The sequence below is a fragment of the Cyanistes caeruleus genome, chromosome 3 (assembly GCF_971803275.1).
Source record: "Cyanistes caeruleus chromosome 3, bCyaCae1.hap1.1, whole genome shotgun sequence".
In the NCBI taxonomy this organism is placed as follows: Eukaryota; Metazoa; Chordata; class Aves; order Passeriformes; family Paridae; genus Cyanistes; species Cyanistes caeruleus.
The window spans coordinates 25,355,289-25,426,757 of record NC_141703.1 but is presented as its reverse complement, the minus strand read 5'-3'; the positions used below and the strand labels follow the sequence as shown (position 1 = coordinate 25,426,757).

Below are 71,469 nucleotides of genomic sequence, written 5' to 3'. Positions count from 1 at the left end.
TCACTTCTTCTACAGTTTTGCATAGAAAATACATTGAAGCAGTGGGAGGGCTCCTTGCCCATAGAAACAGGCTGTAAGAAAAGAATGTTATCCTGCTGCTGTAGTTTCCACTTTCACTGGCAGCTGCGGGCTGAGCAGAAAAGCACTGTGGGAGCCTATTGTTACCCCAGCTGGGTAATAGTTTTCTTATTTTACAGTCAGCAACTGAGGGGGGTTGGGGTGTCTCAGCAAAGTGCCTGAAAATATAACTCCTGCAAACAGATCACTTTCTCCTTCCCCATGAGAAAGAGGGATCCATAAATCTTTTATTTCATTTGTTTCCTCTACCAAGGTAATTAACTATTTCAAAAAAAGATGGGTTTATTTTCCAAATAAATTTGTGCTGTGGAAATGTTGCTCTGAAAGCTGTAAAACCCAATATCTCTATTGGAAAGCTCAGTAATATTATTTTTTGGTGGTGGTGGTGGTTTTTTGGTTTGGGGCTATGGGTTTTTTTGTACGGAATTTGATTTCTAAAGAGAAAATTTTGCAAGAAAAAGCCTGTATGGATGACAACCCACATTTTTAGCAGAACAAAGTTTTGATAGGAAATGGAGGAGGTGGTGAGTAAACTTTGCAAAGCCTTTCTTTTCCTGACGGGGGAAGTGTGAGCACCCCTACAAAAGTGGCACACATGATTTTATGTTGAATGGATGTAGCTTGTAAGTTTGACTCTTACAAGACTTTAGTGCTTACAAGACTTTTCAGTGCACTATCCAAGTGAGGATAACAATTTATGTCACCACAGCAACTTAAGTTTAAGGAAGGGGAGTAATGGCAAAACCATTTAGCTCAGCAGACTTTGCTCATGTCATTCATTTCCTAACAAGTAGAATTTGCAAGACCAGCTGCAAAGGAAGACTGATCTTGCCTATGGTGGGAAAGTTGACTAGCTGAATGATTTACCTCCTAACCTTTTGATAGCCTCAGGTGTCACCACAGTTCCCGCATGAAGTCCCGCAGAGCACTCCATCAGCGACATGTAAAGGTAAAACACTCTCTGGTCAGCTGGATGAGAGTAAAGATGTGGTACCCGGTTAATGGGCACGTCACAGCTGATCAGAGGACTATTTTGATCAGAAGAGACCTGTCCCCTGGGATTTTTCCTGTTGCAAATCCTTTGCAGCCCCTTGGAAAGAAAGGAGGATCTGCTCCAAAATAGGGTGGATCTTGCTGCAGCCCTGTTTACTACCTGGGAGCATTGAGGTGTTCCTGGAACAAATCTCCCTCTCTAGGAGTGATGCAGGGGAGTAGGCAAGAGGAGTACTTCCCTTACCACTCAAACTAATTTCTGCCAAGTGTATTTTCTCTGTGTGGAGCTCATGCCAGAGCAATGTCTGGATTATACCCAGGCTTCTTATACTGATGTACTTTGCTTTAATCTTGTAGTTTGTGGTGGTGGTGATGTCACAACATCTCTAGGTTCATGCTGCTGAGTCTCTGCTGCCTTTTGAAGCTGGATTGCAGCTTACTTGTCTGTGTTCCCCCACTCCTCCAGACCTCTGGGCAGACAGAATTACAGTTTCTCTCCTTTACTTGCCTTGTAGTGTCTCTCTTCCATCTGTGCCATATAGTCAACACTTGCCTGACTGGTGTGGCTGGCTGAGTTCATGGGATGAAGTGTGATACGTGGGAGCAGGTTTGATGCTTTGCTGTTACTTTTTTTTCTTCAGTTCCTGCATCTATGGTTTTCGGGTTAGTGGAGACACCACTTCCCTGTTCTGCAGAGAAGCCTTCTGGGATGGACATATCCTGGGTGCATATGCAGCTAGGATGGACTCAGCCATTTGTATCACGGGAAGATGATGGCATGTGTGGTGGAAGTTCGCTGGAAATGGCCTAGCACTGCCAAGGAAGCCTGTGGCTTTGTTTAATTTGCACACATACCCTCTGATGCTGTCCACCATGCTGGAGGAAAACCTCTCACCCTTCAAAGCAAGAACTTTATATCAAGGTGTCCTGGCTGCCAATACTGGAGGTTTGTCCAGCACATATTCTTGGTTCCAGAGGTGAGATACAGATATAGCCTGTTGAGGGAGAAAGAGAGGGCTGAGACTTTGAAAGGAAAAGAAGCCAAACTCCACACATTTTCTGGATTATCTTGGACAAATGCAACAGGAATGGTATTGTTGGAAAGAGTGATTCATTCCTTGCTTTCAATACTTCCTCTGCAGATATTTTCAAGGGAATGAATGAGCAACATTTGAGTTTGGCATTTAGACCAATGACAGCAACATAAATTACATGCACTTGTTACATCTGTCAGCATGGAGCCTCAGATCAAGCTGTGGCATGTACTTGTTTTCACAGACCCTAGATTCAAGCCCAGTTATTAAACAAGCATGGTTTTGGAGATTATGAATATTCATAATAGCAGGGTCGAGCCAGAGCTGAACAGGTTTTTTTGCAGACCCAAAGGATGGATTTTCAGAACTTCACCCTGTATTTCAAGCTGAAGAAATTCCTGTCCTTTTCTCCACAAATTCTTGTCTCAGTTATAAGCCTGCTACACCAACAACCACTCTGGTGTACTACACACAAGAGGAACCCACTTCGGCTTTTTTATCAGCCATGCTCCAACTTGAGTGAACCACCAGAATCAGGGCAGGCTGATAAAGGAGACCAGTGAGCTTTCTCTGCTCAGAGAGCTGGACCAGCTTTCCTACCTAAAATCTCCCTCATGCCCCAAAGAGAAGCCTGTTGCTGGGAGGTCACACCTGATGGCATCTGCTTGGTAATGCTACAGAGTAATGCATCATGCTCTGCCAGGAAGAGGTATAGAGCATCTACCCATAGGAAGTTTTGTTAAGGATTAAGGACCAGTTTATGCAGTGCCTGTGAATCTTCCCCAGCAGAATTCACGCTCAGAAGAGTGTTTGAAAGCATGCTGGAAGAATGCAAGCCTGGAGAGTGGTGTGAGAGTGCACAGTCATTGCAGTAAAATTGCTGGCTACTCTTCTATGATTAGTGGATTTTAGGTTAAGCTTGTTCTTCATTTCTAAGAACATTTCCAGCTAGTTGAATAAATAGCTGAGAAACACAGGATTCCTGTATATTGAGTATCCATTCGTAGCAGTGCTTCAGACTCCAGTACCTCTGTGATCTTTTCATTCTGGGTAATAAGTAAGTAACTCACTAATTTCAAAGACAAAAGGTTTGTATTCCTTGAATGAACTGAAATCTATAATTGAAAGCAGTGGTAAAGGGAAAGACAGGGCAAGGAAATTTCCTTTATCACTTCAGGAAACAGGGTCAAATACATTGTGTAAATGCATGCAGGTACATACACAGGTGTATACACACACAACAGTCCCACTCATATTATTACTTTCAATTTGATCTCTATAATTACTTTAAACCTTCTTTTGTTCTCTGTGGAAGTGAAGCGTTAATTAGAAATGCCATCCCACCTCTTTACCCTGTGGGTGCATGAACTGGGTGGCTGGGCAGACCAGCAGATATACATGCAATCAGTGCTATAAATCTCTAGGGCAGAGTTTACAGCTAGCTCCCTTTGTGCTGCCTCTTCTACACTCACAGAAGAAAAGACACAAGCGAGCAGGTGCTTTTAGTCTCTGGATATGTCTACCTGGACTTGTGCACTGCTGGTGCCATGAGCCGAGCAGAAGCAGCTTCAGTGTGTCTAACAAAGCCCAAAGCTGGAGCTGGACAGTGTTTCTAAGGTCCTAGGTATGTTACCTCAGATTTGGCACCATATCATCTTGGCCATGCCATTTTGGGTCAGGGCATGGAGACAGCTGGTTCCCATCTGACTGCAAAATGGCCTGCAGCCATCCCCTGCACAAAGGAGGGTGGAGAAACAGATGGTGGAGCAGTTTGCCCAAGGCCATGCAGGAGGTCATCAGGAGAAGCAAGAGTGAAGCAGACATCCCTGTGTCCTACAACAATGATTCATCTCCTGAGTTCACTGTCTGATAGGGTTTTACTAAGCAACAGCCTATTAAAGTCTAGGTAAAACTCCATCTATTTTCTCCACTGCTCCTCTCTGTGAGCAGAGCCATTGGGTATTTGTGTCTGGGAGAACATGGGAAAGTTGTGTAGAGTTTTATTTGATTCGTTAAAGTTCGTAATAAACTACCAAACACATAGAAAGAATCCAACATCTCCAAAGAAGAACCAACTTCCACTGCAAGCTTTTTAAATTGTTGTCCACTCACATCACCTTAGTAGCAAATGATTCCCTCATGGGCAGCAAGCTTTGTCTCATCTGTCTTCAGACATCTAATGGACAGCCTCAGCCAGATGTCTGTGTCTCTGCTAGAACCAATGGAGAGAAACAGAGCTGTCTAATTTAGACACCAATCTAGGGAAGATTTGAATTGCCCTTAAAGGCCTCTTGTTATAAAACATCTTAGCCAAGTAGTTTAATCTGGAAACCCAACTTTTAGAGAGTTTACATTCAATATGAGAAGTTATGCTTTGGGAATAACGCTCTAACTTCAGTAGGGCCAGGTTTCACTCCTTGGTTTTGCCTGTTTTTACAATATCTCTATGTTCAGCCTACAAATACTGCACACAATAGATTAAAATCTGTCTTCTCACTGACAAATTCATGCAATTTTTTGAAGACTTGAACTTCGTGGGAACCCAGTCATTAGAATGGAATTTGTCATCAGCCACACTCATAAAAATTACTTGTCTGTTTATATTTTGCTTATTTTCAGGTTATTCATCCCTAAAAGCTTTGTCTTAATAATGGGAGGATTTAATAAAATTGAAAAAACCTTTCTTTTTCCATTTTTACTTTTCAAGGTGAATTACAATATATTTATGTAGGTAAGTGCTCGTACCCCATTTGAAGACATAAGAAACACTGTTGACTTAAAGAAGACCTTTTCAGTTTGATAAAGTTCCGTGCATGCATAAAGCAGACAATTAGTTCTAAAAAGCAGAAATACAATGCCCAAGATGCAGATTGTCTACTGTAATATATTTTTATTTTGATAACACTTTAAAATTGCTAAAATTTTGCACTGATTCCATGTTAGGTACTATAATGTAGCCACTCTGTATACTAGAAAATCACTGTTTCTTCAGGAGCACTTGTTAATGTAGTTTTTGGGCACTGTTTACTGCTATTTTTTTTATCCCTTAACTACAGGCCATTTCCCTTAAATTACAGGGAAATTTGTTTGAGCTAAAGGAAATAAGATGCTGGCCTTTAAACCCAAGCTGGTGCAGAGCTATACTGTGGTATTCTTTGGAGAAGAATCTTATATTTGACAAGTTTCAGGCACTTTATGTCTTTTGGGGAATTGAATGGACTCAATGGTCTTCCAAGAAAGCATTAGGTCTACTTAGAAATTTTACTGAAAAACAGACTCTGACACTGAGGCTGGAAAACATGGACAGAGGTAGCCCAGAGGGACAGTGGATGTCCTGTCACTGGAAACATCCGAGGTCAGGTTGGATGGGGCTCTGAGCAACCTGATCAAGATGACAATGTTCCCGTTAATTGCAGGTGATTGGACTGTAGAGATCCCTTCTGGCCAAAACTGTTCTTTGATTCTATGACTGAAAGGGTGCTTTGAATGGAGTTGACATATTTCTAATTATGCAGCTTGACATGACCAAAGATCTACAAATATTTTGTGACTTTCTCCCTTTTCCACAATCTTCACAGGCACAGGTTTTCTCAAAAGTACATCTTCAAAATATGTGTTTAAAATTGCTCAGAGAAAATAGTCTCTAAATGTGTCTTTTCCCATTGTCTACAAAGGAAGCCTTTGGGTCAGATGAATACCAGGTGTACACACTGGATAAGATGCTCCCAAGAATATTCCAGAAAGCTTGGAAAAGCATTAGCCCACTGAGGAGAAGTTACATATGATTTTTGTCTACCACCTCATTATATTGAAGTGTGGCTGTTCAGAAACATAGAATCATAGAAATGGTTTGGGTTGTAACGAACCTTAAACGTCATCTAGTTCCAACCTCCCTGCTGTGGACAGGGAATATTCCACTAGACCAGGTTGCTTGGAGTCTCATCCAACTTGTTCTTGAGCACATCAAGGGATAGGGCATCCACAATTACTCTGGACAGCCTGTTCCAAGGTCTCACCATCCTCATAGTGAAAAATTTCTTCATGATACTTAATCTAAACCTACCCTTCTTCAGTTTAAAACCATTCCCCGTTGTCTTATCACTACATGCCTTTGTAAAGTCTTTCTATGGCCTTCTCATAAGCTCCCTTTAGGACTTTACTGGATGGAGGCTGCTACATGTGCCTGGGGCTTTCACTTCTCCAGGCTGAACACTCCCAAGTCTCTCAGCCTGTCTCTGATCATCTTCGTGGCCTGGTCTGGACACACTCCAACAGGTCAAGGTCTTGTGCTGGGGGCTTCAGAGCTGGATGCATCACTCCTGGTGGGGTCTTACGGGAGCAGAGCAGAGGGGCAGAATCCCCTCCCTTTCCCTACTGGCCATGCCTCTTCAGTGCAGCCCAGGATGCAGCTGGATTTTGAATTGTGGGTGTGCACTGCCAAATCATATTGAGCTTCTCTCCCACAAACACCCCCAAGTCATTCCCCCCAGGGCTGGTCTCACTCCATCTTCCCCAGGGCTAAACATCCATTGATAAAGGTCTGTAAACTGCAGCATTCTCCTCTTTTTTTTTTTTTTTTTTTTTGTCCCAAATCTGCCCTTTCCCTTTATTAATAATTCATATGTCCATTTTCATAAATGAAAATTATCTGGTTTTCCTTTCAAATTTAAACAGATTATACTTGCCTTCAGAAGCAGTTTGAATTTCACATTACTCTCTTCCTTTTTTTCATATACAAAAAAACATCTACTCCCTGCTTTTCTTACAGGGACATACTCGTTTTTTTTGTAGGAGGATCTGAAGAAATATCACTGAATGTAGAGGATGATAAAGAGGAAACAGTTTGGTTTTTTCCTCAAATGGAAACGGATGGGAAAACAAAAAGATATTTATTTAATATTTTTTTTAAAATACATCTCTGATATCGAAGGCAAAACAATCAAGGTGTGGGACTCAGTTGCCTATACAGAAATGTTTAGAGTTGTTTTAGGCATGCAGGTACCTATTTCCTCCATCTGCTCCTCCATAGGTAGCTCAGAGGCTTTCTAACATGTCTGCCAATTACATGGCATCTAAAGCAGTTGATCAAAGACAAGGGAAAATGCCTTCAAGTGGCATTGTGTGCCTGTGTTTGGAAAGTAAATCTTGCCTTGTCTTTTTAATTTCATTTGTGGGAATTTTTCATTGTGTCTTTTTTTAAAAAAAGAAATAAATAAATCTGATTTTATATTTCCATTGTTGTTTTTCTGCAGGGAAATGCCATCTTTGATATACACAATATTGGTTGGTCTCAGGCACTCCTCAGTAGAGATTGCACAGAAAGTGGCTGAAGATGCAACTCCCAAACAACACTCACATGTAAAGTACCAGCCATACATGTTCTTCTAGTAATTACTGGGGGAAAATATCGTTTGGCAGAATTTTTTCTGCTTGAAGAATATTTGTTTGTGGGGTAGTGATTCAAAAATTTGTAGAAAGGAGATCGAAGACTAAACACTTGGAGGCGAAAGGAGTCACAGAACCCTGACACTTGTTCTCCTGGTGGAAGATGCTTCCCAGTAGGAATGATGTGGAAAAGTCACCACCATGTTTTTTCTAAAGTCTGTGTTTTGAAAAGAAGCAGTGAGGAGTAGAATAGAATAACCCTTTCATAGGAAACATGCCACACTACTGGAGCTCTTTGAAGACAAGTCACCTTCACTGCAGACCACAGTGAGATCCTGAAGTTCTGCAGAGGGCTGAGCCCCAAGATGTGTTTCTCTTTCTAGTGTTTCTCTTGGCTGACTCTTGGCAGTGCCCTGCCCAGCAGGATTGCTGTGCTCAATGTCCTCATCACTGGCCCATCCCTCTTCTGTGTAAGGGCCTGGGGGTTCATTTTAGACACTTCTTGAAAGCCCACATACCCAAAATCATTGCGTCATCTAAGGTTTAAGCACTGTGTCTTCTTTCTTTCAATTCATCCACTGTAAAAGACCAATATATTATAAACAGATTGAAATCACCACATTAATTTTATACAGACATGTAGTGACTGACATGTATAGCAGATTTTATAGCCCTAATATTCCTTTGATGAGTACTAACCTGAGCTAATAAAGACCTTTAAGCAGTTCCGAATGTCATCAAAGATCAGATGGGATTGTACAAACTAAAGGTGATGAAAATGTTGTATGAGATGTCTTTGTAAAATATTCTGTCTTTCATTCAAGTCATTTCCTGGCAATACCCCTGTGACCAGCAGTGAGATTTTTGCGTAAGTAATAATGGGCTGAAGATAGCAAAGGTAGCTCTACACCCGGGGCATCTCTACTATGTACTGTTGTAAGAAGTAGCACTGGGATGTATCACATCTTTAGTTCATAACAACTAGCAAATTGAGGCTCTTTCTCACTATGGTTTACATGAAATATTTCTATTCTTATGTCTTTTTTGCTGTTGGATCTTTGCTGAAAGGGAGAGTTTGCCCTACTGTGGAAAAGATAGCCTGGTCTGCTAAAGCTGTTCTTGTGTGCAGGGATCCCTGGTTCTGCAAGAGGACTAAGGTCTGGTAAAGCCACTGATGCCCTTTGCCTCTTGTTCAAGCTCCTCCTGATGCTATGTTAATAACACCTAATCCGGTGTTATTCCCTGACCTGCAGATCTACTGTGAGCAGCAGCTTTGGCAAGGCTGCTTCTTCAGAGCCACATCCCCTCACACGCCCCTTGGTTTCCCCAACTTTGAAGGGGGTCAGTTAAGGTAGAAGCCATATTTCTGTTGGCTCTGCACTGTCCTTGGGAAGTATAAAGCCAGAGAACATTGTTGGGCTCCTGCATCCAGCCTCCTCCCAGGGAGGGCTCCAGAGTTTTGTGGGGAAGCTGGGAGTGGCATCACAGCTGTGACTGCCCTACACACTAACGCAGACCTCCATGAGCAAATGACCTCCTGCTTGGCTGTCTCCCTGCTGTAGCCAGTACTCTTCCATTCCATTCCATTCCATTCCATTCCATTCCATTCCATTCCATTCCATTCCATTCCATTCCATTCCATTCCATTCCATTCCATAGCTATTCCAAACCCTTCCCATCATATAGATGGGTCCATAAGAGTTCCACCACCCTTACAGTTCTGCCCAAGACACAATATTGACTGACATGAATCATGTCTTTGTGGACAGTTTTCTATATGTGGAAAAAATAATTTAACCTTTGTGAGAAGTTGCCTTAAAATAGAACATAAGATACACACAGCTTTTCTGTGGCTTTGTTTTGTGTTTCCTTGGAAGTAAGGAATCAGAAGAATGCTTCTTTAAGAAGCTTTAAAAAATTTTTGTGTCTTAGTAAGGGTAAAGGTACAGCAAAACAAGATATGAGTGGATGGAACAACAAGCAAATCTGTTTAAAGAACTCCTTCTCCTCTGTAAAGTTAACAATGACTGAATAGTAAATTGTTTTTTAATAAGTTTTGTATTCTCCTGGGGTATGGTTAAAGGGTTAATTTAACGCTTGACCCATTAAAACCGTTGAGTGCAGTGAGAACCTTGTAAGGCTGATCAGATGATTATTGCTGGAAGATAAGTGGTTGAAAACCGAGCCTCACTAGTTCAGGTAATCAAGGGAAATTGGCATAAAAGAGAAGATGCGGCTGAGTAAAGACAGAACAGCTACCTGAGATTCTATTACTTGTCGTCTTTCAAGCATAATAATGAGATTATAGTAACCCTAAACTGGCTGAAAACAGAAATCTGGCTGTCTGTCAAGTTCATTGTGTTGAGTTTTACAACACTCCAGATCTAGTTCCTCTGAACCTACAATAATTATACCAAGAAGACAGGCTCAAAGAAACCCTTTTCAACCTTGGACCTTTGTCAGGTTTTGGCTTATGACCAGAGTACCATTGTTTATGTCATGGGAAAGAAAAAAGAAAAAAAAAAAACCAACCAAAAAACATTGTTAATATTTATTATTATTTTTTCATCATGTAATTCTTAAAAAAATATTGAAATATTGCCACAAGTCTTTCCTCACTCCAGCTGTCTTGCCTCGTGATTTTCTGAATTAACTTGTTATAGAACTGCGAGGCCCTTGGCTTCTCCATTGTTACTCCAGTCAAAGCCTTTTGCTGGAATAATTTTTTATGTCTTTCATTGACACACAGTCTCACATCACACACATGCAGTGTAGTGCTCCTACTTCTTAAAGAATAAAAAAACTACATGGGAGGCAGAAACTTGGAGTCCATTATGTTAACCTCAAAGGAACATCTATTTCCAGCATGGACTAGTCTTAAACTCAGGTTGTTTTGTTGTGGAGAGTTGTCGCAAACATGGGATATGAGATCTTGATTTGTGACCAATTTGAGATGGTAGCCGTAAGGCTGTAGCTCAGGAAGGTATTTAAGCACATTTGGAGTCCAGCTGCCTTCAGCTCTGTCAGTTGTACAATTTCTCCTGCTCAGAGGGCGTTTCTACCTGCCCTTCCTTCTGTCTTGATTTATGCTCATACATATGCTTTTCCAGCTCAGTGTAGGCTTGGGCTCCTAGTAGGAAGAGATGTTTGCATCTGTGACTCACTTCAGACTGTGCAAAGGTAATTGGGTTAAAAGTCATTAATTATTGTGGAAAGAGCTGTGTCAGAGGAGGGTGTCATCAGCCTGTTCCTGGAGGTCACCATTGTTGCTGTTGCATGGGCAAAGCTGCCTGGGTTAGCCTGGATGAGCTGGGCAGCTGGCATTAACCTGGCTACTTTCTGCCAAAGTGCTTTACAGGATTGCTCACCCAGCCAGAGCTGCTGGAGCAGTAGCCTCCCACCATGGTCAGGGATCAGCACCTCTGCATGGTACTGCTGTCACTTAGCGCGGCAGTAAGAGGGAACATCTTACACAGCTTCAAGCCTTCATGCAAGAGGTGCTGATCTCCTGGCCCCTGATGCTGGCAGAAAAGCTTGTTTGTCCCATATGTTTTGTAGTCTTGCGAGCTGATTGAACTGAGTTGCCAAAGAACCCTTTCCCCTGCTCTAAACTGTATCTCCCAGGGGGAGGCAGAGCACAGGAATGTCAGTTTGCAGCTCCAAAAAGTCCTTCAGACACAGATCAGGCCCTGAGCACAAGTATGGACTTAGGAATACGATTAAGGGCTTTACTCAATGGAGATTGTGCTTGGAGCAAGTGTGTTTCAGACACCCAGCATGTGTTAAGGGTTATGCCCACTGCATAATGGCATGCATGGCAGGCTCTCCCACAACTTTTTATAGGCTGTTGGGTTGGGACATTGCTCATGAGCTGCCTTTATTCCCATTTTCAACTCCCAAATATGCAGGCAGAAAAAAACCCTACTGTTTGTTGAATAAAGATAATGACTATCACTTAACTATCTTCCATGTTTGCCATGAATTATCAACCACTGCTAAATACTTCTTAAGACATAAATATTTTTAAGACCTTGACAATGGACATTGGAGCCTAATTTTCAGTGCTCCTATTTCTTAAATGTGAGGTTTTCATCTCAGTGCTTTTTCTGGAAAGGCCATATTGTACAGGCCTTGCTCATGTGAGCATAACAGAACAGTCCTATGGCTTCAACCTTAAAACTAACAGAATTTCTGGCAGTGGTGTGTTTCATGAATCACACAGTAGATGTTTGTATTGCAGAACTGTAGCCCCTGTTTGTTCAGAAAATCAGATTCTTTGTCTCATAACTAATAACCAAGGCCCTCAGAATCACCAAGTTTATGTCAAAGCAGAGCTAAATTATGAACAACCTTTGCAGTCTCGGGCCTGCTCCTCATAAATCAGTATCTGTTCAATGATGCCTTGCAGTACCTAAATCACTGGCTGTGAGAAATGAAAATACACTGTACTATGGTATTTGCAATTAATACAGGATCTATGGTGCCAAACCTTCAGAGCCCTCCAAGCGCTAGCTCACGAAGATGGAATACTGCAGTTAAAGAGACTGCTAAATTTGGCATCAAATCAGATATTCTTCACTTCTAAATTATGATTCATCAAAATGGAACCATTTCATGGAAGTCTATGTTTTAGCAAAGCTGCCCTGGGAGAGTTTAACCCAACCTCAGAGGGGAGAACTGGTCATTGTGGAAAGAGACAACAGCTTGAGGCCAAGAAGCGAGCTGAGCTCAATGCCTGCAGATACTAGTACTGACTTTCAAGTTTACTGCAGACTTTATCCCTTTTATGAGGGGGAAAGAAAAAGAGAAAAGTATTCATAGGAGTTCAGTTACTAAAAATAGATATGTATCTAAAATATTTGGTGTAAAATCCTAAGGCTTCCTGGAAAGGCCACATTGTATGAGTCTTTCTCACATGAACAATACAGAGCAGTCCCTTCCTGGAGAATGTCCCATCCAGGGCTGAGCAGAGAAAGATCACAGTACAGTCCAAGCTGTCCAGAGAACAGAGGGGAGCCCAAAATGTTCCATGCACAGTGCTCTGGTTTACCCTCCCCAGCCACGTACCCACTCCTGTATCTACTCTCATGGATTCAGGAGCAGCTCGCAGACCCCATGCTTCTGCCAGTTACATTGAGTATGCCTGGTAAGATGAAATGCATTCATGCCCATTTGCATATGGAACAGAAAGTTTGGCTAAGGTAGAACTGAGAAACTCCTTTTTCACTCTTCTGTCCTATATTAGTTCATAAATACCTGACACGATTCAGTTACTGTTTAACACCAACATGGATTTAGGAGCTCATCTTCGTATATTAAAAAAAATTACTTGCACGAGTTAATGAAAGAGAAATGTATGAAGACCAGCACAAGTCCTGAAAGCAAGGAGTTATATTTCATTTCAATTGCCTCTAGTATTAGCAACTCTGAAAAAAAAGAATATTTGTAATATTGAATAAACCTCTGCAGTGATGTTAGGCTAAATATTATGAAGGAACTACAGGGAAACTGTAGAGTTAATAGAACTGAATTGAAGCAAAGATTTTCAGAAGTGACTTAATCTGAGGCTTGAAAACTGAAAGAACTTTAATCCTTGTTGAGAAACTGCTGGCTCCCTTCACCCAAACATATTTATATAGATATTTAACTGATTTCGCTAGTGAACAAGCTAATGTATTCTAGAACAATTTATTTTAAAATGTGAACTGTAAAATTATGCTACAAAGTTTATTAAACTTTCAGGTGTTACATTTTGACATACTCAGATCTTTCCTTTAACAATGACAGAATGCTACACAAAAATACTGCATTTCATCTGGTGCAGGTCTTTATCTTATCTTGACAGATTATTGTTGGTTAAATTGTAGAGCTGACTTAAAGGCAGGACTCTTCAAGGGAGTGAGAAATTAAGGCTTCACCAAATGGTAATAAAGCTATTAAAAATGCAAACAGAAAACAGCTACACTGTACAGGTTAGACAGCTAATCCAAACTAGCAGTTTAAAAAAGCAGAGCAATTACACTTTTATTTAAATGCAAGGAATATGAGCAAGAATAGAATGAGGTGCCTTGTTTAAATGCATTCTTTTGAATATTTATTAGAAATAATACATGTAGTTAAGCCACTTATCTGATTTCAGTGAATAAGTAAAATGAAAAAGATCAATTTTCATAATTATACTAAAGAAGTCTGTCTTTCATAAAAATCTCATTAATAACACCATTATTACTGAAGAAATATCTCAGTATTATTATTGTTATTCTAATTATCAGCAAAATGCTACTGATAATGTTGTCATAAAATTCCTTTTTAGTATCCTATTAAGGAAGATAGACTAAGTAGTGGTTTAAGTTAAATCTAGATACTAAGTGGCATTTAGAAAAAAAATATTCTTTGTGTATTTGGATAAAATACATTATGTGTATAATTACATAAATTACTTCAGGTTTGGGAAACAAGAGGTATACAGATAATGCTTATGTGCATTTGTGTTTTTGTATCTATGGAACTATATAGGCAGCTTGGAAGGAAGCACAATGAGGCATGAAAACAGAGAAACAAAATGTTGCCTGAGAACAAAAATAGTTTCTTGGCAAAATTTTAACAGATATTTTCACTTATTTTTCATCATAATTATTAGAGGGCCTGTCAATCCTTGCTATTTTTTAATACTCATCTGGATTTATTAAATTGCTAAAGATCTGGGGATCCTCTAGATACTAATATTAGAAAGGGCATATTGCCTTGCACAGGAAGGAAATTCTAGCTGCTTATATCCATTTTCCAGCATGATTCAAAACTAGGCCAGCATGGGCTGCAGCACAGAGGAGAGGGAAGGAAGGATTTTTGGAGCTGGAACCTGACAGTTCTTCATTCTTACGGCAGACAAGGACCTGGACAGCCAGCATGGCTAGAAAGAAGAGAATTTGTTCCTGGCATGCAATTCTCAATAGTTGGGCTGGCACCATGTTGAGGATCAGCAGGCATGGAGACCAGAACCTCAGCCAGAGAAGCAAGACAGCTGGTTCCCCATCTGAAAAGCTAAGAAATAATAGCTATGGTAGTAACCAAAGTCAGTAAAAAACAGGTATTCAGGCTTCCTTGGGAGGTCCAAGGCTGTGAAAAGCTGTCTGAAGCAGGAGGCATCTGGAAGATGAAGAAACAGTTGGAAATGTTGCTCAAGTTGTCATGGGAAGGCAGTCTGCTGCCCTGCTGCCCTCGCTGGGCTCTCACACCGTGCAAAAAGAAATATGTCACTGGCAGCATAACAATCTTGTAACCCATATCTCTGGAAAGATAACATAATAAGACATATTCGAAGCAATAGATTTTCATTGATTTAGATGGTTCTGGCAATTTCTGCTTCTGCCTTCATAGCCACAGCAACTTCAGTAATAATAGAAACAAGTTCTTTTGACAGTAAAAGTGGATGCTGGTGTGTGGGATGTGCCAATGAAAAGAGTAGACTAAAGGCCACCTTTCTGGCCAGGTCTTGATTATTGATATACACTTGTCCTTAAATACACAAAAACATGGAGGGCAGTGATTGGAAGCACAGCTGTTTACCAAAGCACTGATTAAAACAATGCCTACAAGCATGATTAAAGAGGATGTAAGCAAAACTTCAAGGCTTTTCCTGAGCAGGGTTAGAAAGAAACACATTCCAAAGCATATAATAGACTTTTTTACTCTTGATATGTATTATTTTTTGTTAATTGGTATTATGTTCTGAAAAAAGCTCTGGAAGGTGAAATTTGTTTGTGTCTATAACTTGACTACCTTCTCTTGTATTAAAACACTCAGACAAAATTTATTTATCTGAGTAGAGAGATTCAGGTAACTTTCAGAAACAACTTTCAGAGTATTGCAATCACTGGATGCAATAGAAATAGTTGTGCTTTTACCAGTGTGTCACAGGTGGCATTTGCCACTATGCATGGGAGTTAAAGCAAACAGAAACAGCTTTTATCACAGCAGAATGTCATGATCTGCACTTAGGGTTCAATCTTTCCATCGACTATGTGGGCAAAAATTGACATGCCTCAGAGAGTAGGATTGAATTCTCCACTTGTTTTAGAAAGTGTTCTAAAAATAAAATCAATATAGGGAGTTGTAAAAATAACTTTTTTTTTTTTTACTTTCTAGGGAGAACTGCATAAATTACAGCTTTATTTTCCTCTTCTTGAGAATTATGTAAGTTGTATGAAAAGCTCAAAATAATTTTATACAACCACAGTGCTTTCGCACTTGCGTGTCTCTACTGATTTCTCTTTTCCTTCTTTTCTCTTTCCCCCTTTCTCTTATTCTCTCTCCTCCATGCTCTGTCTCTCCATGACTCAGGCAAGCACACACATGCACACACTTTTCAGTAATAAGGGCATATTCCATAGGCAACCCACAGTTTTCACGCTTGAAAGTGTTCCCGTGGCTTCCAGTATGATTTTTCTCAGCTTTGATGTATAACCACCTACCTCTGCAGGGCAAATTGATTTCAGTTGATCTCTTGGGTGCACACTTAGGGCAGGTTTCACTTAGTCAATCTCAGCCTCCATCCCACTGTTTGGATTTACTGTGGATACTTTGTAAACAGTAGCTACTTTTAAGGAGAAAGGACACAAATAAAACAATAATAGCAGCGCAAACCCTTCAAGACAAGAACTGTCTCCTTTTCTCTAGCACTATTTCTGTTACTGTAACAAAGCAAGGCATAATTAACTAGGGACCCAAGGATTCCTCACATTTCAGCTAAATCCTGCAATTTTCCTGTCCAAAAACCCTCACTAGATTTTCTGAGCAAAACTGTTAAATCCTACATTACAGTGAAGTTTCTGTGCCCAGTCTCCCCAGGAACACGGGCTTCCTGGGGCCGTGTGTGCAGCTAAACCTGCTTTCACAAAACCAGCAACAAAACTCACTCTAACCCAGGTGTGCTCCCACCCTCACAGTCCTTGATTATGTGATCACAAAGCCACACACTCCCCCAAACCACATCAAGTTTGTCTACAAAGTTGGGCACATGGGGGTTTTACAATATTCCCTTAGTCTAACCCAGCTACTTTAATTGCTGTGTCAGAACCTTTATTGCTGTAATCGCTCTTCTCTCAAACGTTCACGTTAACAAATTGTTCAGCCTTGATGTGCTGTGTACTTACTAAAAGGAAAACCTTGTTTTCTTCTGGAGATGGTACTTCAGAAATGTAAGCACGTAGAAATGTAGAAATGTCTTTTGATGAGTTGAGTGTCTTGTTTGTGACTGTACCTCCTACATAAAACTGGACCTGCTTTGTTTTTCCTGTGACCAGTCCTCAGGTTCTTTAAAAGCTTGCATTCACTGTGCAGTGTGTTCAATCTCTTTTCCTTCTCCATTTCCTTTTCTTCTCCTCACCTCTCTTCTCCTTCTTTCTTTCCCTTTTTCCATATCCATATCCATATCCATAAGGATCTGCCCTTGTTTGTTGCTGATCTGTAAGTCAGCAGCATCTCACAGACACTGAGGTGCTGGAGCATGTCCAGAGAAGGGCCATGGAGATGGTGGAGGGTGTGGAGAACAAACGCTGTGAGCAGTGGCTGAGGGAGCTGGGGTTCTTTAGCCTGGAGTGAAGGAGGTTCAGGAGGAACCTCATCCCTCTCCACAAGTTCCTGACAGGAAGCAGTAATGAGCTGGGTGTTGGTCTCTTCTCCCAGGCAACAAGCAATAGCACAAGAGGAAAGGGCCACAAGCTGTTCCAGGGTCCAGGCTGGACATTAAGAAAAAGATCTTCATGGAAAGGGTTGTCAATCACTGCAACAGGCTGCTCAGGGAAGTGGTGGAGTCCTCATCACTGGAGGTGGTGGGTGTTGACATGTAAATGTGGCACTTGGGGACACAGTTTAATCGTGGACTTGGCAGTCCTGGGTTAACTGTTGGATAAGCTTGAATATCTTTCCCAAGCTAAAGAATTCTGTCATTCAGTAGCTCAATAGGAATAATTTGAAAAAACCATTCCCACAGAAATATTTGTGATATATCTATGCATACAAATGTTACCTTTTCTGATTTTACCTCATGTTTAATTTCGTGTCACCTTTTGCTCATTTTAATGATTACAAACACAGAAATATTATTTATAGCAGGTATTAATCCTGCAATGAACTCAGAAAGCATCATCACTGTACAAAAGTGCCACAGCTTCCTAAAACTACATTTATGCATGAAAAATTGAATTTGTTCACTTAGGCATTTTTTAAGAGTTGAAACAAAACATTAGTGAAATTATTGCTGAGTCCAGGAAATTACTGCAAAGTTATATGTGACACATAATATCTATCAGTGTTACTGCAAGTGAATGTGCTTGGGGCCAGATTGTGGCCAGCCATTGAAATTTTCAGGAGAGAAAGTGCAGCAGACAGATAATATTTTTCTTTCTTGAAGTTATCTTTCTGTTCTGTCTGACTGCTGTGTCCCTGTTCCCAGGAGAGAAGGTCAGGAAAAAGAAGATTTTGTAAACCTCTGGATATTAAGCTAAGACTAAAAAAGCTACACCAGTGAGGGCAGACTCATAACTGCTCCTGCTTTGCTCCAAGGAACAAAACTAGCCCTTGGGAATGTGAACTGAGCACCTCAGATGCACAGAAAGAAGCCCTCATTTCAAAGCATGTCAGGGAGTATGAAAAACATAAATAAGACTAACTAGACAAATTGACTCTTGAAAGTTAGAGAGAAACCATGGCCATTAAATGCCCACCAAGCAGTCCTTAGATACACCTGTAATCCTTTCTCCACTAGTATTAGCATAAATTGACTGCTTTGGCTTGTTTCCCTTGATTTCTAAATTTGATGTAACCTTTAAACTAAAAATCTTTTATTTGTTCTGTTACACATTTCAGGTTCTCCACAGTAGTTCCTGTAAATTTCACCATGGTTCCATACATAATTTCTCTTCACACAAAGCTGTTGCTGACTTAACATTATGCAGGAAAACATATACCCCATCTCTCCAGTCTCTCCATCCTAATTTCACTCCTGATATTGGAGGTGTATTATGACTTTTATTTCTATTACCCACTTTAGGGGAAGGATATGTTTATAATTTTGACAATGTGTATGCTTATGGTTAAAGGATATTTTCTGTCTCCAAGCAGAAAAGCAAATAACCGTTTTCAGTTGCTACTTATTAAATAAAATTGTAGCTAGTAAATGGCCAACTTTAGCCCTTTTTAAGTCTAGCCATTCAGTTAGCATGGTATTCCCATCTAGAAGATATTTTCCCTTAAGAAAAATTACAGATAAAACGGATATATGGGAAGGGGAGAGAGGGGACAGAATGATTCATAGAAAGAGTCATGGCTCCTGTGGAGCTATTCTTTGTTTCACAACACAATCTGTGCTGTAATCCTGTCTGCTCAAAAAAGAATGTAAAAGGGTCTGTTATTTCACCCCTCATTTACATGGTAAGAGTGTGTTTTGATCCCCTGCTACCGAACAAAGAAAATACAGTAGCTGATGCTCTTAATGTTTACAATAACATGCTTTTTCATAAAGGAAGGGGTCAAATTCACTCTGCTAATAGTCCTCAGAAGCACTGCTTTTTGTCTTTGCTGTGACAAAAGTCAACCCGCCTTGGCTGTGAGATTTGCTCTCATTTGAAGGTCCAAGGCTCTTACAGGTTCTCCTTTCCAATCAGCGTAGCTGATGAGCTGACCCAGCATGTACATAACTGCTGCACTTGTGGCATGTCATCTTCATTGGCCTGGAGCTCCTCAAACCATTAGGGCTTATGGGGGAATGTGACTCTTTTAGGTGCATAAACTTGATAGAATCACAAAGTGTTTATGGTTCTAAGGGACCTCCAGGAACTGGTCCAACACTCCTGCTCAAGCAGGGACACCTAGAGCCAGCTGGCCAGGACCATGACTGGACAACTCACATATCTCCAAGGACAGAGACTCCATAAACCCTCTGAATAACCTGTGCATGTGCTTGATCACAGTCACAGTAAAGCATTTTTTTATGTATAAAAGGAGCCTCCTGAGTTTCAGGTTGTGCCCATTGCCACATGTCTTGTCACCACTGAAAAGAACCTGTCTTTGTCCTCTTTGCACTTTCCATTCAGATATTTTTATACATTGATATGATCCCTCTGAACCTTCTCTTTTCCAGGCTGGATAGTCCCAGCTCTCTCAGCATGTCTTCATATCAGAGGTGCTCCAGCCCCTTAACAATCTTCATGGGCATTCACTGGAATTGCTCCAATATGTCCATGTCCTCTTGTACTGGTACTCTCTCTTGGAGAGCCCAGAGCTGGACACAGCCATTCCTGTGTGCTGAGGACAATGCCACAAGTGCTGAGGAGAATGATCACCTCCCCTGACCCACTGGAAAGCTCTCCAGCTGGGCAACCCCCAGGATGCACTAGCACCTGGGGTATTTCCCTCCCCAGGAGCAGAACTTTTCACTTCCCCCTGTTGACCTTCATGAGGTTTTTGGCAGCTCATTTCTTCAGCTTGTCAAGGTCCCTCTGGATGACAGCCTGACCATGGCATATCAGTCAATCTTCCCAGTTATGTGTCTTCTACAAAATTTGCTAAGGACTACTCTGCCCTGTCATCCACATCATTAATGAAGATGTTAGAAAAGATTGGATCTCTGGGGTACACTGTTAGTGAAAAGCCTCCAACTAGACTTCATGAGACTGACCACCACCCTCTGGGCCCAGCCATTTCATCCAGTTTTGAATCCACCTCACTATTTACTCATCCAACTCATAATTCAACAGTGTCAAAAGCTTTTCTTAAGTCCAGAAAATACCCACTACTCTCCTCTCATGTATCCTGACAGTCATTTCAGCATAGGTTCCAAATTGGTGAATTATGACTTCCCTTTGATGAAGCCATGCTGACTACTCCTTGATAACTTGTCCTTCAGGTGCCTGAAAATTATTTTCAGGATGGTTCTAACACCTTCCAAGGGATCAAGGTGAGTCTGAGCAGCCTCTAATTCCCTGAGTCAGTCTTCCCTTCTCAGATATTTGAGTGTTATTTGCTATTCTCCAGCCTTTGGGAAGTTCTCCCAATTACCATGAGTGACCTAAGATCATTAAGAGTGGCCTGACAATTCATAGTGACAGCTGCTGGTTCCTCAGCACCTGAGTGTGTATCTCATCAGGCCCCATGGACTTATGTATGCCTGGTTCAAGTGCCCCAGGATCTGATCCTCTTCCACCAGGAGTACATTTTTCTTGCTCCAACCTTTCCTCTGGTGTCTTACACCTGGGATTCTCAGAGGCTGTTCTGAGAATTCTCAGAGGCTAGTAACAACTGAGGCAAAGAAAACATGAAGTACCTCATGTCCTGCATAATCAGCTCCTCCATCTCCTTCAGCAGTGGGCCCACATTTTGGTAGACTTCCTTTTTTCAGTGTACTTATAGAAGCCCTTCTATTGCCTTTGCCATCCCTTTCCACATTCAGTTCTGCTAAATATGACTGTGACTTTCTTCCACTGAATGCTGGGCTAACACACTGGATTTTTGCAGCCCAGGGCATAACTATGATGAAGTGGTAAAAGAACATCAAGAGCCAGAGGATGGTATTCCCTGTCATCATGTTTAACTACAGACCTGGAGAAGCATCAGTTGAAGGGAAGGTACTGCTAGTACTGCTACACAAACACTGTAGCAGGATTGTCAGCCTGGGTTGAAAACACTACTGAACTCAGACAAGAGCTTGTTGGGGTAGGTGGGTTGGATATTAAGAATGCAGGAGCTGTGTTTAAGTCTGTTTAAGTCACAAAGGCTGTCACACTAAACACTATTTAGCCTAGTTTTATTCCCATAACATGGTCACCCTGACATCTTTACTGTATCCATGCTAGTTCACACCCAAATCCCTTGTCCAGTAAGTTACTTATCTTCCTGTGGAGGGAGATCTTAGCTCAGCTGATAGGGCAGCTTGCTGAAGGACACATGACAAATAAGCCACGTGGCTGTGGCTAATTTTCCCTCAAGCAATCCTGTAAACTCTCCCACACATCCTTGCACAACCCAGCACCCCCATGCCATTGTGCCCCCTCCCATGTCACACAGCTCTCATTGTCAGCATCAGGCAAGAGAACCCCTCTGCTGTAGGCTCGGACCTGCTTTACACTGAAAAGTCACATTACACCATAGTCCACAAAATTCTATGAAGAGTGATGTCTCAAAGTCACAGGGTACCAGCAGACACCTGGATTAGGCTAGGGCAGACAGCATTATCCTAGGGCAGGGGAGACACCAGCCAGCCTCACGTTTGACAAGGATCCTAAGATCTCTCACCAGCACTCTCCCCAGAAGGTGTGGATATAGCATAAAATATAGACTCTGCATCTGTGCATTTTAGTTTATACTGTTTTTCTAACTGGCAATAAATACAACTGGATGAAGGAAAATGAAAATAAAACATCACCAAGGAAAACTCACACATTGTCCTACATGTATTCAAGGGGCAGGCTTGCTGCTGTGGAGCACTGTGATGGAAGGCACCTGGCACTGACAAAGAGACAAGAGCCCACCCAGCTGGGTGCTGTGGGAGATCCCTGTGAACTCCGTGGAGGGAAGAGAGCTGATCTCCAAAGAGTGCATGCAAAGGCAGCTGCCCAGGGATGCTGCAGGAGAGGAGATCTGCCTCGCCTCATCAACACTTCTGCAGGCAGGCTCTTCTGCAACTTCAACTTCATGAGTAGGCTCTCTTTGAGGAGAAGATATTCTTGGCAAAAATGGTTTTGTTCACTTATGAGAGAGAAAGATATTTTATATTCTGTCCTGGAATAAGGTGGTGTTTAGGTTACTTTGAGTGCATTTAGATCATAAAGTAGCTCAGGCAAGAGGTTAATCACCAAAATTTCCAGACTCGGGATTTTTAAAGATTTTTGAAAGCTAACTCTGGGGACCTAACAAACTGTGGCTGAACAGTGAAGTAGACTGTTTTGGTCAGTTACCAAGGAATAGAGAAGAAGTAGGTTTGGACACCCCAAAACATTGTCTAAAGCATTAGGCTAGTCACTGGAGAGCAGAGCTGTGATCAGTTAGTTAAACTCTGGTTGTTTCTGTTTAAAAAAAAGATATCCCTTGTGATTATTTGGTGGCTTGAGGAATGTAATCAGGTTTCACATTTATACCAGTACTTGTGCTACATTTACACAGTACTGAGGGTGCCCTTACAGAAAAGTTGTCATTGTAATATATGTTCTGAAAACTGGCAATGTCAAAATGAGGTAGTTGCTTCTTATCTTAATATATAACAATCTAATGTCAAGTATTTTTACTCCTGTTATCCAAATATGTGTGACAGACTTACTTTTTCTTTACTTTATTTTTCGCTTAATTATTCTTAGAGTGAGATTTTATTACAACATTTGTATTAGAATTATGCCGTACAGTTCCCCATCTTAATTGCTGTATAAAGAGAGAAGTTTATTATTTATGAATTTAAAAAGATCTATTACATTTCTGTTCCAGACAAAATGCTGATAAATTTATAAAAATAAAGAAGGTAAGACAGTTGCACCTTCTATCAAGATCAAAGTAGTATCATAATTTCAAAAGTTTTGATAATTTTATTGCGTGTGTTATAATGGTGATAAGAAGTTTCCTAGATGTATATCTCCTGCTAATGCTGTTCTCCCTCAGAAAGAGAGAGTTCAGAACTGTCTTCTACACATAAATGACTTTTCCCTTGTTAAGTTGAACTTATCTTCACTATATTCCTTTAATTGCCCAACAAATCCTACAAGTAATCTTGTTTACTTAAAGGAAATTTCTCTCTGACCATTCCTCCCTCAGACAACTGATGTAAAGCCTTCGTATCTGGGCAGCAGAGGAAGATAAAGCTGTGCCAGCAGTACCTGCAAGAGGGCCATGTGCCTCTCCTTGTGTCCTTCGGAATTTGCTGCTGTTTTTTGTTCACCGTGTCAATACCACAGCAGAAGAAGAGCCCCATGGTCACAGCTGGAACTGTGATGGGGAGGATCTTGCAGGGACCTAGCTGTGTCCTTCCCACATCAAAAGATACAGAGGGATCTATAGTGTGTGACAAATCTATAGTGTGGCAATCTCAAGAGTGCAGCCAGCATCAGCCTTCTGAGGGTATAAGGCGGGTCCTTACAAAATAGGGTGAATTTTGCTGTGGTCCCTACAACATCTCTTCCCTTCCTTGGTATGGGATTCCATGCAGTTGTTCCTATTGCCTGTCCATAAATTGGAGACTGGACCAGATGTAACTCAGTTTGTGTATGTATTACTACATGGTTTTAGTTTACTGCATAGTTGTAGTTTGTGAGGGAGTGCAGTAAGGAACAGGACCACTGAGCAAAGATCCTACTGAGCACCAAACAAACACTTGGTAGCTCTGCATTTATGCAAAAGTAACAAAACTGTGTGGGCATCTTTTTCATAACGATGAATTCCCTCAGAACTTCTCCCAAAAGGCCTGAGGAGCAAAGAACTGGTCATGCCATTCAGAAGGAGGATTTACAAGAATGTGTCACATGTAATTGCTTGCATTAGTAGATGCCATTGGCAAGTGTTTATATAATTATATTTTATACTTTTTATTATATAATTTTAAACATTTATTAATAATTTAATGACTCAAAAATGTGAAAGATGTGCCAGAAAAAGCCCAAAGAAATCACAGTACGTTCCTTTCCCAGAATAGCACGAAGAATGAATTAAAGGCGAAAAGGAGCATTGGGATCATGGATCTAAGAAGAAAATCATATAATGAGTCCCATCAATGAGACATTGACAGCTTCCTCAGCTGTCCCTCCTTACGTGATCTTCTTCAAATGGAGGAGAATTAGGAAAAAACCCAAATATGTAGCAATTCTGGGAAATAATATTCCTGATAGAAAGTCTCATCTCAGAGACTGAATATAAGTGCTTATGAAGAGGAAAAATATAATGAATATTAGATCTGATGCCTGCTGGAGAGTAGGGAGACAACCAAGAAAACAGGTGGAAGAAGACCTGGTGGTTGGTAACAGATTTATATTTTTATAGTTTCCAATTGTGATAGATTGGCAACACCAATATTACAACATTCAGTTTTGTTCTCACTGGCAATACCTCAGCCATCTTCACCAAAGGGAAAAAAAAAGGGGAGCATATTTGAGGAAAAAAATATTGTCTGATGGTCATTCTGACCAACCTTGTCAGGGAGGTGATAGCTAAATAATGCTGATCCACAAAGACAAAGAGAAAAAACTTTGAATTCATAGGTGACAGACATGGATCAAGACATGTGGACTGAAGAATGGGTCAGATAGGTGAAGCAACTGTGAGAGAGGAGCCTCAGAAAACAGAAAATATATAGCTATCAGAGTAGCAGGCATGGAATAAATGAAAAGAAAACCTCGTAGTGTGGAATATAATATCACCTTGTGGGAAAGGACTACTTTAGTCTCAGAAAACATATATAAATGGGATCATAAGAAATATGGCAGTGTTTGTCGAAAATCTGAGCCATTAAAAGGTGAATCAGGTGAAGAGAAGAATTCTAGGGGCCTTAGTGCATGGCAGAGACAAAAGATGCTTGTACAGCCCAGTAAAACTCACTGATGGACTATAATAGAGACTGCTAGGAAGGGAGGGGTACAGAGCAGAAAAAGGTGTCAGCATTCTGTCATGCAGCAGATGTCAGGAGAACTGCAGTTGATCCCCAGAATACATTTTAAGATAAAAGAAAAAGCAGTGATTATGTAGGTATATTAAAGAACAGGGATAGCAGAAAGTTCTGAGCCATTTTGTTCTTTTTGTACTTGAGAACAGAGCATAGAAGCATTTGAGAATTAGACTTTTTGTAATGCTAGTGAATGAAAATGAGCATTAAATTTGCCCTAAGCTTGTGGCTTCACATCATAGACTCCCAGGAACAGCATATCAGAAAAATTATTTGTTATTTCTGCTGACTTTCAAAGAACTCTTCTATATTTCTGATAGAATTGAAAGCCCAGGAATCTTGAAGCTTGAGCTAGGTAGGCTTGTCCTTGCCTACAAAGAAAAAGAGATTATATTTCCCAGTGGGAAAGTAGAAATTAATTCATAATTCCACCCCTCTATTTATTAGTTCCACTCACCAGCAATGGACAAGAAACAAATCTGTGTGACTTGGGGGACTGGTTACTGTGGGAGAGCATTAAGCATGAATAGTGAGGGCATAGATCCAACATGCAGTGGGCTGAAATTGGCTGAAATATGTTCCCAGCAAGTATTTCTTGAATACTTATAAGTTACAACAAAACACAAAATCCCCTAAACTGTTCCAATCGGTCTGTTAACAATAATAGCCCATCATTTGGTGAACATACTGTTTGCCATCAACTGTTTGTCCATCCCTCCTGCTGATGGAAGAGAGCTCTGGCTGAGTGGACAGATGTTTTTTTTCTGCCAACTTTGACAACACTTGGGCCCATGGTCCTTGACCAGAGGAACTAATTAAGTAGTAAAATCAGCTCTTTGTAAGCCAGGAAGAAAGGAAGGGTAGAACCACTGAAGAGCATGAGGCACTGATTAACTCACAAGTGTTTCCCATACAATGTAAATCATTAATGCTTAATGGTCTCTGAGACTAACAAACCAGAACCGTAAATATAACAACAATATCACAAATGGTATAGGATCCTACAGGATCTTTTCTCTTTCTCCATTAATTGTTCAGTCTGTAAGAATAATTTCTTGAACTTCTTATTTACTAATCTTTAAATTTTGAGTCTATACATTACAGCTGAACTTAGCTGGCAGGTTCTTTGTAATGTGGGCAATGGTGAAAAAAAAAAAATAAGAAAATAGCTCTCTTCAAGTACTAAAATGTGGAAAATTTGCCAGAATTAGCACAAACGCAGACTATAATCAGCCTAATATTAAATGAACACTCACTGTATCTTTCCTCTGCCTGTTAAACTACTAATTGATGTGCTACTGATGAATAAAAGGGCTGGCATTTCAGCCATGAACTCACTTCACTGCTGCAGTTTACTGAGAGCCCCAAGCTGCTGAGCTCATTACAGATCCCTTCAGTGAACTGGCTTTACAGGCAATTTTGTGAAGGGGCAGCATCAGAGCTAGCCCACTGATTGGGACTCCATCGGCTCAGCGGGGCTCCAAGAGTTCAGGGGAGAGAGCACAGCACTGAGATAAAAATATGTCTTTGCCTCTGTAGTGCCAGGAAGATTGCCTGGCTGCGCTAATTGGGAGGGACCTGGAGATCTGGGTGGTATTTTAGGCTAATCTCGAGGTGGGACCTCTGCAGCATGTATGTGGCTCTGAATATAATCTCCCTCGGCACCGTCATTTACACCATTGCAGGCATTTACAATCAGAACCATCCTTGATTGACTCATGGCTGTCGCTGCACCTTAGACTCATCTTGCAGAAGTGAGGGGGGATGAGGGGAAAGTGAAATGGCTGTGCACTGAACACAGTGAAATTTTAATGTGATGTTGAAGTTATAAAATGGGACAAATTGCCCTGGCAGGACCAGGGCTTAGCAGGGCTGCTTAGATATATAGTCCTCTCTCAGGAACTGACTGTACAATTGCACAACAGTTTTCTTAAACCCCCTCTGCTGAGATTTATTTTTCAGTCCTGTCCTCTTTCCCACTGTAATCTTATTTTTAATTCTCTGAACAACCTAGTCCTGATATCAGCTATCTCAACTGTATTTAGAGCCCAAAACTCCAACGTTTGAAAACTGGGGTGGTCAGAGGAGTCTGTATTTCTGCTCATCCTTCATGGACTTTGTAAGGCAGAAGGAAAGAGAGGAGAGAGCAAAACAGGAGGAGTATAACAAACAGTGATAGACTAAAAGCATGCATAAAATCAACAGAAGCAGAAGGAAAAATTCTGACAGAAAAAGCCAGAAGAAAAACTCAGTCATGGGAAATACTGAGCAACTAAGCACTTTTGATTGAGTAACATGCTGGACTATTTTGTTTGGTTGTTTTTTTGCTTGCTTGCTTGCTTGCTTTAAGAGATATACAGTTTTATAGGGTATTGCTTCTTTTACTAGTAAAATATATTTCAGCAAAACAGAATATGTCATTCCTCCATTTTTTTTTTATTAAGCAGCTTCAAAAAATACAAACATGATTAGCTGAGAAATGCCAATTGCTCATTCATTGTATGAATTGTCTGTGCCATAGACCAGTCTACCAACTGTCAACTATCACAGGCTGAAATACCTAAAGTAAGTTTTATAAGACTCTTTACATGTTACTGCAACAATTTCATGAAACAGTTGCAGCGGAGATTTTACAGCATGTATGAATTATAACAGTATAATTACACAAAGCAAATGAAAATTCGATTAATTTTAATGTGTTGCTTTTACCTCCAAGCAAAGTGCTTTACAAACTTGGGTGTATAATTTCTTTGCACAATATCAGTCCTCCAACCATGCTGCTGCAGTGATCTTAACGTTGGACATAAACACTAGGCACCCTTCCAAGAGAATGATGAAGAACATTTGCCCTCACCCAAAGCAAGATGGAAAATTTCAGGATACTAAAGCATACTTGCAAATAAACAAAAGGAGAAGGTTTCTAGATTTTGAAATGGCACCTCTTTTCAGGCCACTACACCTCTATTTAGAAACCCCAATGAAGAGGTTGATGTCTCCGAAGTGCTGAAGGCACAAACACCTTTTATTTCTCCATTAAGGCCCTGTACCTAAAGCTCTAGCCCTGAAGTAACAGCCGGTATGTCACTTTTTGGTTTTTTACAGTTGTTGCTAGTTATTTCTAATGCCTTTATGACTAACATAATTCTAATAAGAACTTAACACAAGCCACTGCACCGGGTTTAAAATGGTCTTAATTCTGCACAGCTGCTCGAGAACATCTGGCAATGAACCTAGAGGATGTTGGAAAGATTTCAGAGGAGAACATGTAGCATGGTTAACAGCCTGGAAAGCATTGTTGGCAGAGTACGTAGAAGAAAGGGAAGGCATTCAGCCTAGATAAACCATATTAAAGCCCATATTAAAGGATGACTTGGCCATGTTGTGTCTCTGTGGGGGCAAAAAGATGGCTGTAGATGACTCTTCAGTTTATCAGGAAGAGGTATTCATATTACAGTGCACCTGGAAGTTGAAAAATTTTTGCTTAAAGAAGGGTCAAAATGGTCAATGGTGATGGCAATTAACCACTGAAATTGTCTACTGAAAGTTGGAGTGAATTTTCCATCCTTGAAAACTCGTCAAATAAAACATGGTTCTAAAGTACACTTCATTTTAACCACAGGTTTTTGATTTGAAAGCAGAATTAATTCTGAAAGATCAGGGGTATTCATAGACCTAACACCTATAATATTTGCTACATGAATAAAACGAAATGCAAAACACAGCAGTGGGCCAATCATTCCATTTTGCTGTTCAGTTAAATTCTATCCAGAGAGCCGTTGGCAACATTTTGTCCAAGGTTTTGTGCAAAACTGTCACTGATGCAGAGCAAGAGAAGGGAATTGCAGGTACATCCTGATTTCAGATCTACAGAAAAGAGTGTAATTGACTTCAGTGGGAGTTGGTCCAAGGTCTTACTGAGGATTTGAGGAAAACAGAAACATATTTTTTTTGCTGGCCTCATGTGTAAGTGGGTAAAGGTTTAGAATATTTATGAAGGCTTAGAATCCTTCTAATTACCATGGGGTTTATTGTGTCAGGAAGATAAATTTTCTGTGATCTCTCAGGTATAAAGTTAGGGATAAACTTGGGTGTTTCAGAAGAAGAGATTCAGTCCTATCATCAAAGCTAAAAGTTGTTTTGTCTATAGCAAATTACTTAGTTTACATGTATTAAAAGTGTACAAACTGAGTCCCAGAACTTCCTTTTATATATTAAAAATAATGCTGGGTATGGAAATCTTGTCATTGTTTTTTACGAGATGAGACAGAGAAGGTACTGCTGCCTCCATTTCTGCTTCCCTGATCACATGGGTTAATCCACAAACTTAAAATTTTGAATGTAACATACTTTTGATGGAATGTGGTTCTGAAATCTGAGTTTTTAATAGAGCCATGGACTCGAATTTCTGGGCCTGTAAAAGCCCAGAAGATAAGGGGCCAATGTGAATGTCTCAAGCACTGACAGCTGGATAGCTGTGGAGCCAAGCAAGGACTGTTGGTAAGAGCAGACTGTGTGAAGGAACAGGATGTGGCTGGAGAAATTAACCATATGATGGCAGGGCAGCATTTTTGTGGACAAACACCCTTGTTCTGACTCCTGAGGAGGAGCACAACAAGCAAGTGCAATGAGGTTGAGAAGCAGGCATGGCCTGTTGACCAAACACCAACCCAGTAGGGGAGGATCAAGGCCACAAAAGACCCCAAAGTCCTCCTACTTATTTCCAGAAAGGTCTAGAAGAAAGAAACACCCATGTAACTAATTTGTGTAGAAAGTGAGAAACTCAGCTCCAGGTTGAAAAAGCTTGTCTGTAAAAGGTGGCCCAGTTATGCCTGGGCAGCATCCCCTCAGGACCCTGGGCAGCCCACCAGCTGGATCAACACTGGAGCCAGGACTTGTGATCTTTCTTTTCTCCTTTCTTCCCTTCTTTCTCCCTCTCTCTCTCCCTCTCTCTCTCTCTCTCTCTTTCTCTTAGTCCCCTTCTCTTTCCTTTGACCCTATCCATTATTCAAAATGCACCACTGTGTGTTTATGCAGAAAGGGTAAGAGACATATATTGATTTCCAGGCCATATATATAATTTACTAAAAAAATTTGGTAAGTGTTTGCAGACCCTCTGACTTCTGTAGATTGTTTTTGACCACAGGCATCTATGATTCTTGGGTTCTCCCCTCCCTTTTAAGGTGGGATGGCACAGCGCCCTGTAAACATATGTTTTCTACATGTGAAATTAAAGAAAGGGGTAAAAATATATTTTAAAGCTAAATCTCAGGAGCTCTTAGATTCTACTGAAACTGTAAACTCTCATTTTACTGACAAAGTCTGAATTTTTTAGATTTCAGTGTCAACTTCTCCTAGCACAGTGAGACAAGCTGCATTCCTACAGAGAATGACCTGATGAATTCTGTTTAAAGTCATGCTGAAGTGAAATCTGAACAATGAATTCTGAAGATGCCTGGTATGTAGTGGTAGAAAATGGCATCTTGAATGTATTAGCACGTACAAAGCTTGCTTTTTGAAACTGGTTCATTGTCTGCTTATGGGATCATGATGAGTTCTAGATGCAAGAGGCATCTTTTATTAATGCTTTCTGGTACAATACAAAATATAAATCCCATGTAAGTCTGTTTTACCACTGTGTCCTGCAGTTTTCACCCACCTGAAACTCCCACGATGTATGGAATGCACAAGAAAGATTGGAAGGAGCCACAATATTAAGTGACTGCAGTTCATCTGCTCTGGTAGAAGCAAGGCCTGCACATAAAGTTCCCACTCCTATGAGTTATGGGTCATTTTCCATTAACAAAGTGACTAATCCAGTGGTGAAGAGGATGTCTACTGAAAATAAATTACATTATACTACTGACTGCTGTGATGGATTCTTTATATGCTCTTTGTGTTATCATTCAGAGGAGCCCTTTTACCCAACCCTTGGTGTTGCTGCCATGTTATAAGGAATTTTATCAGAGCAAACAGGAGTCTTCATGAGGCAAGAAACAATAGAACAAGCAGGAAATAAATAATAACCAGATAACCAGGAAACAGCACTAACACAATAGATGTTCAGTCATTAGTTTAAACTGTCTCATTTGTCCTGAAATGATCAGAACAACCACAGTGGAGCTGCAATAGTGAAGTTTACAATAAATCCAGGCTTATGCATTTTGAAGGCCACTTTAGGAGAGTTAGTGGAATAAATAAGGTTATCAAGGGCTAAAGTTAATTCTTAAAGAAGGTGAGCTGGGAAACATTTCCAAGCATTTAAATTCCACAACATTTTAGAAGCACTTACCACTGAAAAGAAGCATTGTTTCACTTACCTACCATTTATGATGACCTAACACTAATGCAGTAAACTAGATGGGATGTTTAATCATGGTGGAGTTTCTTTCCCCACAGGCTGTCTTCCCAGATGGAGTTTAATGAGGTAAGCCTGCTCAGCCATTTCAGTCCATGTAAGTGGAAAAAGATATCTTCAATGCCTTGAAAGATCTTTCTGATCACTGATAAAATTTTATAGATTATAGATTGTTTGACCAAGCCACATTGATCCTAGATATTCAAATCCATAATATTTATACAAACATTGTAAATTCTGTAAACTAGGTTCATTTATGACAAGATTTTTTTTTTATAATTTAACCTGTTCAGTGCATACAGGATGAAGAAAACTGATGAGTGGGTTCAAATTTGCTTTATTGCCTATTCATGCTTACCAACACAAAAGGATTCTGCATTATATTTGTAACATTCTGACTGCTTCTTCCACTTTGATTTCTTGTTTGTACCTCTTTTGCTGGAGATACTTAAAAGGAACTCTACCAGTCTGTAAGTAAAACAACCTCTAACAGTGAGCAGCAAAGTTCTGGTTGTTTTGCTTTGCAGCTCTCAGAATCTAAAGCTGAGTTTAATAGGAGATAATCTGAGTCATCATCAAAAAAAAAAAAATCTTCTTTTTTTCCCCCCCCCTGTACATGTTGCAGTACAAAACAGAGAGAGATCTGAGTTTTCAGTTGTGGTTGTTTATGACCCTTTTTGGTAAGACTTGCTGAATTTCTATTTATGTGCTTAACAACTGGAACAAGCTCCATATATTACTGCACAAAACGTCCTCCTTCATCACTTTCTTCCGAGTTACACAGAAGCCTTGATCAGTGAAGGTATGGGATTGCTTTCCTGACATTTATTGAATAACTATTGTTTAAATTATTTTGCTTGTTTTAATGAATTTGTTATACATTGCATATTACAATAGATTCTTTCTTCACCTGTTATTTACATAAAAATTTCAGTACTGTGTTGCTAGAAATAAGGCAATGAATGCATACATATAAAACTGAGATACACCAAAAAATCAAAAACCAGTGGAAATATACTAGAAAATGCAAATTTTTGTGTTGCTATCAAATTTAATTTGTTTGTAGGAAATATTTTAAATTAGATGTATTGCCATAAAAAGTAACCTTGAGCATCTCTGTTCAAACATTTTTAATTCTTTCCAAGTTAATCTGGTTTCACAGGAAAAGAAAGAAGTATCAAAAATAACCTTTTTCAGCCTAGTGGCAAAGGCACGGTGGTGTAAAAGCCCTTGAACCACAGGCCAGCAGAAGTCATTGTGAGTGACATCACTCAGGGTTGGATCAAGGCTTGAGCAAGAGATATTGTGAATTTTAAACAGATGTGAGACCAGAATCAAACTCAGTATACAGATACTATATTAATTGCACTCAAACGTGTTTCTCTGTTTTAGTAGGATCAGAGAACAATTCTATCAGTCTGCATCAGTACCTGTAAAACAAGTTGTTTTTCCAAAGAAATCTGAGTAGCTGACAATTTTTTCCCCAAAACTATTTCCTTTCACATTTTCATCAAAGCTATAATTCAATTTAGAAAAAGAAAATAAATAAATACCCCAAACAGGTTTTTAGTAGTATTTTTATAGCTCAGAATTGTACTTCAAAAAATGAAGTACGAAGAACACAATGCAAATATAATACATGCAAATGGAATTAAAATACCTGAAGGTTTGCTTTTCCATGGTGTAGACATTACACAATAACTGACAGAAACTTAAATTTCATCATTATCATGCAGTTGTAGAGTTTCTTCAAAAGTGATGTTGATAGTTAGTTTGAGATTGCTGACTTAGATCACAATACAGTAATCAGCCAAAGTTTAAATTAAAGTAAAATTTGAAAGAAAACGAATCAAGTAATACAATACATGGTGTAGTACTTTTTCCATGGGCAACTCAACTGAAAATCTTACAGTGCATGAATTTTCAGGGAAGAAATATGCTTTGATTGTACAACTCTGTTACAAAACTGTCTTTGAATTAAAGTAGTAATGCAATAGGTGCTAGCTTCACTGAAAATAGTCTGTGTGGCTTTTTATATCTACTTTGAAGAAGTATTTTGAATCGATTTTATTGTGGCAATAAAAAACAGCAAAGGTTTTGAAGACTACAGGATGTCTCACAGTTTTTCACTTCTTTGGAGGAGTGTCACTAGTTATATATCACTCACACATGTCTTACAGTAAAATAATTCTTTGAAAAGCTAGAACAAATCCCGAATAAAAAGAATTAATGCAAACATTTTAAAGTAATTCTGTTCCTTATCTGAGCACGAGGTGAAATGAAACAGAAGGAGGAAAAGACAAATGTATTTCAGCAGAAAGGGGTTCTTGTCTCTTCCTACCATCTCTGCTCTCTAGTAATTTTTAATGTCATAACTGGGAGTTTTGATCATTTCATGATGGAGAATTGCTTGTCTATCTTTTCCACATAATTTTAAGAGAAACTGGAAGAATAAGAAAAACAAGACAAAACAAAATCTAAACCCTGTATGCTCCATTTGCTGAATATATGGTTTTCTTCCCCGTGTGTATGTGTGCCAGATGGCACTACACTGGGCTGGATGATAATAAACATGAAAAATACAGCCAGTGCACAAGCAGAGATATCTGTGGCTGAATGTACCAGGACTAGGGCTGGTAGAGGGATGAGGCAGAAGTTCCAGCTGTGAAAGAAAAGCAAAGTTCAGCTTATAAAGGAAGGAGCTGGTCTTGTTTCCAATTAGTTCCCCTCGCCCAACGTTGGACCACTGGGGAAGGAAGTTGCCCCTGCTTATCTGAGCACCCTGCCCAGAGGGCAGATCTGGGGCCATTTCCCTCCCAGCAGAGCCAAGGTCATTAACCTGGGGTGATGGGAACTCGTTTGATTCCATGAGGGGACAAAAAGCCCGAGTGGAGGTGGCTAACCCACCTTTGTGCTCTCATCTCTGGTGTGTGAGGCTGGCAGGCTGCTGAGAAGGGGAAAGGTCCAGCTGGCAGAATGAGCTTAGAATAGGGCTCTTGTGGGAGAAGGATGTGTCTGGGTCTGGAGTGTTGATGTGACCTTGTGGGCCCCCATTTCCCACCCTTAGTCTGTGCCCTGAGGACATCATCCATCTCACCATCAGCTGGGAATTGTGGCTGCCACAAGGAGTCTCTGCACAGCCCCGTGGCAACACCTACATGGGAGGCATGACAAGAAGCTGCTTCACTTTGGAGTTCCTCCTTCATATCTTTCTGGAAGTGCTTCAGCAGAGAGCCAGATGAAGATGCACCCACTTACAGTAATGGGGCATTTGGCCCCTGGCCATGTGCATTGCTGTTGTCTTCTGTGTAGGCACTGGCTGCAAAACATTGTTTTTTCTCTGTGTTTCTGCATTCAAATCAGTAAGTGACTTACCCAGACCTAAAGCATGTCCAACAATTCCTAGAACATAGACTTTGGGGGATCCATTTGTCTAAGACACAAAGTTTAGAGGAGCTAAATGCACAAATATCTGGCAGAGAAGGGTGCTTATCATCACTACTGAGATATTTGTATGAGGCACGTAGCAGAATGAGTTCTTGCATTACTCATTTGACCAGAGCTGATGCAGCTGAAAACAGGCTTTCTCCTAACATAGTAGTTGTCCTTGGAAAACTCTCTCTGATGAGGGGGAAGATCTTCCAGCCAGAAGATGAAAGAGTACCTACACATTAATTTATTTTCCCCATTCATTTCCATCTTTCTTTGGTTTTCTTTGTTACTCTCATCTTTTCCTTCTTATCCACCACTGCATTCTGAAAGAGGCAACCTTAATTTTGGGAAGCCAATCAAATCACGGTGAATAATTATTTAGTTTTAAATAATTCCATCCTTTGCCTCCTTTGTAATTTATGTGATGTTGTTACAGAATGCATTAACCAAGCTAAAGGGAAAGAGACAGTTTAAGGGATAGGAAAGAAGCACTGACTCATTCTTGCAAAGAATGTGTTTAAGAGCTTCTTAACTCAGCTCTCTAGACCAATGGAACTTTCTTCTCTGCTCCCACATGAACACTAAGCAGTCTGCACTGAAGGGTGGCCATTCCCATGTGTGACCGCTGCGTCTGTGCTGTAGGCAGAGGCTGGGCTGTATCCATCTCTGTAGACTCACTGGAGTAAGACTGTCCTTGGAGAAGAAGCTTTGGATTCACTAAACTCCTGCCCGATGAGACATTGGGAAGAGGAAACACAACCCCCAGCATTTTTTAGTTATCGATGGCACAGACCTTTGCTCCTTGAGCACAGGCTCCTGACAAGAGGGTGGAAGAGAGGGGAGTTTCCTCTGCTCACCACATGGTGATCACAAATGTCACCTGCAGACAAAAGAAAATGAAAAGGAACAATAAGTGAAACACGAGCAATGATTTAGTCTCCTGAAAATGCACATTAATCATCTGACAGCCCCCAGCTTTACTGAACTGAGAGTTCGTTTCTCATGGCAGAGCTAACTTTGGGACCAGGAGGCGAAGCTGCAGCAGGGCTGGCAGCAATATTCAGGAGCGACAACTGCATGAGTGTATTAAGAAACAGAGTATTCACAAAAACTCCTTACGGACCCGTAAATACCCAGCCTACTTGCTGGTTTAATCACTCTCAAAGACATTGCCTGACTCTTTTAAAGCCGCTCGTATCTGAAGTTTTGGAAGCGATTGTCAATAAATAGTTCACTGCCTGCTCACAGCGGCGTTTCCCCGGCGTTAGCTCATTAGAGTGCCTGAAAGAGACCCGACAGAAATAAGTTAAATGCAACTTAAATCATCATCCGATTCGACGCTAAAAACAACACGAAAGGCGAGGCGTTCACCAAAAGGTTGCAAAAGGCGTCAGCTGCACCGCAGTTAGGAGTGGAGGGAGAGGAATTGCGGGATGTGAGCGGGCAGTGTGGCTGGGATCCCAGTCCCCAGTTGTGGTGGTACTTTTTCTCCTTTCTTTTTTTTTTTATCCCCACACACTTCTCTTTTTTTTCTTTTTCTTTTTTTCTTTTTCCTTTTTTTTTTTTTTTTTTTTTTTGGTGACTTCGAAAGATGTCACGGCAAAGTGAAATCTTTGTGGAGGGCTGATCATGCATTCAGACTGTAGAGTTTTCAAAATGTGATGTTTTGCAATGATGACATTAGAGTAGCAACCAAGGGTCCGAGACAGCAACGCCTGCTGCAGCTGGGCTTCGCTTTGAAATGCCCAAGACAATGGGGGCCACTGTTCTTCATCGCTTCGCCTTTCCATTCCATTTGCATAGTCTGTTCTGCCTGATTGACCAGCTTGGGCTGTCCAAGGGACCAGCATTGTTCACAGATCACTTCAAGATGGCACAGATGACAAGATTCAGGTGAGAGATGAAGTGGGATGATTCTCAAATGCCATAAGAAAAAGCTACCCTGGGAACTTTTAATTCAAGTGAAATAATTCGAGAATTTAGGCAGGTTTGGTTTTTTGTTTTTTTCAATAAACCGATCATATTTGGAAATGCGCTGCCATGACCCACAAATAAGTAATGGGAGGTTTGTGTGTTGTTTCGTTAAGGTGTTTCATTTTGTTTGTGTTTGTTTGTGTTGGGGGGATTTTTTTTTTTCTGTTTTGTTTTTTTGTTCGGGTTTGTTGCTTTTTTTTCTTTTCCATCTCACACCTCAGCTGCCTCAGGCTAGGACGTGAATCGTGCCACTGGAAATCTTCGTGAATAAAAGTTTGCTTACCAAAAAAAATAAAATTAAAAATTTTTTTTTAAAAAAACTTAAGTCCAGTATAAATAAAGCTCATCATAGAGGCCAGTTTATAAATTCTTTGATGCCTGCTCAGTAACTAAACGCCAGGATTACTCAGCTAAGGTCCATAAAGCGCTTTGGACGTGGCAAACGCTGCCAGGAAGGCGCAGAGCGCTGTCAGCCAGCCCTGCAGAGGGACAGCGGTGGCCTCAGCCCGGGCTCCGGCAGCCAGGGAGGCTCCAGGACGCCTCGCTCTTCCCGAAGAAGTTGTAAACTCTCTGCTGGCACATACGACTGAAATGTCATGGTTTGGGCTGCTTTTTTTCTTTTTTTCTTTCCCCCCCACACCCAGGTGCTCGAGTAAACACACATACACTGCAGCGCCCCTAAAATTAGTATCATTTGACACCGATGTTTTGACTTCGTCTCAAAAAGACAAAATCTTTGTCGTACGAGTATGTTTTCCCTGGAGGGTTTTCCAGCACAATTTGCTGTAATTTCTTTACACCTAACGGAACTGATGGGATCTGAGCAGTAAAACATATTCCCACAGTAGTTTCGCACTCTCTGTTACCCTCCTGGGGTTCAGCTCACTCTCTGGTATAAATATTGCCAATAACTGTGCTAATACGGTGATTCTCGGAAGAACTCTCTTCTCCTCGTGTAGCAGACCTAAAGCCATGCGACTCCTGCTTAATCTCTGGGTGTATTCTCTCCTAGCTGCTCGTCTTTCCCCTGCAGAGACTAATACACTTAATTACATGATTTACAAGAATTGCCAGCGAGGTCCCAGGGGCCGCTGAGGACCGAGCGCCGCCCGACGAGCGGGGTAAAGGTGCGTGTGTGCCTGCCGCACGGGCACCGCGAATGGAGCACGACTCGGCTCTTCACAATTAGCCAAAATTTCAGGCCCTTCTTCCCTGTTTCACACACGCCCTTTTCATGTTGTGTTCCGGTCCCAGGTTGGTTTGAGGGGTGTCGTCGTTCCCACTCCCCCTCCTCCCGGGAAGGCGGCTAAAAGCTGCAGAGGAAACTTAAGTGGCTCTGGAGTTTGTTTAATTTCCCTCCAGTGTTTACTGATAATTCGAGAGACGCTTATCTCGGGGAATATAACGATTAATACAACCGCAGGTTTCCAGATAAGTGATTGTGATGGAGATTGTTGGCGAGAAAATAGACAATTATCCGCTGTTAGCTTTACATAAAGATCGCATTAACTTGAATTAGTTATCAGACAAAAGAACATCAGAAAGCTGCACCTTTCTGCCAAGGCAACCGCTCGCAGGCGGTGCGCTCCGCACAAGCAAACGCAGCGCTGCCTCCCCAGCATCTCCCGGCACGAAAGGGGCGCTGGGCTCGGGGCCGGGGGGCTCTCGGCTCCTGCGGAGGCACGGCCGCTGCGAGGAGCGGGGAGGGCGAGCCCCGGGCCCGGGGGATCGCTTTAATATCAGCTGCCCGGCCGGGCCGCTTTCATTTCCATAGGGCGAAATTAACATGGACGTGGGGCAGGCGCTGGGGCGGGGGCAATGCGCCCGGGGAAGAAGCGGCGTGGCTGATCGCCAAGGAAACCTCGCTGAAAGGGAAGGGTAGAGCATGTGGCTGTTAAAACCCCGACACAATAATAACATTAAGGGGGGGGGGGGGGAAAAAAATAAAACCATAATAATAACTTGGAGGCAGATCGCCATTTGCATATGAAACCAGCGGCCAGAAGCGCGGCAGTCCCCTTGCCGCATTATGTGTTCGGCGGTCCGAGGTCGTTCCCCCCCCCAGCAAGACTGAAAAGCCTTTTGATTATTTCTCCTCTCCCTAGGAAAGGCTGATTCCTCCGTAATTGATAGCGGGGAAGGGCCGTAATTAATTTTTCAGGGAAGTAAAGTGCAGCTTCTTCTCTCGGCTGGAGGGGAAGGGCTGAGAGCGAGGAAAAGGGGCGAGGGAGCGGAGGCGAGAGGAACTCCTTCCGAGAACCCCTAATTAAAAGTAATCACGCTTCACCCTCTCCGGCACCAAGACCCCCCTGGACTTCTCGCCACCCCCTCGCTCGCCGGGGAGGCAGGAAGGGCAGGGACCGTGGGCTGCTTTCACCGAGTCAGAAAGAATTCACCAGGCGTTTGTGTTGCGGGAGGTTTCTGTGGGAATCGGGTGGCTCCAGTAATTGGGAGGGGAGGAGGGTGCACTCTCGGCTGGCTTCTCTCTGGAATTAAAGGCAGTCTTGAAAATAGGGTGTTTGTTAGAGAACTTCAGCTGGGAGGAAACCTGCCATTTCGGATCAGTGCGTTTTCTGTGCTGGGTTTCCACACAGACCCTTAGCACCGTGTTTTTCTGGGGAAGGGAAGAGGAACAGGAGGGGGGTGGGTTTCTTGTGGGATGGGGCAATAGGGGGGAAAACGGCGAGGTGCTTCAGGCGGCAGGCTGAAGACTAACAGATGCTGGGGTACGAATCATTTCGGGGGAGCAGGGACACCTCAGGTTCGTGGCAGCGGCGAGGGGATGCCAGGTGAAAGGCTCCGCTCCCAGCCGGGACGGGAAGCCCGTCCCCAGCCCTGGGACGTGCCGCTGCCGCCGCTGGGTCCCCGCTGAATGGAGCGGATAATGATCCCCGGTTCCCAAGGCAGGCTTGCTGCTGCCTGGTGAGCCTTGGATTTGTGTGGTCCAAGCCTTTCCCAGCTTGTCCCATTCTGTCACCGGGATAAGGGGCTCCCTCGGCTCGTTTGCACCTGCGTCGCTTTTGGCTCCTTCAGGAATGCGCTGAAGCTTGTAATCAGCTTTGTGAAGCCATTGAGTGCACGGCTGAGTGAAACTTCCAAAGCTCGCAGAAAACTGGCCCGCTGAATAGGAGTCAGCATGGGGCTTCTCTCCAAGCCCCTGGCCTGCCAAATTCCAGCAGAGCCCCTCACAATCAGTCCACACAAGCTTTACTGCTCTCCCCACACTGAGAGAAGCGAGAAAAGAAAAGCTAAAATACCAGTCACCGAGGTTAGCGGTTTGTTCCCAGATTAATGGCAAACGCCTCTCTGCCCGATGCTAACCAATTCATTTGGGTGATGTGTGTGTACATATATATATGTATATATACAAGTATATATGTGTGTGTCTCTCTGCGTGTATGCGTATAGATATACATGCATATGAATATGTATGCAAGCCTATGGCTACAACAGAAAAAAGGAAATAAGGGAGAGTTATTAAAATTTTATGTGACCGCAGAAGTTCTTATGGCAGCAAACAGGTAGCAGGCTGTTTTGCCATCCCGTGGGTCGTGCTATTCTCATCTCAATCTTTTCTGCAACTGCATGGTTTTAAAACTCTGGATGAGTGTGACTTTCATCTACAGTCTGGTTTCCCACCTGGAGGGGTTTAGTACCAAACAAAACTCTGGAGGAGAGCAAAAGAATATAAAGGGCAGGTTAAAAAAAAGAAAAAAATAAATCAGCAACCCCACCATCACTAAACCCACTTCAGGATAACTCAAGGGGACCAAGGCTCTGGGGTACTCGCTGGATGGGTCTGCCATGCCCAAACGGCCAGCTTGGGGGAAGAGGGGATTCTCCACTGCAGCCTGGATCACTTCTCCAGTGGGGAAAAGCATTCAGGAAAGGTCCAACTCAAGGGAATCCCTTTATTTTGAACATCTTTAACACTTGTGACATGTATCCCTTCACTCCTATGTTCCCAGCATCTGATTTCACAGGGGGGAGTGACGCTAAACAACTCAGGAATACATAGCACAACTTCATCATACCTTTCGTCCGGGTTCTGTATGGGGTTGAAGATTCACATTTATTAGGGAAACAATTACTAGAGTTACAAATACAAGTTTCTTCCTAAAGCAAGTCCTTTCACTGTAATAAACACTGTAAAATGTTCTTAAACCTAAAATTGTAAGAGTGCACTGTTACGTTAAGTCTATGAGTACAGATCAACTGAGGAAGGCTTTATCTTCCAGTCTTGGATCTTTTTATTCCATTTATGTCTTTCTTCTTCTACATGTATCTAAAACAATGAAAACAGCATCATGACAACATTAATACTTTTTGCAAGCCCTCTTCTTGGGCTAGTATAAGGATGGAAAATGGAGACTTCCAGCATTTCCAGATATGATGTCTCCTGAAGATTTTAGCCATGCCTCTGAATTACCTTATGGAAATAATGTTTTCTTGATGTCCACATAGAAATAACCATGGCAGAAGGGGCAAAACTGACTCCACAGAGCTGGTAGATGTTTCTTGTGAGTTCATTAGGATTTTGTCTCGCTTTGCTGTCATGCTTTTGGCGTCTTCTCAATTACTGCAGTTTTCAGGAATGTCCCAGAAACTGATGATGGCAGCAGGTGTTTTCACCATTGCTTTCTGAATGGGTTTGTAGGGGCTCATTGGAGAGTTGCTTGCACAGCGGGTGAATAGATTAGCAGCATCAACGCACTGTATTCTGATCCCCAAGTCCCTCTAAGGATAAGGTAACCTCCGATGTAAAGGGTTAGGGACTAAAAGCATCCATGTCTTGATGCCGAAGTCCTGACCCTTCAAAACTGCTACGGCACAAAAACTTCTACATGCGGCCACAAACGTTTTAAAGCCACATCTCTTTCTGTCTGTAAAGTTTGTTTTCTTTTTGGAAGTTTGATGTGCTATTTTCGACCGTGTTGCTCCTTCCAACCATTCTCAGTGACAAGTCATGAGGATATGCAGTAATTCAGAAATTAGTGAAATTTTATTCTTGGTGGGGGCGTTGGATTAAGAGGCTGGGAGAGTGTGAAACAAGTCAACGTGTAATTGTATGATAAGGCTCTCACGAGGAATTTATTGGCCAAGTTGCTATTTCTATTCCTTCCTAATCTCGTTTAGCACATTCATTCTCTGCAATCTGTCTCCATAATCTTCTGTGACAGAATGGCAGCCAATAGAAGCATGCATGTTTGGAGAGAAGAGAAAATATGCAGAGGCGTGATAAACTGATGCTAATTATCCATATTTAGGACACCGAGTGCAGAAGATCAAGGTTTACAAATAACAAACCAGAGCCAATGATGATGGCTTCCTAGTGTGGAATATATTGGAGGGGACAAGATAAGGGTTTCACATGCAGAAGAGATTTATTGGTCAAAGGGTTCACCTTCCACTTTTCCACTTTTATATAGCAGTAAATTATTTGGGCTAAATTCACCAGAACATTACTCTTTTATTTGGCAATGTGCCATGACTTGCTCTTTCTTTGTGTCCTTTCAATGCAAATCCTTGTAGTGTAACATCAGTTGATAAGAAACAAATAATTGAAGTAATAGGTAATTCCCTTTAAATTGTGCATATAGCACAGTAAGGTAATCATCTAATGTAGAATGAGACCAGAGTATAGAGCAGATAGCTGAAAGTGAAACAATATCCATCTCTGCTATTAAATTACATTTATACTGGAGAAAAATAACCTGCAGAAGACTTGTAGGCTGAAGAAGAGACAACACTAGTCTAGTCACCCTTAGGCCATTTTCCTACAGACTTCTCAAATTTATTTAATTTTAAAAGACAGCTTACCACCATTTTCATCGCCTCCTCTTTCTCTCTTATTTTTTCTAGAAAGCTAACATTTAAATTAGTGACTCTGCATTCCCCTTTTAAACAAGTGTTGGCTCTGAGAAATAATAAGGGAATTCAGTTTGGCAGTATCTGTGTAGTATGGTTGAGGGTCAGTGGAGTGATCTTAGCAGTCTGCAATAATTGTATTGTAAAGATTCCAAAATGAGAATAATATTTGTTGAGCTTATTTTTATTTACAAGTTCAGAAAGGATTCTCTACAGTGGCAAAATTCTAAATGTTGTTTCTATTAACACCTTATTGTCAGGTGGAGGTAAACTGTTCTTCAAGAAATTCACTCTTGAATTTTGTGTCAACACTCCTGGCTTCTCGAATGGTATTTCTCCTGTGTTGGTGGTATGATGATATTCCACAAAATACAGAACCCCACTGTTGGAGCAGAAAATACAAAGGCCCTTCCATTAGGAGCACTCTTTAAAACATCTCTTCTTTGATATCTGAAAAGACATTTCTTCCGTGACTACCGGTTTAAGAGGAGAAAATTTTCCGATTTTTGTTTTACTGCTGAATGACTGCGGATTTGTTTCTCTTCCCCTCTGAGACATTCCTTTAAATCGGTTCGTATTTTGCGTTTTGTGCAGGGGCAAAAATACTGCAGTACCAAGCTGAATATTTTCACAGGTTTCCTAAAAATATTTTCAAGGGCAGCCACGAGATTTTCAATATCAAATTTCAATTAAAAGTCAGTCAAGTAGCTGTCTTCCCTCAAAATGACCTGAAACACATCGTTAGGGAAGGAAGGTAGGCGAGCAGACAGGCTGCAACTTAGGTCCCACAAGTTGCCATTTGGTCACTAGAGGACAAAAACAAGGGTACGGGGAGCGGAGCGAGGACAGGGAGCACGACAGCCCGTGGCCAAGGCCGGCCCTGGGGCTGCCCGGCCCATGAGACACCCCCGGCTCTCCGGACAGGGGGGTCCCGCTGGAATCCACCGGGGGCCGGCCCCGCCCGTGCCCCTCGGGGAGCGCCGGGTGCTGGCCCTCAGAGCCGCCGGCTCCCTGAGCCCAGCCAGGTGAGCCTTTGTCCCGTGTTCCCTCTCCAGGGACAAGAGGCGTTCATCTCCTCGGCAACGCCACAGCCCGGGCCCGGAGCCGCTCCCCGGGGACGGGAGGCTCCCCGCTCGCATCCTGGCTGCCGCTAGCCGGCCTCCTGCTCTCCCCACACCCCGTTGCGGGCCGCCTTCCCCCGGAGGGGCAGAACGCCGCTCCTCGGAGCGCGGGTGGGCCCGGGGGGAGCCCCGAAGGTGCCCAGCCGAGGCGCCGGGGCAGGGGCCGGCTGCCCCGGGAGGCGGTGCCTTCACATCACCTTCCCCTACAAACTACTCGGCGCTACCAGGGATGTGTGTGTGCACGGGATAGCCGCGTCCTGCGCTTCCTTGAATGACTTTTGGCAACTAGCTTGTCTAATCGGGTGGATTTTCGAAGTAATGGCCTCTCAAATCCGGCCCGGTTTGGATGTGCAGCCCCTTTGGCTGGAGGCAGAGCGGCAGGAGGCTATGCTGCTGCAGCTGCTTCCACTTCTGCTCTCCGTCAGAAAGATCTTTTTCTCCCTGTTGGCAGGGAAAAGGCAGGAGTCTCCCACCGAAAACTCTAAGAGTTTTGTTAAAATCAGCATTTCCCAGCTCCGTTTGTAGTCCCCAGAGACCCTGGAAATCCCTGTAAGCCTGGTGTTCTCGCTAAGCGAGGCGTGCGCGCCGGCGGAGGGAACGCCGAAGTTTCCCTTTCAATGGTTTTGTGGCTGCGCTTACTATATGATACTCAATGAGGGGAAGAGCTCCGTTCCAGATGTTGTCCAAGTTATTCTTTCACAGAATAGAAAAGGAGCTTTTGTAGTACTTTTTCTGCCCTTTCTTATTTTTTTAAAAAAAATTATGTTGTGCAACACAAAAGACAAGCACGATCCTCTGTGAATTTTAGCTCTGATTTTCTGCCTCTATACTTCCACTCAATTTTCATGCCCGTAGCGAGTCCTCCTCCTGCTAGGCAATGAGCGTGTTATAAAAAAAAAAAAAAAGAAGGTTTGATAAGACACCTCGGTTCGACGGTACCTGAATCTGGTGTGCAGCCATGTAAGGATGGAGAGGGACTTGCATTCTTCAGCAAAAGTCCGGAAAGTACGATGGGATGTTCCCAAGGACATGACGTCATTGCATAATCTGTGAAGCAGTTGGCATCCACACACTGATTTTTATCACTTTTTTTTTTTTTTTTTTTTTAATAATGTATATGCTGTTGAAGGAGATCAACAAGAATATCCCGACGGGCAGAGACCGTGTTTTAAATCCATTTTCATGGCAATAGGCTTACCTTTCAAATATAGTATTTTCTCTTACTGATCATCTAAGGCTACCCTAAAACAGATGATAAACCCAGGCATCTAAATAGGAACACTTAATCATGAGAACATGAACACATGGTTTAGACCTTATGAAATATATAAAACGTGTCTGAGACGCACAGACATGTTTAGTTTATCTACCTGAAACTACCCACTGAATATACAGCTACATAGCAAGCTTCTACCAAATTGTACAAAACTGGGCTCATTTGGTCACACAAGAATGCCTTTTGCAATAATGCCACTTCATTGCTTTTCTGACCTTAAATATGTGGATATATGGCACATTCATCATGATCAGCTTGTCCCACTTATCTAGTCAGCTTTGGTCTGTGACCCCTAAAACTGAGATGTTGCTATATTCGGGAAAATCAGGCAGGAGCTTTTCCCTGCAGGTGTTTAATCAAACCAAAACGATTAGACTATTTGTTCCTACGTTATGACTCAAACTTTGTCGGCTAAATGGACATTTTGGTTGGAGGAGTAGCAGAAACTTCCTCAGCCCTGCTAGAAAGTTAGAAACTGACAGGAACATGAATGGAGGAAGGGATTTGGAGGGAGAAATGCATGTCCTACTCTCATTACTTCATTCTCGACTGTTCCATAGGACACATAAATAATGACTTGGCACGAAAGCATAGAATTTCCCGTTTGGAAAACGCAATCCATGTCTGTATGCCTCCTCTTCACTCTTATGGCTGTTCATAACACTGCTGAGGAGACTTTTAGGAGAAACTCCACGTTTCCCTTATTTGTACTCTGTCCTAAAATATGTAGGCTTGAGCTCACCTACAGCTGTGTATTTTAAAAGACTTTTCCCACTTAGTTTTCCTTTTTACGGTCCTTCAAGGTAGAAAAGTCACATGTTCACAGTGTCTCGATTGCACAACACCTTGGGGTTTGCATTATTTCCTACATTCTATCATCAGGAAGGGAGGGGGACGATGAGGAGCCATGAAGCTTTCACCTGCCTTGTGACTGAAAAACAGCTTAGGGGAAGGTAAGACTGATAACACATGAAGGCACAGATAATTTAAAAACCACAAACAGACAAACAAACAAACAAATCCTTAACAAAGCCCTTAAAAAAAGTAAGACCTCTTTCTCTCTTCTGCTACCTACAGGTAAAATAAAAGGTAATAAGGTACGTTAATCTGATCACTTGATGAAGGAATAACTCAAGATTTTTCCAAAAGATAAAGATACCCAGTAAGTAAGGAAAGAAGGAGAGACCATGACTGAGGTGTATGTAACTCGGAAGCACTGTAGATGGTCTCAGAGCTTTCCTCGCTGGGTGAGAATTTTGTTTTCTTGCCTATACTTCGTTTTGAACTCCCATGCTCGGGGTTTTAGGTCTTTCCTGGCCATGGGCTACTTGTGTTTGTAGTCCCAAATCTGAACAGCCATTCATTCTTTTAATCTGATTAGGATTGAGCTATCCACTCACCAATGGTTTTAGCAAGACAATCTTCCTATAGACTTTTTCTGCATTGGAGAAATTTAAAAAAAACCCAAAAACCAAAACAACAAAACCTTCTGAAAACTGTGTTAGACAATTTTGGGGTAGGAAATAAACGTCTCCCTACTCCCCCTGCACCCCTCCTGCAACTTCACCCCCTCCGTGGTTGTATGGTGCCTTTGTTCACCACTAGTTCCTAGTTGCTATGGAGTTTTATGCCTTGGTAAACTATATTTCACCTCCTCCCGGTGAAAGCTATTCTTTTCCTAAATGCACACTTTGCAGACTCCGGTCCTTCCCCCCCGTGTCGGTCGCACTTCCTCAGCCCACGCTGGTCTGCCCCGGGCTAAAGCCGCGTTTTCCCACTCGGATCTCAGCTCACCCTCTAGCACTTGCCCAATTGTTTGACCACCGACAGATGCTCTCTTGCTTCTCCTCGGTTTCATTGTCCTTCATTTTATTTTTTTTTTTTAAGGTTTCTGAGGGACAGTCCCTCTATCTGCGAGCCGCAGCTAACCGTGGCACACGTCTTCTCCAAATCAATGAGAGGTGTCCGGGCTGAAAGCGTGGACAATGGGATTTTACCGAGCATGAAGCATATTACCCCGAAACCCGTCCTGACAGGCCGTGCTAAAGCATTTGAATGACTTTCTTGAAACGAGACCTTTCTGAAGGCTCCTCCCTTCAGAGAAATACACCATCCAGGAAAGATAGGCATGAAACTGCACGGGGGCACCCCAAGGCTTTGTAAATTGGGGGTGGGGTGTGTGTCCTTTGTCACAAGGCACCACTGCTTCCACCCCAAAGCCAGAGACCAGTGTGCTTTACCTTGGGGGTTGCCCCTCACTCAACATCAGCTCCAGACAAATTAAGGGATGGGGTTTTCACTTTGGAACTTCCAGACTTTTTGACTGCACATACAGCAGTGTGGTTCACCTCAGTCAGCTCCCACTAATTTCTAGTCTATCCTACAGAGGTATCTCCAGCTGTGTCCTAGTTTTAGACATAAAGACTGGGAAGGACTTTCAAGTTTCCTGCTACCGTTTTGGCCATGCAGCTACAGAAGTGGAGCCCGTATATAACACTGCTGTTACATCAAAGATCCTCAAGATCCTCCAAAATTTAGTTTGTTAATTTTTACTTTCACAAAGTTTCCTCCAGCAGTAGAATGGTTCACTGCATGTGAAAGTCAATGGGCTTTCGCTTCAGCGTCTAAAGAAAGCCTCCCTTTACATTTGTACCTGCACACCAGGTTCTCCAGCTCCTCTGCCAGCTGTCCCTCTCCTCGGGGCCGCCCTTGCGTCCCAGCTTTTCCTGACATTATTAAGCAGAGGCGCGGTGGGGCTGGAGCCAGCAGGCAGGCAGGCAAGGCCCTGTCCGCTCCGCACCCACAATCTGTTATCCTTCCTACCAGCACGCCCCCACGCCCCTCGCTGCAGCTACTCCGCTCGCACCAGCCTCCCGGCTCGGAGCTCTGCAAAACCACATTTTCTCTTCTGTCTCGTCTGTCTCTCTTGTGGCTTTGCCTCTTCAGAAGCGACTTTTCAGCTAAGCTTGGCTGTCTGACTCCTCTCCGCCTCGGCCGTGCGAAACCACTTGCCCCAGACTTCCGTTTCCCCACGGAAAGCGGCATCCATCCCTAATCTCAGCACAAACAGAGGGAGAGCCGCTTAGTCTTGACCGGCATCCTCCGGTCCCTGCCTGGCTGTCCGGGCTCCAGCCCTCTGCCGAGCTGCTGAGTCCCTCGGCTCTGGGGAGACGGAAGGGCAGCGGGGCCCGCAGGTGCCTGGGGCTTCACTTCGCACTTTTACAAGGGATGTCTCCGAACCGGGCCTGGCCCATTGGCTTCAGATCCCCTTCGGTTCTGACGATGTGCACAGAGGAGCTCGGTGCTGCTCATGGGGTAGCGCCGAACCACCCAGCATCCTCGCTTTTTGGGGTGCTGAGTTTTCTGGAAGAGGAGGAGCCAAGATGCCGTGAGGTGGAGGGACATCTTGCTTCACTCTCCGTCACCCCACCCCACTCCCCCCACCAAAAACAGGAAGCTAGTTTGTGTCGCCCAGTGCGGTGTCTGTGTGCGTGGGGTGCGCGGGCACTGCGGAGCGGCGGCGCCGCTTCCCCGCGGGGCGCGGAGCGGCAGTGGAGGCGCTCACCCTCCAGCTCGGCGGCACGTCGGGGCCCTCCCCCGCTGCCCGTGCCGTCCCCCGCCCCCGCTAGCCGCGCAGCAGATGGCCCGCGGTCCGGGAGGGCGCCCGCCCGCCGGTGAACGCGTGACTGGAGCCGGGCTTTGGTGCCGCCCAGCCCGGGAGGGTCCCGTGCGGAGCACAAGAGCGGCCTTTCCCGGCTGACAGCAACGCGCTTGTTTTGCCCTGATGTCTTGACCCGCCCCCGCCTCTCACGCCTCGAACTCTCTCTCGTTGCCTTCTTCCCCCGCTCGCCCATGAGGGGCTCGAAGGCTGCGGTCGGGAGACGGGGCGCACCGCAGGTTCCCCCCACCGCCACCCGCTGGGACCTCTCCTCTCACTCCTTCCCGGCCCTGGCGTCCCCTTCTCCCGCAGTAGGGACGGGCCCTCCCCCAGCAGACCCCGCTCGCTCCAAGGCGGGGGCTGGTCTCGCTGCTGCCCGGCCGGCCGCTGCCTTGCAGCGGGAGCCGTCGCTTTTCCAGCGGGTGATTGTAAACGGGTTTGACTGGCCTGATCTCGGGGTCAGGACTCTCCTCGCTAATCCCTCGCTCTCCAAACACCGCCCCCCCTCCTCCTCCCCACGGTCTCCCTCCCTTTCTCTCACCCCTCTCCCCTCCTGCCACCCCCGTTTTCCTCTTGCATCATTCATCTGCAGCCCCTCGGACGGCTTCGGGGGCACCTCGCCTCCTGGGGCTGCAGCTCGCACAGACCCTCTCGCACCCCACCAACAGCATCCCCCAGGCCCCACCACTCCGGGGGGATTGGGTTAGCAAGGAGGGCCCTTCCTGCAAGATCAGCCCCCTGAACGCTGATACGGACACACGGACACACGGACACACAGACACAGTCACATGGACACACGGACACACGGACACACGGACACACGGACACACGGACACACGGACACATTGACGCTGCCCGCCCCCACGGGACTGCCCCGTCCCGGCGCTCCCCACGTGTTGCTGCGTGTAGGAGGGAAGGGGAGATCTGGTGGTTAGCGGGGGAGCTGACAGAAAGTGTGCGGGAAGGGGGAGGGAGGGGCAAAAACGGGCTCGGGAGAGTCGGTGAGTGCCCGGGAAAGGCGGAGATATCGTGGGGCGTGGGAGAACATCGGCGCCAGGCCCGGGAAGTGCATCCCGTCCAGATAATCCGTCAAACCCACAGACACTTGCCAGTTCTCGTCTTTTAGCTCCGTTTTACTTTACAACAACCCTTTGGTTTGGTTTTCGGCGGGAGAGCCGACTGTCTGTTTGACGCTGTGATGCTTTTTTTTTTTTTTGCTTTTTACAGAACATTTTTTTCCTTCCGTGGCAGTTTACACGTAATAATAAAATGCTGCAACCGCGTCAGACGTTCAGGTGACCCGGCCTGATGTCGCCTGCATGTGGCGCAGCTGGGAGGGAGGGTCCTCTCCATCCCCCACCCCGCAATACCAAGGAGAATTTCGTGGAGCTTCTTGTCCCGCTGCGGCCCTACGGGTGCGTTGGGTCTGATTTCTGGGATGGTCCCTGTTTTTATCTTCATGGACAATTTCGTGTGCCTTCCTCCCGCGCTCCGTTGCTCCCAGAGGCTCGGAGCCGTCCCAGCGATGCTCCCCCCCGGGGCTTGTTGCGATGTGACTCCGGTTGAGGGCGCGGGGGAGTGGAACCGGAGGGAACGGCTTTTCCCCGGGGCCAAACGCCGCCACTCCTACGAGCTCAGTGGGCCACGCACGGTGGAGTGGAAGGAGGGGGGGAAAAATGTATTTTAAAAAGGAAGAACCGTTGGGAAAAGAGCTGTGGAGTTCAAGCCAAGTTTGTGTTTTGGCTCGAAGTTTGGAGCGGATCAAACCTGTTATCTCTCTGTGCCTCCTGTCCTTCTGGCTTCTCTGCCACCGTCCCCCTCCCGGGGCACAGGGACTCCCCGGCAGAGCGATGACCGCGGGGCTGGGGTCTGGCCCTCGGGGGGCCTTGACCCCGAGCTCCCCACGGTACAATCAGTCTAAGTGCGCAGAGAAGGCACCTCGGCCCCGCTCCCATTCCTTTACTCCCTGGATTTTCCTTCCTTTTACTGAAAACGAGATGACTTTTTGCTTTAATTCTTCCACATACGTGATTTTAATAGCTCTGTCAATCATGCTATAGGAGGAACATTTCATACAATTTTAGATGTAATGTACTTAAACCATAAATCGCTTAAACCTATTCTTAGTTTTGCATATTCAATTATTCTCTTATATATAACTCTCACAGCAAAAAGCCCGAAGACATAATTATGTTACTGTACCTAACCCCAACTCATCTGCCTAGGAAAGTTGTTTTGTTTAATACCCAAACGTGAAGTTTAACTCAAATTCAACTGAACTTCCAAACCAACCGAAAGACCACGAACAGCAAAAAAAACCAATTCTACCCCGATGGTGTCTCCGGGGGGCGGAGGGGGCGGGGGCTGGACAGTTTTTTGGTATTTTGCGGAGATAGAGAGTTTTTGGGGTGTTTTTTTTGGTTGCTCAGGATTTTTTGTTTCTTTCTTTTTTTTTTGGGGGGGGGGTGTTATTTTTTGGGCGAGGATTGGTTGGTTTTTTTCTTTTTTGTATATTTGTTTTTTGATTTTGTTGTTTTGGTTTTTTTTGTAGGGGGGGTGGACATTATCAGAGAGAACTGTATTACATTGAAAGACGGGCTGAGGATGTTCGAAGATTATTTGAATATAGCCGACATTGGGTCTCTTTAATCCCCTTGTGTTGAAAGTGCAGGTATTCCTATTATTCTAGGCATAACGCCATTGAGCCGCTAAATTGTGATGGTAGGAGGGAAAACTCATTAAAGGGAGCTCATTTAGAGAGCTATAATTTTTTTTTTTTTTTTTTTTAAAAAAGCACCTCCCCTTAGTATTTCTGCTGTTTGGACGCAAATGAGCAGACGTTTATTTGCTTTTCTCCCTTGACCGCTGCAATCCTTCTGTTCCATCAGTCGTGTTCAGCGACACAGGATCGTCTCGCTGGGATTTTTCTATTTCGCATTGTCACTAAATGTGATTTTCAATAGCTATGGCCCTTAAAGAAAAAGGCACAAGGGTGCATCAGATGTATACGCGTTCTGCATGTGCACATGTACACACACTTCGGTCACGGTGCTCTCTATGGTGTGTACAGATATTTACGAGTACGTATGCACATGAAGGACAACACGTTTCAAGAAACAGTTCAACAGGTACCCAGCTTAATCTGCAAACCTAAAAGTACGGCTATTAATTTTTAAAATTTCATCTAGGACTGTGGCTGGAGGTGACCAACATTTCCAAAAGTCACCTGCTGACTGACTGAACCCACACACTCTTCCATTTTAATAAAGACCCGAATAGTTAAAAAGAAAAAAAAAAGTTTGGGCTGAAATTAATAGACAGCTTCCATGAAAATTTTGCCCTCAGTATGAGCGATTTATACAAAATTATCGACAGGAGTCTGAAGAGTTCTGTATGTCAATTGACATGTCAGCATTATAGAAGTGCAGTCTCTAAGACCAAACCCGCACCTCATTAGCCAACTAAAACTTCCCCACTCCTGGGTGGATGCAGTCCTTATTCACCAGAGCTAAAGACGAACAGTCCTGCTGGGATCGACATTAAAGTCCTGGAAGTGAATTATTTTTCCTTTTGTTTAAGCAGTTATGACTACTTTAAAAATCCATTTGCTACAGTAGTTTAGAGCAAACTTTTAATTCTAACATATAGAAAAGTATCTCTCAACAGCTAGAAAAAAAAATTTCAATTAGATCTCAGAGCATTAAACAGCATTCTGCAATGAAATGACACGCATCCTTTTGCTCAACAGCTTTCATGCCAGTCGCTAAAAATGGGGGGCGGAGGGATGGAAGGGGGAGAAAGGTGTGACCCCGCCGCTCCCCGGAATGCTCCGGAGGGATTGGGCTGCTTTTCGGGCTTGAAGTTTAGAGGTCGATTCTCTTTTCGGGACGCGCAACAAGAAGCGCTTTCTCTTTCCGTGGTGTGAATTAGAGGGGAGGTGGCTCGCTGGACGGTGTCCTCTCATTCCCGGGGAGGGAGGTGTCCCCCGGGAGCCACCGGGCGAGCAGGGCCGGGCAGCGCCCGCTCTCCCCCCACGGGAAAAGTGAAGGCCTCGGCAAGGTCCGGACCACCAGCCCAGCCATAAAATCCACAAAATGAACGCTCACGCCTAGAAGAGTAACGCGGTAAACTGCCTTCCCTTGCAGTAGGGAACTAAAATAAATCTACCTTCATCCCTCCTGATTTACATAGGTTAGGGAACACCGACATTTACTGCAGATTGCACTTCATTCTATTTGCCGCTGCTGCTTAGAAATTCCTTCCCAAAATCTAGATTCCCCTGCTGTGTTTCCAGGTTTACCATGGTAAACACCACTATGTTCTGCAGTTAGCTTTTCATTTTTATAGAAGTGACTTTTTCCGCTTTGAAATTTATTTAAGCAAAACAGAAAAAAAAAAAAAAGAAAAAAAAAAAAGAAGGAACGCATCCTTAGGATTTCCGTTTAGCAGAAAGGCTTTTTAGTAAACTATATACACAATCTGATTTCCTTCGTAGCGTCTAAATAAAAATTATTTCACACTGCATTTACAAGAAATGATACAAAAAGAAAACAAAATCAAAGAGAAAACAAACAAACAAAAATATCCAGATACAACAAAGTTTTAAGAACCCCGGAAAAAATAAAATGGAGCTTCCAAAACAAAAGAAAAGTTTTATAAATAAAGAAGTAACAAAAAAAACACCCAACCCCAACCCAACAAACCCGCGAGAATATCTACAAAAAACTTTTAAGTGTTCTTTTGGATTTGTCTTAGTACATGAGTAATAAATGAGAACTGTTTCCTCATCAACTTCGAGTTAATTAGTCAATAAAAAGCCTTCGCAAGAAGCCATCCGTGACCGAAATCGTAGCGGTTCCGCGCGGTATAAAATTTGGCATCACCTACAACTTTGTGTGTTTATTATTGGTATTTTTTCTTTTCGCCGCCGTTTTCCCCCTTTCTCTCTTTCTTTCTCTTTCTCCTCTTTTGCAAATAAACGCTTTATGTCTCTTGGGTGAATGATAAATACTGTACAAAAAGTCTCGATAAAACAGAAGTTCAGTCTAAAACTAGTTTCACAAACTAGTCCTTCTAAAAAAAAAAAAAAGGTAAGTAAAGCAACCGTTACCTTTTTTCTCTCTCGTTATTATTATTATTATTTATTATTATTATTACAAGAACATCAAAACATTTCTGTACAAAAAGGAAGGAAGAAAGAAAAAAAAAAAAAAAAGAGAGAGAGGCGGGGGAGGGCGGGAGGGAAGGGGCGCGAGAGGCAAAAATAAGAGGGGGGAACCTGGGAGCGGGGCAGGAGCGGCGCGGGGCCGGGGCGCGGGCAGGCGGCCGGGGCTGAGCGTGCGGTGGCAGCGGCGGGGCGCGCAGTCCTGCGGGCCGGCCCGGGGCCGCTGCCCGCGCCCGTGCCTGCCTCCGGCGCTCCGCTGCTGGCGGGGGCTCAGATATGCGTCAAGGGAACGGTGCCGTTCACCCCCGTGCTGGCGCTCTGGTAGTGCTGGGGCAGGGAGTGGAGCCGGCTCTGGGCGGCAGCGGCCGCCGGATCCCCGCCTTCCCCGGCCGGTAAGTACATGCTGATCATCTCCCGCAGGTCCCCGGGGCACGGGGCCCGCGAGTGCGAGGTGACGGGCGGGCTCACGCTGGGCTCCGACTTCACCAGCGAGCCCAGGGCGCCCAGCGCACCCGATGAGGCGGCCGCCGCCGCCGCCGCTGCCGCCGCTGCCGCCGCCGAGTTCTGATGGGGCTGGGAGCCGTAGGGCAGGGCGCCGTAGCCCGAGGGCGAGGCGCTCATGTAGCCCTGCGAGTTGGAGATGGGGCTGTACTGCAGGGCACCCATGTCGTAGCGGTGCATGGGCTGCGGGTTGTGCGGGTGGTGCGGGTGATGCGGGTGCGGGTGGTGCGGGTGCCCCCCGCTGCCCGGGTGCTGGCTGTAGGCGAGCTGCGCCTCCTGCATCATCGCCGCCGCCGCCGCCGCGGCCGCCACCGAGCCCGGGTAGGCGCCGTTGGCCCAGCCGTTCATGTGCGCGTAGCCGCCGCTGGCCGTGCCGCCCGGGCTCTCCAGCCGCTGCCCGACGCCGCCCGGGCTCACGCCCACGCCCATGCCCACGCCGACGCCGGCCGGGCCTCCCCCGGCCGAGCCGGCGCTCAGCAGCCCCCCGGCCAGCGAGTACTTGTCCTTCTTGAGCAGGGTCTTGGTCTTCCGTCGCGGTCGGTATTTATAATCCGGGTGCTCCTTCATGTGCAGCGCCCGCAGCCGCTTCGCCTCGTCGATGAACGGTCTCTTCTCGGCCTCCGACATGACTTTCCACTCGGCCCCCAGGCGCTTGCTGATCTCCGAGTTGTGCATTTTGGGGTTCTCCTGGGCCATCTTCCGCCGCTGGCCCCGCGACCACACCATGAAGGCGTTCATGGGTCTCTTGACCCGGTCCTGGTTCGCTTTGTTCCCCCCGCCGCCGCCGCCGCCGCCGCCGCCTCCGCCGCCTCCCGCTCCGGTCTGCCCCGAGAGGTTCGTGGGGGCCTGGGCTCCGCCAGGGGAGTGCAAGTCCGTCTCCATCATCATGCTGTACATTCAAATAGCTTTTTTATTTTCCACCGGTGCCAGACGTGAAAAATGAATCAAACATAGAGGAGCCCGGGAGGACGGGGAGCGAGCGAGGCGAAACCCGTTTGTATCTAGGTAGCGACCGCCGTGCGAAAAAAAAAAAAAAAAAAAAAAAAAAAAAAAAAAAAAAAAAGAGGAGGAGAAGAAGAAAACCGCGAGGACAGCGATCGGCGACCCTGCCGGCGAAAAACTTTCTCCCTCTCGCTAATCACTTTCGGGGCTCGGCGGCGACGGGGGTTCGAGCTGCTCAAACAGGTGCACGGCAAACTTGCTGCTTCACTTGGCGCGGCGGGAGGAGTGTGCGGAGCCGTCGGCGCTGTCCTCCGCTCGCCGCCGCTCCCGGCAGACGCGCGCACACCCCTCCGCTCCCGCTCTTATCCTTAACGGAGCTATTTTTTTTTGTTCTTTGCTGCTAACTTGGAGAGAGAGAGAGGGAGGGAGGGGAGGGAGCGTGTGTGACTTGCATCCGCTGATCGCAGGTGAATGGAGCAGAAGAGAGGAGAACCCACCGCCACGCGAAAAGGAGGCGGAAAAAAAAAAAAAAAAGTATTTCAACGTTAACTGAAAAAAAAAAAAAAAAAAAATTGCAGGAGGAGGATCGGGGGAGGGAGGGGGTGGGGGAAGGAGCCCAACCAAAACACGCGCCGAGCCCGGCGGCCGGGGCGCGGCGGCACAGTAATTTGCTGGCGGTGGTCTCCCTCCCGCGGCCCGGGCGGGCCGGGCCGGGCCGGGGCCGGGCCGGGGCCGGCACAGGAGGAGGAGCCGCCGGGCGCGCGGGCGAGCGGCGCCGCAGCCATACGGCGCGCGCCGAGCCCGCCTTAAATCGCCTGGCGGCGGCCAATGGGGGCGCGCCGGCGGGCGCTGATTTGCATATGGCGCGCGCCGAGCGGTGACGTGCGCCGGGGCGCGCCGCGCTCGTGGGGAGAGGCGGGGGGGGCGGCGGAGGGACCGCGTCCCGCCCGCGGTCCCCGACGGCGCCCCCGAGGCGGGGACACCCCTCAGACCCCGGCCACCCCTCAGACCCCGGCCACCCCTCCGTCCCTGCCGGGCATCGCCGCACGGAGCCTGGAGCCGCCGGCCGCCCCGTCCGGCCGGGCGCACCCCTCACTTAGACGACCGTCGAGCAGTATTTAGGGGGGCTGAGAAGCCCCAGGCTGTTCGCCCCGCTACCGCAGCCGTGCGAACGGCACATAAACACGCCTTTGCCGCGGGACTTCGTTCTGGAGATTTCTCCGGAGCCCCCTCAGACGTCTCTCCCCGGTGTTAAAACTGCTCCCAGGCCCAGGCATGCGGAAGAGGCTGGACGCAGTCGTTTTTCACTTAGTCCTAGGGGAGTTAAAAGCACCTGCGACTAAAGAAGGTACACGGAAACATGTTATCTTTGTATATAGTAAGTACAGGTGTATGATTTTTTTTTTCCCCTTGAAAATATTAAAAGACTGCCTTTGTGCTCTGGCTGTCCTGTGACATTATAGTTATTTTACAGGGGTGAGAAAATGGTCCACATGGAAATTCATGCTGCAGTCTTTAATTGCAGCCATAGGAATGGCAAGTCTGTCGCACAAATGCCCACGCATGTGTAAGCGGCCACCCCATCATCTTTTGCCAGGTGGAGAAAGGCACACACAGCGTGCCTGCTCTTTTCACAGTCCGTGTTAATTTTCCTGATCCTAGTGGCCATCCAAGGCTGGAATCACGCTGCAACTCCCCCAATTACTGTTATTACCACCAGAAGTTTTCTGAAGGAGGAATATGCACTGTGCACAAAGCACCGGTCTTAGACACTGGGCTAGGACTAGACTTTTTTCTTTTTCTCCTCATTTCCAATGACTCGTCATGATAATCTGGGTTTGCTGGGGAGAGAAAAGTGCCTCTCCATTTCTGATGGCTGAAGGCTCAGCCTGCTTCCAGCCTTTGAGCTCAATCTGTGTGATGCTGTTAATTCGGGTGCCGATGATTTTGGGAGGACACTATTTTCTCCCAGTAAGCCCTAAGGGTGCAAAGAGGGCAGGGGAAGTGGTGCGAGAACGGACCTGCGCTTCTCCAGCTTCTCCAGTTCCTCAAGTTGTCATAGCCATGGCAAAATAAGGGAGGCCCTTGTGATTGCTAAATTACCTATCAAAAAATATAACTGGTTGGGACAGGAGGGGAGGGGGAGAAGGCAATTGCAGAAGGGCGCATTTCCACTTGGACGGTCAAATGAAGATATGAAGAGTAAAAACTGCAAGATAAGATGGCATGGCTTGAGAATTATTCACCCAAGGCCCAAGTGGTATTTTTCCCTGAAATTTGATAGAAAGCCACCTAAAGGTATCCTGACAAATAAATGGGTGGAATCATTGTGGGGCAATATTTTCCAGATGAGTCCTATTCATCCTGCCAGCCAGTGGACCCTGTGGGAACACACCCTTATCCCTGAGAACTGGGGATATGCACCAGCTTCCCTCTCCCTCAGGTTCAGGGAAACTGTGCCCGAGGCTGAACTTTCCCTTCCCTGGTGCAGAGGCAGCTGCTAATCCATACTGTCCCGGGGCCTGCCCCCTCCTGGACTTTTTTCTGGTGTGGGGTTTAACCTCTTTTCCCTGACCCCCGCTAAATAAACAGAGAATGCCCCCTTCCCTCCCCTAGAAGCAGCCAAACTACCAGGGACACGGTAGAGTGGGGAAACACGGGCAGAGAGCAGGGAGCGAGGATATGCTGCTGCCGTGAGTCCCTTTTGCCTCTGGCCAGGTGCACCCCGCTCACCTTCGGCCAGGGAAGTCTATCGACTGACCGGGAGGGAGGAAGGTGTAAAAACCACTTCGAGGGGACAGCCAGGGGCTTTTCTTCCGTGGTAAAGGTAGTGCAGATTCACGGGGCAAGGAACGCAGTCAAGCACTTTTGCGAGCATCCTTTGGCAGGGCTGCGGGGCTGGGGTAGCGCAGGCCAGGGCTGCGCCCGGAGATGAGAGGGCCTTGGGCTTCCCGCTGCAGAAAAGAGGGGTTGCGAAGAACCAGGAGTCGGGCGATGGAGGGAATAGGTGAGGGCGGCCGGGGGTGTGGTGTGTGCCAGGTAAGCGCTGCAGGGAAGTCAAAGGGGAGGCGGAGAGCAGGTCCCGCGCTGGGAGCAGGACCAGGGTCCTGCCGCAGCCCGTGTCGCCCGCCGGGCTCGCGGAGGGGACAGGTACCGGCGAGGGCTTCTCGCAGGCCGTGGCAGTGACGAGTGCCTTCCCCCGGCCGCGACTCTCCCGCACCTCGGCGCTGCGAGGTGGGACCCGCCTGGGCGGGCGGTGCCTGTGCCCGAGCCCGGCGGTGCCTGGAGAGCCGCCCCCTCGGGGCCCGGCCGGCGCTGTGCCCTCTGTGCCCCTCGGGGCCCGGCCGGCGCTGTGCCCTCTGTGCCCCTCGGGGCCCGGCCGGCGCTGTGCCCTCTGTGCCCCTCGGGGCCCGGCCGGCGCTGTGCCCTCGGTGCCCCTCGGGGCCCGGCCGGCGCTGTGCCCTCTGTGCCCCTCGGGGCCCGGCCGGCGCTGTGCCCTCTGTGCCCCTCGGGGCCCGGCCGGCGCTGTGCCCTCCGTGCCCCGCGGGCGGGGAGGCGGCAGCGGGGCGGCGGGGCCGAGCCGGGGCCCCGAGCAGGCGGCGATCGCCGTCTGCTGGCTGCCGCCGTGCCTCCCGGGCCCCGGGCCGGGCGGGCGAGGGCCAGCCCGCGCCGGGGCGATGCCGCGGGGAGATGCTCGTGAGAGATTCTGCCTGATCCCTCGCCAGCCCTGTCTGAAACGTCAGGCTGGCAGAGAGTGGGATCGCCTGCAGCTCCTCTGGCACTTCACTCCAAAACCCGCTAGCCAGAGGGAAATGCAAAGCACTCCCTCGCTACCGGGGCGCCGTTACCTGGGCCAAAGCGAGCAAACCGGGAGGGAGCAGAAAGGGCAGCAAAGGAGAGAGGGGAAGCATTTTCCTGCCTCGGTGCCCCTTGGCGACTCGGGGATCACAGCTTTGAGCACGACCTGCTTGCTATCTAGTCGAGATGGAATGGTTGGGAAAAGAATGCCTGAATAAAGTTCCGCTTTCTTTTCCAGCGTTAACAACTGTTCTGTGCCATCCTACAGCCTCAGTCCCAAATCAGCTACGAGCTCTCTCTGTGTTTTGTTGTCTTTTCTCAGCTTGCTGGGTAAAAGCGTATGGAGAATCTCTGGAGCTTTCGAGTAGGGGCTCACCCTGTGAACGGTACTCACACATATAATTCAAATTTCACAGCTGACCTGCTCTGAAAACCTCAATCAGCTTCTAATTGAAGGGAAAACAAAATATTGCTTCCCTACAGCAGAGCTAACGATTTAATCATTATATCAGACATTATAGCTTTTAATTAGGCTAATGCTGATACTGTATGGAAAGAGATAATTCAACACAGTTCTTGATGAATTCTGTAATTGGGTTAACGGAGGAGCAGTTGGGGGAAGAGACGTCAATATTCAAGCTGCGTCTATAGCCACCAGGTTTATGAATGAAAGGGAAGAGGGGAAAAGAAAAGGGGGGGGGGGGGAAGGAAAGGGCTAAAATTCCCTGACGAGAAATGTCTCCCCCCTTCGCCCAGGAGAGCCGTGCCAACCAACTGGAAGCGTGAGGAGAGTAAGGGCAGTCCTGCCGCCGCCTCCCGCTCCCGGCCAGCCCGGACTGCTGCGACAGCAGCGGGAGCCGAGCAGCGGCCCCGCTCCGGGACCTCGCCACGGCTCCCCGGGGCGGAGCGGCTCGGGCGGGGGTCAGTGACTCGCAGGCCGCCTTCCCTCCATCTCCACCCCAAACAACGGCTCGCCCGCCGCCACGCGGGGAACACGCGACAAGGGGGCAACCAGGGCCACCAGCACTGGAATTGTCCTGCGGGGGTGCCCCTGGGCAAAGTCGGGAGCACGGTGGGGGAACGCCGAGGGTGGGACGGGACGGGACCCAAAGGACATGAAGTCCTAATGAGAGCAGCTGCAAAGCGGGCGGGCTTGGCTCGGCTGCCGGGAACCGCTCGCCCGGCGGGGCGCGGCTGCTGGGCAGGGGGCGCGACACGGAGCACAGGGCTGTGCTAAGGGCCAGCCTGATCCGGGCAAAATCAAAGCGGCCGGAGGGCAGACTGCTGCTCCATGTAGGTACTTCCATTTATTTATTTATTGTGCCAGATAAAAGGGCGGCTGAAGCCGTTTTTCTAAAGGAATTCTGCATCACCGCTCTTTCCACAGTGTCGATAAATTGCCCTTTTCCGAAGAGTTTGTATATCCCAGCTATTTTCTCTCCTTCCTTGCTAGTTTTCACTGGCTTTGAAAATAAGCTTTATATTCCCTTTGCGCCTAAAAGAAGTGGTATCGACCTCCCCGCACGTCTGATCTCCGCAGCAGCCGACGGCCGCCCCAAGGCGACAGCGGGTCCCGGCGGGCGTGCCGGGCGTGCCGGGGTGTCCGGCACTGCCAAGGGAAAGGCGAGGCACACCTCGGTCAGACCGCGCCTAAACTGAGATTTTTCCTTCCCCTTCCTCTTCCCGGCAGGACTTTCTGCGTGCTCCCTAGCCTTGGAATGGCCCCGATCCTTCTTCCCCCGGTGGGAGTTTCGAGTCGGTAGAAAAAACAGAATCGTGTCTTTACGAAGTTTTGCCAGCAGGAGCATTTCGTAAAATGTTTGTTTCTGCCACGCATCAGCTCGACTTCCAGCACAATATTTTTCCGAAAGAGGAATATCCTGTATTGTGATCCATCCTTGTCTAATTTTGTTAGTAATTACAGTAAAATTGAACAAGTCATTGATAACATTCCAATGACACGACTCCCTGTAATTAACAGGCTGAATACACCTTCTTACATTACACAAAATTGTACTTTTCAAGTCTGTTTAGATTTTTAAATTTCTTTTAAAATTATTATTACGAAGGCACACGCTGGGAATATATGCTGATAAGATGGCACAGAACCTCGCGGGAGATGAATGTTTGTACTGTCCTATTTCTCAGTTTGGGGTGTCTGCCTGAAAGGATAGCCAGACCATTTACTTTTTACAGTCGAGTTATCGAGTGGTCCTTTAGACAAAAAAAACCCCACACTAAAAAAACCAAAAAAACCCAAAACCCACCAACAGAAAACATATCCAGCAATTTACTTTCCACCAAAAGAAAAATATTTTAAGACTTTAGCTTTGTAACTGTAAACTTGTAAAGGAAAAGGAAGAGCTGCGGGGGTGGAGAGTCTGTCGGACTTGAACGACATGCGGAGTTATTACGTAGTTAATCTTCAAAATTGCGCTGCTGAAATGTCAGTCACGGAAAAAGAGCTTCTCAAGCCCAAATGCGGCACCCCATTTACAGCAGGGCAACCTGGATGGTTATGTCTGTGGCGCGTTGCTCAGAACACTAAAGGTAGTATTTCTGGTTTGCATCCTCGTCAGTTATCCCCAAACTGCAAAAGCATCATTCAGGGCAAGTCAGAATGAATTTGTGTAAAAAAATAAACGAGGAAAGAAGAAACCCTAAATAATAGAGAGGCTTCTTTCTTGCAGGCCATCCTGTTATTGCAAATTAGATTAGCTACACAGGCTTCAATATAAACGTGACATGAGGTTCACAAGAGAGCGAAAGTATCATCCACTCCAATCTCTCCTTTCATCGAAACATCCCCCACAAATTACATCTTCTCGTTTAATACACCTTTCAATGAGATTAAAACATCACTTTGACACGGTTTCAAACCTTTTTGGTTGCACATTCAGTGCTTACCTAGGAAAACAGCAAACAAGGGCAAAACTAGAAACATCTAAATAATCTCAGGCCCCTGGTCTGGAAATTAAAGGTGCCCAGAGGAAATACATGATCCTCTTGCTCCATCCAGTGCAACATTCTGGCCATGGGAAGGTGGATAGCGAGCCCCAGTGAAGGGAAGAGAAAAACCCGGTTTCTTCCCCAGCAAAGGGAGATCCCGGTTACTTGGTCGGTGTCGGGACCCCGTCTTTATTTGCCTTCTAGAAAATCTGTTTTTCAGCAGATCACCGACTGTTACTTCACACTGTCCTTAAACGGATTCCCTAGTAGCCATCTAAAGCGGGATAGTAAACAAATCGCCGCTGACACCTTTAGCAAATAGACTGGCAAACCTGAAAAAGGTGCTGGAGCGAGGCGGGGAGGGAGGCAGGTTATTCATAGACTGTCCTGTTTTAGGAATAACAGCGCTTGCAAATAGCTGGGGCTGCAGTTTAGCTGCACCCACAGCCTGACCCGGCTCGCAGCCGGTGCAGGGCGGTAGCCCCCTCCCCCGGCCGGACCCCTCCTCCCCGGAGATGCCTTTCTCCAGGTGGATGTGTCAATTTTTGCCACAGGGTCTGCGCAACCGGGTGGCCCACGGCGGGGAGGGGATGGCGTCAGCCCCGCGGGCCCTCAGCGCCCGTGCTGCCCCTCCATGGAGCCGGGACCAGGAGCGGCGGGCGAAGACGGGGCGAGCCGAGACGCTGGGGCAGCCTGGCTTGGTGGGAAGAAACTGTAGTTCGGCATCTCACTGCCTGCTCGATACTGTGCGTTTGGGGACAGTTTGCAACCAGCCTCCCTATCCCCATCCATCCATCCATCCATCCATCTATCCATCCATCCATCCATCCTTCCCCTCCCCCTCGCCCCCCCCCCCCCCCCCCCCTTAACAAAGAGGCTTTCAAAACATAACCTTTTATGGCAGCCTGCAGAATCGATGCGATAAAACGGGGTTTTAATGGGTTAATTGACTGGAGCCGCTATCATGTTTAAACACCTGTTTCTGAAAAGAGATTCAGCCAAAACGCGCCTCCTCCCTGATCGATAGATGTACAACCTTGCTGCATTGCCTGTTGATCGACCTCAAATACCACCGTCAATTATGAGAGGGAAAATCCATTTCACCTTTTTTAATATCCCAATACTTTATAGCAAAACTCTACAACCACTTTGGAACTGGGGAGGCAGAGTAAGACCCTGGGTGGGACCACGCCAGAGAGCCTTAACCTCCGGGCTGGGAGTGTGCTTCGAGAGGCTGGGCATAACCTTCCTGTCGAGAGATCCCGGCAGCTGTCATTTTTACAGAGCACCGGATCCGGGGATCCCCGTTCCTTGGGAAGATCGAGCCGGGCTCAGCACGGCCGCAGCAGCAGTGCTGGGAGCCCATGTGAATGCTCTCTCCCAGGGGGAGAGATTAAGCAGGCATTAGTTGTAATAGCTGAGGGCTGCTCTGCCTATTGATTTCCCCTTTTTTTTTTGGCAGTATTAATACAGCCAAGCCCGCCGGTCAGTCACAGCGAAATTGATTCTTTGCCCGAGACACCTTTCACTAAATGGCACCCGCGCACCGACATGTTAATTTTGGAACGTGTAAGCGGAGCGGGCTCTGCGCCGCCGCCCCCGGAGCCCTCCCGCAGCCCCCTGCCCCTGCCCGGCCTCAAAACCCAGTGAGGCGGAGGGGGGCAGCCCAAAAAGCTGTCACACCACACCCGCACCCCCCCAAATCCGTGTCACAGCCGATAACCCAGTGACTGCAACCGGCTCTTCCCTCCTTGAAGCAAAAGTAACTTGGAAGCCCTCCCCTCGCCGGCTTCCCCTCCTCCATTCCCAAGACAGGGTGAAGACCCCCTCAAAAGTTAGAGGCACACTTACAGTTGCTCTTCCATCTCCAGCCTCCTCCCAACACATCATCTGAAGGGGCAGCCTTATTATTATTATTACTTTTTTTGTTTCTTTTTTCTTTTTTTTTTTTTTTTTTTTTTTCCCTCTGCTCTAGCCTAGCTCACACCTTCCTCCGACCGTGGCCGCGGGTGCAGGGCAGAGCGACACGGAGCCGCCGGTCTCTTCCTCGCCCCTCGGCGCAGCTCCCAGGCGGCTGTGCCCGAGCCACGAGTGCCCGGCGACACACGCACACTCAGCACTCGCGCTCCCTCGCTCTCTCTCTCCCCCTCACACACACACGCGCACGCACACACATACACACCGCACAGGAGAGGGGGAGAGAGGGAGAGAGGGAGACAGAGGAGAAAATGAAATTTATTATTGATAGAAAAGACTTTAAAGACAATTTCAAGTTATTGTTTCGGTCTAGAGAGAAAAGGAAAAAAAAAAAAGGAAAGGAAAAAAAAAAAAGGAGAGGGGCTTTTCTCCCCACCCCAATATAATGAAACGCCTTTTGTGTGGCACCGAACAATACCAAACAAGTATTCTAATAAATAGCCACTTTTTTGTTCCGTCGCGGCAGTGAATAGAATTGAGCAGTTGGTTTGAGAGCAGCTGGAGCGCCGCGCCGAGCGGGGAGGTGGAGCCCGGAGCCTTCGTCCTCTTTCTCTTCCCCTTTCCTTTTCTCACACGCACTTTCTCCTCTAACCTTGCATTTCTGCCTCTCCGCTCCTGCTGGGCCACTGTCCTCTGCCCCTTTCTCTGGAAGAGATGCCTCCCGGAAGGCAAGAGCCAACCCTAGGTGCTCCTCCCGCACCTGTGTGGCGCCGCGGGGCTCCCCGCGCTTCCTCCCGACCCTCTCCGCGTCCTCCCCGGCCGCCCCGGGCCCCTGCTCCTGCCCTCCCCGCCGTGCCCCCAAGGTCCCCGGCCGCGCAGGGCCCCTGCTCCTGCCCTCCCCGCCGTGCCCCCAAGGTCCCCGGCCGCGCAGGGCCCCTGCTCCTGCCCTCCCCGCCGTGCCCCCAAGGTCCCCGGCCGCGCAGGGCCCCTGCTCCTGCCCTCCCCGCCGTGCCCCCAAGGTCCCCGGCCGCGCAGGGCCCCTGCTCCTGCCCTCCCCGCCGTGCCCCCAAGGTCCCCGGCCGCGCAGGGACCCCGCTCCCGCGGCCCCCGCCGTACTCTGTCTCCGACAGCTCGGGACCACGGAGGCTCCGAGCCCGGCCAGACTCTCCTTTGTTGACAATAAACTTGGATTTCACAGGGAGGCTCAGAGCCCCCCTCCTCTCTCTCTCTCCCCTTCTCCCGGCCTTCCCTCGGGATGGAGCCGGGCTTTGTCAGCCTCCCCTCTCCTCTCAGGATCGCTGCGGAGGGTCCGCTCTTCCTCCGCCCTGTACCGCTCATTGCCATCACCTCCCCTTTCCTAGACAGCGCCGTTAGTTTTCTTCCCGCATTTTTTTTCTTCCCTCCCTAAAACACTATTTTCCAGTCCCTTTCTGCCAACATGACAACCGCTCTAGGAAAGCAAGTCGATAGAGGTTATTGAAATGGACACAAGTCAGCTAAAGATTTTCAGGTAAAGCTGAGAGTGCCCCGTTTTCCGTTCTGCTCTGGCTGTGCGGGCGTGTGCCTGCCCGTCTGTGCCGAGGATGTGCGTCGGGGAGGGAGGGAGGAGGGGAACACAGGGATGCTTTTGGCCGCTGGTGGAACGGGCTGTAGCATCCAGGCGGGTCGGGGCTGAACCCTGCGAGGTGCCGGGGCCAGAGAGCTGGGAACGGACACCGAGGGCAGCCGCCTTCCTACGGCCGAATGTCTCCTTTTATTAGGGGGTGGAACTAGTCCTCATTCAAAAAATAAACTAATTACATACAACCCACCCCCCACCCCCAGCATTAACCTCCGATTCGGTTGTCAGCCAGAGCCTTGCTTGTCTCGCAAAAACTGCGGGAAGTACCCGAGTTTCAGATAAAGCTCAGCAATTGCTGCAAAGACTCCTTAGCATGCAGGGATTACCTCGCCAGCTATTTTGAGGTGCTCAGTCACATACAATCATTAGAGATGTCGGAATAAAAAGCAGATTGCTTTTAACTTTAAACCACCGTTGTCCTTTCCAGACTCGTGTTGGCGCTCGGAGGGGGAACAGGGCATCGGACGGGCGAGTATTAAGGACCTGAATTGGATGTTCCATCCTCATCCGTGGGGCTAGAGGTGGGAGACATCCCGGCCGAGGCTCAGCGCTCGCCCTCCGCTAAAGCCGTCCCTTGCACGTCCTTCCAGAGCTGCCCAGAGGGACCCCTGGAGGTGGGGGCAAAAAGGGGGGGAGGACCGCTGCGGGAGTGCCGGGATGCCCTCGGTGTCCCCTCCCCAGTGCCCGTCCCTTTTCCCGGGGGGGTCTCGCTGTGAGCCGTGCCCGGCTGCGTACCTCTGCCTGCACGGAAAATTCCCCTCCCTTCCTTTTCCACCCCCCTCCCTCCCCTCTCTTTTAAGTGGATTTTTGCTCTCACTTCAATAACACGCCGGCTCTAATTAGCTGCAATATTAAGAAACGCTGCTAAATGACAGTTTTATCGGGTTTGTGCAGATAGGAGGAACGCGGGGACCCAGCGAAATATCCACCCAATGCGTTTGGCGCTGGATCCCCGCCAGCAGCCACCGCTCGCTCTTTTTATATGGAAAAATGGCAACATTTTGGAAAGCAGCTTTAAAACTTTGACTTATATTTTACATGCTAAATAACGGGGAGAATGGCGACAGCGTTACAGAAAGCTTCAACCCTGCAAATATTTGAATGGGGCTTTTTTGTAAAGTAGAGCAGCTGTCAGTCAGCTGGCTTTGACAGCCTGCCACAATTTTGTCATTTAATAGTGGGTGTTAGGCTAAGTGCAAAACACTCTGGCAAACAGATGTCAAACCTACATCTCATATAAATGGGGGTTGTAAAATTGAGTTTTAACCCACATATAGGGTTTAAAAAAGCGGTGCCAGTGTGTAAACTGTATACAAAATAAAGATACTGACAATCTCCCGTGTGGGCTTGCTATTTAAAGTAGGCTTATTTAGAAATCTGACCTCCAAATTATGCTAAATCTTCCTACATTTCAAATAGTGGAATATGAGAACAGTGCTTGGGAAAGTCGAAATTAAGGACAAATATGAAAGAAGGAAGGAAGGAAGGAAGGAAGGAAGGAAGGAAGGAAGGAAGGAAGGAAGGAAGGAAGGAAGGAAGGAAGGAAGGAAGGAAGGAAGGAAGGAAGGAAGGAAGGAAGGAAGGAAGGAAGGAAGGAAGGAAGGAAGGAAGGAAGGAAGGAAGGAAGGAAGGAAGGAAGGAAGGAAGGAAGGAAGGAAGGAAGGAAGGAAGGAAGGAAGGAAGGAAGGAAGGAAGGAAGGAAGGAAGGAAGGAAGGAAGGAAGGAAGGAAGGAAGGAAGGAAGGAAGGAAGGAAGGAAGGAAGGAAGGAAGGAAGGAAGGAAGGAAGGAAGGAAGGAAGGAAGGAAGGAAGGAAGGGCTTTGCAGATTCAGAGGTTTCAGAGACTGTTTTCTACAGCGGGACCTGGAGGATTTGATTTAGAAGAAGGTAGTAGGGGAAGGAAAGACCTCAGACACAGGGAGCAGGCAGCTGCAGAAGCACAAACTCTGTAGGGTGAACGAGGAACCGTGCAATGAGGTGGCCAGACCTACTGCAAAGGGTGGAGGGCACCTGCCCAGGACACGGCAAGAGATTATGAGCGGTAGCAGGAATATATTAGTCACAATTAATTTATTCGGAAGTTACTATTCAAAACATGAGCTGCTTTTCCCTCTGAATTCACTTTTCCAAGACTGGTATCTTCACCGAGGTGTGTTTTTCCCCTGTACTTGGAGGGACCTTCATGACAAATTCCTTTTAACATCTAAAAACTGTCATAAGTATTTACATAAAAAATTGTTCGTTGCCTCAGCTGGTTAGAACAAAGAAAGAAGAGTAAAGATGATGATTCATTGCACGAATGATATTATATGGATTATATAAAATTCCCCAGAATAAGTCTGCACCCACATTATCGTTTTGGAAGCTAGACATACAGCTTTCCAGACAAGTCGATAGGAGGGGATTAAACGAAACATTTAATTGAAAAGAATTGTTCATATTAATAATTAACCACAGTTTAAACACACGCTCAGCTGATTTCCTTGTCGAGTACTCACTTGCAATATTTGCACTGTCCTAGCTGATGTTAAATGAGTAGAGGAATGCACACGGGGTGGTTATTGATCATATGCTGTTTACATTTAAATCCCGTTTGATCCGAACTCTCTCCACTCTCGTCTCCAAACCTCCAAAGCTCTGCTGCTTGATTACAGCGTTTTCCTCTTTGCAGGTTTTTGTTTGTTGCCTTGCGGGGGCTTTCGACACTGAGTTTGCAGAACGCCGATGGATGCCCGAGGCTGGCTAATGCTGCCGCAGGTGTTCGGGAGGCAGGGGCAGAAGGGATGGCCGCAGCTGCCGGCGGGAGGCTGCAGGCACCCCCGGTCTGCCGGAGAGGGGCTCGGAGCCTTCCCCAGCCCTCCCCGGGACTCTAGGCTCAGTACAGCAGACACTCTGCCGCCGGGTCTGACCTGAGGGTTGCCGCTTCAGAAACCCCAGGTTTAAAAAATAAATCACCCCCCCCCACCTCCAGCGGCTCGCCTGGAGTGCTCCACTGTGAGGACACTGGGGACTCCTCGGGTGCCAAGCACCGGCCCCGAGGTAAGGTCTCCTCCACGCCTTGGCAATACCAAATACAGCCTAGCATCGGAGCACACCGTCAAAGAAGAAATAAGGTTTTATTCTGGAATAGTTGCCACTGAGTTATTTTAAATTAATTGTAGCTGCAACTTTGATGGGCAGCGTGGCTGGTTCTGCAGCTGCTCCCTGGCTCCAGAGAGGAGCCTGGACTGTCTTTATTCAATTTCCTCATGCAGAAAAATGCCTGTAGCTGTTATCTAGTCCATTTGTCTGCAAAGAAAGGCTATGGTAGAACATGACCCTTATTTTCAAACAAGTACATGAACAACAAATCTGGAAAAAAAATATTGATATCCTTGATAGATATTAAAAATCTTCTCTTGCTACCTAAAAATGGACATTTTGTTACCTCTAATGTGCTTGCTTTTTTAACCAATATACTTATATGAGTATTTGACTGTTTTCCATCATCAACACAGCTATCTCTTTTTCAGCATTCTTCCATGAAACAGTTGCAAGCCTAAGAAATCAAAATATAATTGACATAGCTAAATATTTTTTCTTAAATGCAGTATTTTTATCAAGTCTTGAAATTAAGTTCAGTGACAACCTGCCTGTCCTACAAATGCTCTAGAATACAGACCAGCACCCTCTCCAACAGCAGTGTCATGAGAAATCCAGGCACTCAACTTGTATTTATTCTATTACTTCAAATGTTAGTATTAGCATGTTTTCAAGGTGGAAATATCATTGAACAAATTAAAATTATAGAGCTGGGAAATCACTAAAACTATATTGGAACTATAGACAAAGATTATTCCAATTTTAGTGTTTAAGGATTAAATGGGGTTTGTGCTGTAGACAGGAAAACAAAGTTCACCAAAATTGTGTCTCCCATGGGCTTGGTTCCTGTGAATGCTGTGGAATGATGCCTGATCCATACTGGAGTGAAATCAGAGGGAAGCTACGGCTTCTGTAACATGCAAGTTATAAAAGTCAACAGGAGAAATCTAACTGTTTTTTTGTTATGCTTCTCTCATTTAATTTTAGAGCAGTAGACAGTAATGGAATTGCTTTCTCTGTGTGGTGGGGTTTTTTTTGGGAGGGGGGGTGGAGGTGGTTAGGTCTTAGATTTGTTTCCCATTCCAATAGGATCTGAAGTTGAAACCACACCATTCAAGTGCAGAATATACATTCCAAGACCAAAGTGCAAAACAGTTTTTCAAATGGTTTATGAGCAGAAAGTATGGAGTGAAGATTAAGCTATCCCACTGCAATGTAATCCAGTCATTTGATGAAATCATCAAAGTTGAAGGTAGTGCTTTAAAATGGAGCATAGCTTAGCATCAGACTTAGCTTCAAGGAGACTGAGGCAACCTAACACCCCTCACTGAAGAATGAAGTGTTTAGAGACTGTCATCATTGTCATGAACATGTCTACCAGAACATGCTACAGGTTTAAGAAATCAATTTCCTTCTGGGTATCCAAGCACATGTACCAAAAGATCAGATTTTTATGGCAATGGCAGAAATGGTTGCACATATTTTGTATGTATTTAACATCATATATTTGCATTTCCTGGGGAAGGTGACATTATATTTTCCATTTGATGCCTCAGCAGTATATGAAAAATGGGGATATATATTTTTTTCTGTTTACTTTGTAGATGTTCCAGTGTAGAAGAAGTTCCTTCTCAAATCATTGGGATGAGGCATAGCTTGCTGAGACAGTCACTGCTATGAAACTATTCAAACCTTTCAGCTCCTTTTCCAGTGAGGATGATTCTCTTTGCTGCTTTCCAGGACTGCCCCTGGGTCACCCAGGGGACTAGATTGCTCTCCTGTTACATTAGGTCCAGCTGTGCTGTCAGTTTGCTGCCTTAAGTTCCACCAAAGTGTCCTGATTCTCCGATTGTTGCCACTGCAGAAATCCCGGGCTTTTGGCTGGGATGGACATCTTGTATCCTTTGTGAGAAAACCTGAAGGAAGGAGAGAGGATGGTTTTCTCTGGAGCCCTTTTCTCATAGGCAAAATATGGATCTGAGCCAATCTGAGCTGGGAGTCATGGACTCAGAGCCTGCTTCAGCTTTCAAAAGCAGTTCACATGCATTGAAACAGTGCAATCAACTGGCTATTAATAACGATTAAGAAACAGCCTGAGGTCCCTGGAAAGTACTTTAGATTTCAGCATTTGTAGGGCTCCAGGACATTTAGACACAAAATTATCACTGAAATGAACATAAGCTCTGCATCTAAATCCCTGGACTTACATATCCTTGAGCTGAAGATGTGAGATATCTGGCTTAATCTCCCAAGCCTCCACTGAACCATAGATACACTGGCTACTATAGCACACAGGAATATCACAGGGGAATTATGAGAACAAACTTGCTAATACTTTTAAAGAGACATAAAGATGTAACAAATGTACTTAGGATTATCATTGCTGTTTATCACCATGACACTCACTGGCTGGGAAAGCAAGAGATAATGTTTAGAAAAACCGGAGGAATATTGTCTTGTTTGAAAATATCTCTGGTACTAATGTGATGACTCTAGTGGAGTTGTGGTTGCTGGGAATTCACACACTGATTTTATGGAGAGATAAAAGAGTGGAGTTTATATGGAATAAACCCCTTTTGAATAAAACAATCTGCATAAATGCTTTAAGAAAGCCTATAATTATGATAAAAATGTTGCTCAGAGTTAAAATTATGAAGCAATCAAAATTTATAAACAGTCTCTCATCGACTT

General features: G+C 45.6%; 1 protein-coding gene and 3 long non-coding RNA genes across 4 annotated transcripts in view; all 4 read right to left on the bottom strand.

Annotated features, from left to right (window-relative positions):
* Nucleotides 1–13,169: 13,169 nt before the first annotated feature.
* On the bottom strand, nt 13,170–16,083 carry LOC147654022 (uncharacterized). Its single transcript, XR_015285405.1, has 2 exons — nt 15,962–16,083; nt 13,170–14,531 (listed from the first exon to the last, which is right to left on the bottom strand). It is a non-coding gene; the product is annotated as an uncharacterized LOC147654022 (long non-coding RNA).
* Nucleotides 16,084–33,034: 16,951 nt separating this feature from the next.
* Nucleotides 33,035–64,186, bottom strand: LOC111922723 (uncharacterized). Its single transcript, XR_002860671.2, has 2 exons — nt 64,012–64,186; nt 33,035–35,789 (listed from the first exon to the last, which is right to left on the bottom strand). It is a non-coding gene; the product is annotated as an uncharacterized LOC111922723 (long non-coding RNA).
* SOX1 (SRY-box transcription factor 1) lies at nt 51,907–56,006 on the bottom strand. The gene has a single exon (XM_086880192.1). The coding sequence runs from the start codon at nt 55,366–55,368 to the stop codon at nt 54,241–54,243; it is 1,128 nt and encodes a 375-aa protein (XP_086736318.1). The 5' UTR covers nt 55,369–56,006; the 3' UTR covers nt 51,907–54,240.
* A 3,562-nt stretch (nt 64,187–67,748) lies between the features above and the next one.
* The window catches only part of LOC147654020 (uncharacterized), an 8,459-nt gene continuing 4,738 nt past the window's right edge, over nt 67,749–71,469 (bottom strand). Inside the window, exon 2 of the long non-coding RNA XR_015284258.1 lies at nt 67,749–70,694. This is a non-coding gene — a long non-coding RNA (uncharacterized LOC147654020). The remainder of the gene's footprint in view (nt 70,695–71,469) is intronic.

Bases quoted from the DNA above. Each gene is read 5' to 3' on its own strand.
- SOX1 (XM_086880192.1), bottom strand. From the start codon at position 55,368: ATGTACAGCATGATGATGGAGACGGACTTGCACTCCCCTGGCGGAGCC.